This window comes from Staurois parvus, unplaced genomic scaffold (assembly GCF_062004578.1).
Source record: "Staurois parvus isolate SC_StPar_1 unplaced genomic scaffold, SC_StPar_1.0 ptg000122l, whole genome shotgun sequence".
Classification (NCBI taxonomy): Eukaryota; Metazoa; Chordata; class Amphibia; order Anura; family Ranidae; genus Staurois; species Staurois parvus.
Window position 1 is genome coordinate 13,867,669 of NW_028317918.1, and position 72,089 is coordinate 13,939,757.

Here is a 72,089-nt window from a genome sequence, read left to right on the forward strand (position 1 = left end):
AAAGGACATGCTAAATGTTTCAATTTCTGAGGAGCATGCTTAACATCTGTTTAAGTGGCTGGGATCATATTGAAATGAGTATTCTTATTTTTCCTATAATAATGAAGATCCAGAAGAAGGCATGAAAATAACTAAGGCATCCATCAGCATCCAAAATATCTTATCAGTGGGGTAAAAGTAGTTTTTCACTCTGTAAATGGCATTCAACAGCCCAGGCAAGCAACGCAAGCTAGTAAAGAAAATAGTTATATTACATATCCAGTGTTGTATAGAATAAATACTGTATTCTGTAGAGGGCTACATGACATGTCATCTATAGATAAGAAAGCAACTGATCGCAATATTTGAGGCTAAATGGAAAGACAGGAGTGAGTTATATTTTAATAAAATAAGACTGAATGAGTATACACAGCCCATGGCATCTCAGGGCACTCCAAGAAAATCACTTAAACACATCAGCGTATTTGTCAAGCACTGTAGATAGATATCTAGGCCTCTGTCACGCAGTTCTCTGTTAGCTGCTCTGTGTAGAATTCTTTATGTTTAAATTGGATGCCAATGGTAGGCATATAGGGCAATTTTGTAAAAGTTGCAGCGCCAATAATATAACAAATGCATAAGTTATGAAACCAAATAATTAACCACTTGCCCTCCAAAGGATTTACCCCCCTTCCTGACCAGTCCATTTTTTGCGTTACGGCTCTTGTGTTATCTGACAATTACGTGGTCATGCAATGCTGCACCCAAATGATATTTTACATCCTTTCTTCTCACAAATAGATCTTTCTTTTGCTGGTATTTGATTGCCTGTGCATTTTTTATTTTTTGCGAAATAAAAAAATAGACCAACAATTTTGAGAAAAAAAACTACATTTTTGACTTTTTACTATTACATGTCCAGTAAAAAAAATTAAAAAAATCTAATTTCATCATAAATTTAGGCCAAAATGTATTCTACTACAAACCTCAATACATGTAAAATATTATTATTATTATTAGTAATGGCGGCGATCAGTGACTTATAGCGGGACTGTGGCAGGCATTCTGACACTGGGGGGAACTGGCTTAGTGTCACTGACATCCCCAGTGACACCAATACAGTGATCAGTGCTAATAAAAAGCACTGACATTGTATTAATGGCACTGGGCAGGAAGGGGTTAACATCTGGGGCGATCAAAGGGTTAACTGTGTGCTGTGCTGTGTTTTACTGTGTTGTCTGTTTGTGTGCTTCACTGTAAGCACACTGCTTTGCATAGATCTGCTATGCAGAGCCATACAAAGCAGTGTGCTGGAACTGACAGGGGAGAGAACTGTATTGTTTACATACAGCTCTCTCCCTGTCGGTATTACTCAGCGATCACCAGGTGCCGGCTAGTAATCACTGGCTAGGACCTGGTGATTGAAAGCCGAGGCGGCAAATAGCAGCACAGGTGAGGTGCACACTGCTTGTGCACACTGCCTACCCGGAAATGCAAAATTATGTAAATATACGTGTTTTTGATGCCCCTGCTGCCCTGTAGCAGTATTTCTGCTATATGGCAGCGGTAAAGAGGTTATATTGCAAAATCATCAACATGCAAAAATCAGTGTCAGTGAATAATAATGCATAAGGAATCAAAGTCCACTAAAAAGGTGACTCTTCTTAATAAACAGTAGTAATCTCAATAGTCGCCCATGTGTAGCATTCCTGCATCAATCAAAGTGCATTACCATGTGTCGCTGCAGACCACCACCAATGCACAGTCACCAGCTTTTAAGCTACAATAAGGAGGCAGCAAACAGCACTGTTAGAGAATAAAAAACGTCATAGTATGTTCTTTTTATAATCCTCCACTAACTTGGAAGAGCACAGAAAATTATATATAGTGTAGTAATTTGTTCACAAAACAAATATATATTCATCTAATGGATACAAAAATTAGAGCTTACAAACACAGTGGAGTATCAACCCACAATGTAGGGACAGTCACTTACTAAGACGTCCTCCGGTCCCGGATGTGGAAGCAGTGGAGTGACGTCAGCACGTAGCCTCTCCCAATGTGTTTCATGTGCATACATATCTTCAGGGGACACTAGAATGCTGATCCATCCTTTCCTTTCCATTAAATAGCCTGCTAACAAGCTTAATACTGAATGTATTAGTGCTATTTTCTAACGTCCATAAGGGATACAAACAGAGGCAGACATATTTCATTAGCACAAACACCTCATAAAGGTATTCCTTAGTATCTATAGAGCTCTCATGGTGCCCTGGATTGATGGAGATTACTGCTGTTTATTAAAGCAGAAATATAGGCAAAACTTTTTCTTTTTTTAACATCTTGGATAGAGCAAAGAAGGGTTATAACATCTTTCTTTTTTGCCATCTGTGTCTCATTGTGGAGGTTTCCTTTCAATTCTTGTCCCATAGCCAAAAAGGAAGTGAGAGGAAATCCCTGCAATTTAAGGAAACTCATTGGGGACCCCCCAGGTCACCAGAATTATTGTCCCTATTGGATGATTTCCCCTTAATTACTCTTCCGGGGACAACCCAAAATTTGGGATTTTCTTTTACTTTCAACAATAATGATAAACAGGACAAATAGAGCAAGTGAATATCCCTAACGGAGGGCACAAGCAGCAATAAAAACTGACAAGCATTCCTCTCCACTATATCCAAAACTAAAAAAAAACATAAAATTGTGCTATACTTCCTGTAATTTTCCTTTCCTGGTGCCTATCCATGGCAGCATAGAGTGGATGTAAAAAGTCTACTCACCCCTGAAGGAAGAGGCATATACAGTGGAAAAGTCTACACACTCCTGTTAAAATGTCAGGTTTCTGTGATGTAAAAAAATGAGACAAAGATAAATAATTTCAGAACTTTTTCCACCTTTAATGTGACCTATAAACTGTATAATAATAATGTGGTTGCATAAGTGCACACCTTTAAATTAATAGTTTGTTGAAGCACCTTTTTATTTTATTACAGCACTCAGTCTTATTGGGTATGAATCTATCAGCAAAAGGCTGGTTGGATATAGCCTCTATGACTACAGACTGCTCACAGGTGGAAAAAGCTTTCCTGATAGGTGGACATATCTTTTTAATGGCTTTGAAGAATTGGGCCACAAACGAATCTTCCCACCTCTTGTTTGTCGCAGCAGAGATCGCTGCCACCTGTACTTTTAGGGTGCTTTTAGGTTAAGGCCTGCCTGGAGGAAGTCTAGAAGCGGAGAAGCAGAGGGCAGATCTGGATTGAAGTTCCTGCTAGTTGCAAAGGCTTTAAACTTGTTCCAAACCTTGTCATACATAATGTTTGTTGAGGGTTTTCTGGCATTGAGTAGAGTCAAAATAACTTTCGAAGAACATCCTAGGGACAGGAACCTCTGCCTTTCAACAACCATATGTGAAGATTCAACTTGTGAGGATGTGGATGTGTGTGCTGTCCCTGAGACAGAAGAAAGGGTATGAGTGGAATTTTTAATGGTGGGCGAATACTGAGGAACATTGCTACAGGAAACCATGGACATTTCAGCCAGTATGGCAAAACTATGATCACTATTGTGACTTCTGTCAGAAGTCTTGAGGGGAATTTTGAGATAAGAGGTCGGGGAGGAAATGCACAGGCCAGGTTGCATGCCCACGAACTCAAGAGGGCATCAATTGTTTCTGCCTGGGGGTGAGGTAGAAGTGAAATGAACCTCAAAACCTTGAAATTGTTTGCTGTAGCAAACAGGTCCAGATCAGGAAGGCCCCACAGGCTCACAAACCAATTAAATATCTTGGGATTCAGAGACCATTCGTTAGCGTCCTAGAATTTTGGGGACAAAAGATCTGCCTTTGTATTCAAGTTGCCTGGCAGATAGACTGCTCTTAGATCCATTAGATTTCTTTCTGCCCAAAGCATGATGGGTTCCACTTCTCTTAATAAAGACCTGCTGTGGGTCCCACCTTGATACTGGATGTATGATATCGCCACTCTGTTGTCTATTCAGAGGACTGGCTTGTGTTTGATTTGAAATTCTAGAGCTGTCAGTGCGAGATAGGTTGCTCGAATCTCCATATTATTTGAGATGATTCCTGCTGCGTGAAATGCCCATCTTCCTTGAACTGACAACATGTTGTAGTGTGCCACCCAACCAATCGCACTGGTGTCTGTGGTAACTATGGTCCAGCAAACATGCCTCAATGGATCTTATAAGTATTTCTTTCTTTGTCCACCACCATAGTCCCCTGTGCATCAGATTTGTCAGACGTATGGTCTGGGACAGATAAAACTTGTTCCAATGACTTAGAAATTCCAGCTGACAGTGCCTCAGGTGCCAGTGGGCCCATTGAACCATTGGGATACATGCTGACATAAACCCTATCAGACTCAGGAAGTTTGAGGCCATCAAGTAGGATTGTGTCCTTACTATCTTCATTCTCTGGAGAATGGCTATCATCTTCTGAGGCTAGAGGGACACTGTCCCTTCGAGGTGTGGAACAGAGCACCTAGATAAATAATTTGCTGTGTTGGGGTAAGTTGACTTTTTGTTTGATGTATCATCCAACTGAACTCTGACTGTGTGGATATCATAATTGCCATGTGTTCTGCTAGTAGGATTAGATTCTTTGCTAGTACAGGACATCTTCCAGGTAGTGATATACCCTGAGCATTACTTCCCGCAGTGAGGCTAAGACTGCGATCAGAACCGTTCTGAAGACTCTGGGTGAAGTACAAAGACCAAAGGGCAGAGTCTGGAACTGTAGATGAATTTGACTGACTGCAAATCTCAGATATTTCTGAAACGGTAGGAGTACAGGTATGTGTAAGTAGGCATCTTGAAGGTCCACTGACAGTATCCAGTCCCCAGGTTCAACAGGATGGATAATAGTTAGCAGCGACTCCATCTTGAAGCTTTCAAAGAATATGTAATGGTTTAGCTTTTTGAGGTCTATTACTGGTCTTCAACCACCATTCCTTTTGGACACTATAAATAGGTCGGAGTAGAAACCGGAAAACGTCTCAGACGGAGGAACCGGTATTACCACTTGCTGCACCTGTAAGGATTCCTAAAACTGGAGAAGTACCGCCTCCTTCTGAGGAGACTCTGGTATCCTTGTGGGGGTAAAGAAGAAGTATATAAATCATGGGGGAACCCCCAAGCTGTTTATTTGTTTTTTTTAACTATCATGGCTCCTTTGCTTACATGGCAGTGAATTATCAGCCATGTAAATGAATGGAACTGGTGACTTTTCTTCTTGTCAAGGACTCAGCAGTGCCTGCACAGTGGGAAGCAGTCATGTATAGCAGTGGTATTATTACTGCTATTACCGATGAACTTTGGCTTCCACCAAATGTTCAGGAATTTGTCTGAACAGCTAAGATTCTGTCCAAAACTGTGTTCAAACCTTAAGCTAATTTTTTTTCAGCACAAGAGATTCGGTGTTGCCTGGCTGTATGATGATTAACCGCCCTATAGCATATAGAACTACTGCTGCATATATATATATATATGTAATATACGTGATTTCGTATTTCCGGGTAGGGCGGCACATGCCATTGGCGGTTTCAGCTGTTGATCACTGGGTTCTGGTCAGAGATTCCCCGCTGGCACCTGGCGATCGCCGAGGAACACTGACAGAACCCCTGTCAGCAAGACCATGTTGCTTTGTATTGCTCTGCATAGCAGAGCATTACAAAGCAGCATGCTTACACAGTAAAACAGCACACAGCATACAATATGAAACACACACAACACACAGTTAACCCTTTGATCGCCCCAGATGTTAACCCCTTCGTGCTCAGTGTCATTAGTACAGTGTCAGTGCTTTTTATTAGCACTGATCACTGTATTAGTGTCACTGGGGATGTCAGTGACAGTTAATCAGTTCCCCCCCGTGTCAGAATGCCCACCACAGTCCCGCTATAAGTCCCTGATTGTCGCCATTACTAGTGTACAAAAAAAATCCAGTATATATACCGCCATTTGTAGACGCTATAGCGTTCTTGTAAACCAATTAATTTACACGTGTTGGGATTTTTCTTTAGCAAAGACATGTAGCAAAATACATTTTGGGCAAAATTTATGACAAAATTTGATTTTTTAATTTTTTTTTACTGGATGTTTTATAGCAAAAAGTAAAAAATATTGTTTATTTTTTTGTTTATAGCAAAAAAAATAAAAACGCAGAGGTGATCAAATACCACCAAAAGAAAGCTCCATTTGTAGGAAAAAAAAGGACAAAAATGTAATTTGGGTGCAGCATTTCATGAATGCTCAATTGTCAGTTAAAGTAATGCTGCTCCGTATTGCAAAAAATGGCCTGGTCAGGAAGGGGGGTAAATCTTCTGGAGGGCAAGTGAACACGTACAGCATGTGGAATGTTGGAAAAAATAATGCTTAGACACCTAAACAGTAAATATGCTTGTTTCTGTTACATACTGATTAATAATGAATGTCTTGGTAGTGGGGTGGCTTTGAGGGGGTTGTTGGAAAACCAGGAGGGTCTATAATATTTTTTATTAAGATATCTGTCAGCAATACATAGTTATGCCTCTAATGGCATTTGTGTTTCACTTTAATTCTCCAACACCTTTTTACATTTTTATTTTTTGAGCTGTAAATTGAAGAAAGAAAGATTATATGCAACAGCACATTTTTGTTCTGCTAAAAATAATAGCTCACATGACAGCTGTTTCCACTTTGAGCCTTTATGAGGCAAGTGCTGCTAATGTTAGAAGCCATGGCCTCTAGAACAGGTAATTAGCTCTACCAGTTCAATGTGAAAATGACAACTATGCTGGCTATTTCTGCAGGAAATATAAAGAGAAACATTCATCCATTCCTTACTAATCCATGATCTAAATTCATACTTGCTTATAAGATGGCTAAAGAAAACAGTGCTTTGTTTATATTCAGTATATTCAAATTAGGGTATCCACGTCGGTCATCGTATAAATTCCATAGAAATTCTGTGACCTCTATAACTCAGGAGTCAAGATTCAGTGCATAATCAGTGTAACTACTCATATAATTTTGATCCAAGGCACATTTAGTCAACTACTGTAAAATGGTAGCTGAGACTGCTGGTGGAGTCACATTAAGTATTTCTTGCCCAGAACTCTCTGAAAGTCTTATATTCACCTGTCTACGCAGATTCACTCTGTGCGGTGATCTAAAATGTTATCATTGCTGATTACATTTTAGAATGAAGATCTTTGAAAGTTGAAGATAAGAGTAATAAATGCTGACATAATTAACAGAGTTTTTATGCATTTTTGTACCTGAACATGGTCAACTCCCTGAACCCAGCAGAATTCCGTAAGGCCTGGTTCACACCTGTGCATGTTACAATCTTCTGCGGGAACAAAAGTCCCTGACCCTTACCAAAAATTCAGCTGCTGTAAATGCATAGATGTGAACACGTCCCATAGGAAACCATGTTAAATGGACTGTAGTGTGTTTCTGCAATACACAAAAAGCACAAAAAAATTAATAGGCGTGAACCAGACCTTTATGAATATGCTTGTCATGATGGGTTGAGAAAGCAGACTTAAAGTAGACCTTCACCTCTTGAATGCACCAGGCATCATTACTCGCCCCTCTCCATAAACCTGAATGGAAAGTTTTTTCACTTGTTTGATTACCTTTTTTTATTTATTTATTTTTGTCAACTTCTCCTCCCTGGCTACAATTCTTGCCTAGGTGAGAATTACCCCTCTGAAGCCTCCTGAGATGTCACATATCCCAGAATGCTTCACTTTTTATTCACAGTGGCCAAATGAAGTTGGGGCCGGCATGCATTATCATGACTACCTGAACCAAAAAGAGGAACCTGGCACTCAATGATATCAAGAACAGACATGGTAGAGTTGGACAAGGTGTTTGTCCCTGGTGCAGCACATCACAGCAGGACAATTCTGGATTCACTGGCCAGGATGCAAAGTGAGGACAACCCTGGATAACAGGTAAGGGGGGGGGGGATGGAAGTGGAGAATGAACATCAAAATCTTTTTTGGAAGATCAGATGTACCTAAGTACTTAAAGTGAACATAAACTATGTAAACTGTGCTCAAAAAAGTAAGTAAAAAGAAAATCCTAGTTGCCTGTGCGCTCCATGTAGCTCCCTATTACTGACTTACCATGCCTTGTTCTCTGCACGGCAGCTCTCTGCAGAGGTAGTCATGTTGAGGGGTTTGCTTTTAATGTCAGATTTGACCCCCGATGACTGGTGAGCTGATGAATGCTGGTGTAATAGTCAAGAAGCAGCAGAAGAGGTTCAGAAAGCAAAGATGGCAGAAGCAGGGAGATATTTGTTTGCAGGTCTTAACCACTTGCCTCCGGAAGATTTGCCCCCGTTAATGACCAGGCCATATTTTGCTATCCGGCACTGCGCTATTTCAACAGGTAATTGTACGGTCATACAATTCTGTAACCATACTTTTGGTGGTATTTGATGGCCAATTTTTTTTTATTTTTTGTAATATAAATGAAAAAAAGTCTGAAAATTTTGAAAAAAAAACAATATTTTTTACTTTTATTTATAAAAAATATATAGTAAAGTCAACGTTAGTCATAAATTTAGGCCAAAATGTAGTCTGCTATTTGTCTTTGGAAAAAAAAAATCCCATTACATGTATTTTAATTGGTTTGTGTGAAAGTTATAGCTTCTACAAACTGTGGTTTATATATTGAAATCTATGCAGCTTTTACTTTCTGACTGCCTATCACATTTCTTGAGGTGCCAGGGTAGCACAACCCCCCCACCCTCAAATTACCCTTTTTTGGAAAGTAGACACCCCAAGGAATTTGCTGAGAGGCATGTTGACTCCATGGAACATTTAATTTTTGCCACAAATTTTTGGAAAATAATTTTTTTTTTACACAAAGTTGTAACTTAAATTATATATTGCTCATGGATGCCATGGGTATATGAGGAACAACACCCCAAAACCCATTCTGCGACTTCTCCTGAGTATGGGGATACCACATCTGAGAGACTTTTTGGCAGCCTAGCCACATACACACCCACAAATCATTTCTCACTACTTATCACAGTTTCGGAGGCCCTAAAATGCCAGGAAAGTACAAACACCCCCCCTAAATTACCCCTTTTTGGAAAGTAGACACCCCAAGGAATTTGATAAGAGGCATGGTGAGTATTTTGAAGATATTATTGTAACAGGGTTTTGAAAAAGAATAAAAGAAAAGAAAAAATTAATTTCCGTTTTCTTTCTTCGTTTTCCAAAAATATGTGGTAACAAATGAGATCTGCAAAATACTTACTATGCCTCTTAGCAAATACCTTGGAGTGTCTACTTTACAAAAAGGGGTGGGGTGCTTCTGTTATCCTGGCATTTCAAGGCTAACATTTTAGAAGCTTCTGCCACACTTCACCCACTTTTCTAACCACTTGAAGACCAAGCCTTTTCTGATACTTTTTGTTTACTTGAAAAAACTTTTTTTTGCTAGAAAAATACTTTGAACCCCCCAAAATTATACTTTTTTTTTAAAGCAGATGCCCTAGAGAATAAAGCGGTGGGTGTTGAAATTTCTTATGTCACGCAGTATTTGCGCAGCGATTTTTCAAATGCAATTTTGTTTTTTTTTAACAATACATTTTTTAGAATTTTAATGCACAAAAACACAATATATTGTCCAATTGTTTGATAAAATATAAAAGATGACGTTATGTAAATGAATACCAAATTTGACATGCTTTAAAATTGTGCACGCCTGTACAACGGCGGCAAATTCCGTAAATTTGTAATATCCATAGGCAACACTTTAAAAGCCTTTACAGGTTACCACTTTAGATTTACACAGGAGGTCTAGTGCTAGAATGACTGTTTTCGATCTGACATTCACAGTGATATCTCACATCCATGGTGCAATCTCTGTTTACATACCAACATGGGACTGCCACTTGCGGTTGCCTTTACGCGCAAGCACAGGGATGGGGGTGAATTTTTTTTAAATTATTTATTTTGCTTTTTTAAATTATTTTTACACTGTCCCTTTTTTTTTTTTTTTTCGATCACTTTTATTGTTATCACAGGGAATGTAAATATCCCCTGCGATAGCGATAGACAGTGACAGGCATTCTTTTCTGAGAAATCTAGGGTCTATTAGACTCTAGATCTCTCCTCTGCCCTTAAAGCATCTGATCACTTCAAGATCGGTGTAATCAGATGCTTTCCCAATTTTAAAATGGTTTATATCCGGAGAAACGTAAATTATGAAATGCTCGTAGCTTTCGATCTCTTAGATCATATAGATGATTGGAGGCATTCCAGTCTCTGGTCAGCTCTATTTTCAACCAGCAGAACTGACGGTTGCATTTTTGGGTTCCCTCGGTGGGGAAAACCTTGGAATGTGGCAGGAGGGGTGGGGAAGTCCCTTCCTGCTGCTTTTAAAAGCAATCCAGTGGCTAATTAGTGGCTAGGATTGTTTTTACATTAAAGCTAACTACCAGCTGAAAAAATGATACCAGGATAATGCCTGTAACTCCAGGCATCATCCTGGTATAACCATTCGAAGTACAGAAATGTACCAGTATGTTGCTGGTCCATGTTGGGCATATATGTAACAGCAGAGAACATGGGCATATGATGAATCAGGTCTGTGGAATAATATGACTGCAATTCATTCTTTTTTATAATGTCCATGTTGAGGGTTAGGCCCAAACAAGTTTTACATTCAGAAACTGTGATAGGTTTTCATGCGAATTGTCTGGCAAGAGCTGAATTTGGGTGGGCAGCAATGAAATGTTGTGAGTATAAATTGCTTTGGCCCAGAATCAACTGATACAAATTTTTCATGATCATGCTAACACTGTGTTATTGGGGACATTATACAAACGAGGAACTAGTACAGTTCTGTTCGTGATCAATATATTGATCCGTACAAATACTATACTAGTAATGGCAGTGATCAGCGACAAAAGCGTGAGTGTGATAGTGTGCAGGCAATCTAGCGCTAGCTGACCCTGGTTGGGAGGGGCACTAACAGACCCTGACGCTATCTGACGTTGCTAGTGGCAGTAATACAGTTATCAGTGAAAAATTCTATATACTGACATAGCACTAATGGCACTGGCTGGGTGGCGGGTTGATCAAAGGGTTAATAGCTGAAATCAAAGGGCTAAATGTGCTAATCTAACATGTGCATTTAAAATGTAATGCTTTTACTCAGTGCTGTGTTCTCTCTTCTCTTCCTGGATGGCATAGGAGGCAGCAGGGGGCACACACACCCGTAAAAAGAAAGCGATGTAAGATTATGTCGCTTTGCCCAGAGCCACCAATTGCCCGCACATTGTTGGTGGGTAGGCAGGCGGCAAAATAATTTTCTTTGAACATTAAATTTTTTTTAAAATATATATATATATTGTGGCAGTGCGGTGTCCTGCCACAGTCAAAATAAAGCTGAAAACCCTGGATTCTCAACCAGGCAGGTTGAGGGGCTCCAGAGAGTTGATGTATTGCAGAGGAAACTGGCTTTTCAGTTTCCTCATATATTCATTAAGTCTGTTTTGGGATCTGGAGCCTGGAGATTTCAGAGAGATCTGGGAGGGCTCCACCCCGGCAGATAGGAGTCAGGAGGGCTCCACCCCGGCAAACGGAGTCAGGAGGGCTCCGCCCTGGCAGACGGGAGGTCTCTGCCTTGGAGTCAGGTGGAAGCCAGACTAGCTGTGTGCTAGTGACATATTTTTGGAAGAGTGTGCAGGAGGCAGACTTAAAACTGTGTACAAGCCAGGAGGCTGAATCTTTGTTGGTATTTCCTGATGGTGGATACCCCTGCGTGGGAAGCATTTGTGTTATTTGAACTTTCTTTAAATAAAAGTGGGCAAAAAAGCCCTTAAAGAAGCGAGTTGCTGTGTGCTTAAAACAAGAAAAGCTCTACCAGTTGAAGCGACTTCCCACAATATATATATATATATTTTTTACTTTTTTTTTAATACTTTCATCAGAGTTCTGCAATGTTACCATAGTAACATTGTGCTACCCTGGGAGGGTGATCAGGGTTTTTTTTTTTTTTACTCTATGCATTGCATGAGCAATAAAGATCATTGCTCTGCAAAGCAAAGCTTGCTTTGAACTGTCAGGAATGTGTTAAACTCATGACAGTTCAATATAATAGTGATCTGTGATTTGTTCCAGCAGGTCACATGGTACAGGGTGCTATGATTGGCTCTATGTGTCATGTGAGAGCTGTGGACCAATCACAGTTCACAATGAAAAGCATCAGATTGCTTCGTTAAAGCTTTGTTGTCATTGTGCTATGCAATGACGTGATCACCGGGTCCCGATTACAGGGATTCCCATTCTGTTGTGTCCGGTGGACGCAGCAGATGTAGGGAGGTAGAGTTGCTTGTATGTCCTGTGTTGACAAAAGACCAGCAATGTATGGGTACGTCGCTGGTCCTGTAGCTGCCGCCTCTCTACAGTACATTGGGGGTGGGCGACCCGAAAGTGGTTAAGCTATAGCTACCTCTGCAGAAAGGAAAATATTGAGCAGTGCAGTAGTAATATCACCAAATTTCAAAATGTGAGTCTAGAAGTCAGAGGCAGCATTGCCTTATATTTCACATTGCAGACATACTGTACATCTAGGAGGCCCAAGGTACAGGAGTGCCTAGGTGCAGAATGCGTACTGCTAATTTCTAGGAGAACTTCAAGATATAATGTACATTTTTCACAGTACTACTTAAGCACAGTTAACATTTCTAGACGATTCTTTTACAAATCTTCATGTTTTATGTTCTCATGTCCACTTTAATATTATAACTAAACTGGCACTGAAACATTCAGTAAGTAAGAATGATTACAGTCTTATGTTATTATTATTATAATGCAAGATTTATATAGCGCCAACAGTTTGCTCAGCGCTTTACAATATAACGGGAGACAATACAGCAACAATACAGTTCAATACAAGAGGGAAAGGATATTTTGTTCTAATGTTTAGTCAGGGCTTGGACTGAGCAAAGCTAAAAGGGAGGGCAAAAGGCAGTGCAGATGAGAAGGAGCGTGTATTTGGGTGGGAGTATATGCAGGAAGTAAAGGGGTGGTTACTCACCTGATTGGAGTACGCAACCTTGAGGGGTGGTCTTACCAGGATTAGGAGGTAGGATGGGTCTTATCGGAGGTCAGTCAGAGCTTGTGTCAGCACGCTGTTATGGTCTAGTCTTAAATGGTGGCATGTGCTTCTTGGTGCCTGGCCCGTTCGGTCGACAAACTTAACCGGGCTCGGATAAAGGTGAATAGGGAAGTGGCGCGGTTTTTTGTGCTGAATGGTGGCCTAGCAGTCCATCATCGTGAGTTGGAGAAGGAGTTCTGGCGATATTTGCGTGCAGATGGCGTGCATCTCAATGCTGTTGGCATTGACTTGTGGTCATTGGGCCTCCAGGATGGTATACAGCAAGCGTTACCGGTTTGGCAGGCTACACGAGTGTAAGGGTTCACACTCGTGTGCTGTGGCAGGGGTGGATGGGTCTTTGAAGGCGGTGCTGGAGTGACAATTTGGTGGATTATGGGTTGGGCCCATCGTAGGTATGGGTGATCCTTCCCAATTATAAGGTCATGTTGGTATTGTGGGAGTTCATTGGCTGTATCAGGGAATACGTAACTATAGTATTCTCCCCGAGGCGGTGTGGTAGCGGCTGGGGGCCTTTTCATTGGGTGTCAGCTACAGATGAGTTTTGGATGTGAGTAATGGTGCCTTCGAAGACCTGTGACCCGGTTGGGATTATTACTGTCAGTTATTATTTGAGTGTACTGTAAGAAGTGTTATGTTAGAGTTATGTTAAATAAATGGCTGCTATGGACGGTTTTACACCAAAAGAGAGTCGCGTGTTTATTTAGGTGGGGAAGGTAGAAGGGTGGTGGTGGTTTTATGGATTAGGGGTAAGTATTAGCCTTGATATTCTGCATGTCCAACAGTCAAGATTATCAGCATTTTGTCTTTGATAGCTAAATTGTTTAAAAATAAATGTGTTTTCCCTTATAAAATGCAATTAGCTTATTAAATGAGAAAGAAGCATACGTATCCAATTAAGTAGCAATCTTGTAAAATGAGTTATGTAACAGTTCAGAGACTTGACGTCCACTACTGGTACACTGCCCTAAATAACATGTAAAGTCTGTAAATGGATGCATCTTTTGCAGAATCAGAAAAGACAAGCAACTGACCCAATTTTTTTGCTCAGGTTGACAGAAGGACAACCACTTTCCATCTTTTATGGAAATCACTTAGGTGCAGAAAATAACACATAAGGAGGTAAGCACCTGCTATTAAAGGCATAGTCAACCTTTTCCACAATGTAGTACATTCACCTACATAACTAAAATAAAAAAATGTGCAGTATTGCATTGGTCTGCAGAGCATTGCAATTGTGGTCAGTGTGTCACAGGTGCAATGCACAAGCCCTTACAGACAACTACTCCAAACTCCATATTGACCATCTGTTATAGGGCCGGAGAAAGGAAACCATTGACTGCAAGTGTGCTGAAGGCATTGCACTTATACTCCATTGTGATGTTTGTGCCCCTCTACTGTAGTGGCAGATGGGGCTTGTAGTCTCTCCATTAACAGATTTATTTTTTACTGGTACTTATATAGCACTGGCAATTTATGCAGCTCTTTACATTTACTGTATATTATAAATTCACATTAGTCCCTGCCTTCAAGGAGCTTCCAATCTTAGGTCCCTAACTCACAATCATACATACACATACAAAGGCCAATTGAGACAGGAGCTAATTAACCTACCAGCATGTCTTTGGATTATTGTGAATGGATGACGTGGCTATGCAGGCAGAGCAGGGCCAGGACAAGGGGTGGGCAAAAGGGACAGCTTCCCTGGGCACAGTGGTGGAAGGGGGATGAGAATGGCCACAGAGCAGTAAACTCATTCTACACTACAGCATGCGTTAACAGTGATGGAAGGGGCGCAGTTCCACATCCTTGCCCTGGGCGCTAGATGTCCCAGTACTGAAGCAGAGCCATGCATAGCAGCACCAAATTCAAAAGGAAACAGGAAGTTCCAGGGAGAACCGTTCCATGATTCAGGTAAGTGGGGGGGGGGGGAAGACAGTATGAGGGTGGGGGATTAGGGAATGTAACCAAGTTTCCTGTTATACCCTATATACTTATGAGTGTACATTGAAACATGGTCCCAAAGGTAAACTAAGCCTTTAACTAATTTGATTGATTTATATTATTTATACACTGCTCAAAAAAATGAAAGGAACACTTGGATCCATGGAGGGATGCATAGGCCTCTACAGGCTAGACAACGGCACCCTGACTGCTATTAGGTATCGGGATGGAATCCTTGAACCCATTGTCAGAACCTATGCTGGTGCAGTGGGTCCTGAGTTCCTTCTGGTGCACGACAATGCCCATCCTCATGTGGTGAGAGTATGCAGGCAGTTCCTGGAGAATGAAGGAATTGATACCATTGAACTGTCCTCACCCTCGCCAAACCTAAATCCTATAGAACACCTCTGGGATATCATGTTTTGGTCCATCCGATGCTGCCAGGTTGCACCTCAGACTGTCCAGGAGCTCAGTGTTGCCCTGGTCCAGATCTGGAAAGAAATACCCCAGGAAACCATCTGTCGTCTCATTAGGAGCATGCCCTGACATTGTCAGGCATGCATACAAGCCAATCACACTACTGAGTTCCATTTTGAGTTGCTGCAATGAAATTTCAGCAAAATGGACTAGCCTGCTGCATCATTTTTTCACTTTAATTTTCGGGGTATCTTTGAAGTCAGTCCGATGGAGGTTGATCATTTTCATTTCCATCAAATGTTGGGACATTCCTTACACATTTCCCAGTCCATATCAGTAGAGATATCCAGCATGATATTTTTCCCCATTGAGATCTGATATGTTTTCAAAGTGTTCCTTTAATTTTTTTGAGCAGTGTATTAATACCATATGATTTATATTATTACAAAGAATAGCCATAGCCAGATTTATCTTTAAGAATGTTACATGGTAAATGATTGCAACACCCTGCTCTACAGCATTCTCATTTATTATTTGATTAACAGGTGAATCACACACAGACTGAAAGGGACACCTTGTTTAATGTTTAACTTTTTAAAGTTTAATTTCCTTTGTGCAAATCTAAGGCCTGTGTATCTGTAGTCTTTGGGGATGATTTACTGGAGAGTGCAAAATCTGGTGCAGCTGTGCATAGTAGCCAATCGGGTTCTAACGTCAGCTTATTCAATTAAGCATTGACAATAAAACCTGGAAGCTGATTGGTTTTTATGCAGAGCTGCACCAGGTTTTGCATTCTTCAGTTTCAGTAAATCAACCCCACTGTTTTTGTAGTGATTATCCTAGGGCAGAATTTAGAAAAGGGAAAAGCTGTTGCTAATGGACAGTCCAACACTACTGACCTGTCATTGGTGTCAGTATTTTGGTGAGAAAATCACAAGAATTAGGTGATTATAAATGACAAAAGCCAATTTTGAATAGCAAGAATAGGCCCAAATTTAGTAGCGATAAAGAATACAGGCTGGAATATTACTACTAGAATTAGGATACTGCAGTGGATACAGCAATGTAAAACTAACCAGCAGTAGGACAGTTTTATTCACAGAGGATAGGCCTAATTGATATTTGCATTACTTTTATTTTATCTGTGGAGATGGGATGGGGGTGCTGCATGTGAGATTGTTTATGTGCACGATGTTCTTGCATTTTTTTTTCTTTCAAATGATGCATTGCTGTGATCAGGGGCGGACAGACCATTGGGAAACTCGGGTACTGCCCGAGGGCCCGGGGTCAGTAGGGAGCCCCATGAGATGCCCCTGATACCTTTTTCATAGGCTTTTTTGAGTGTGGGCAATGACACAGGGGCCCCATGATCCCCTATTGCCCAGGGGCCCCATGAGTTGTCAGTCCACCCCTGGCTGTGATGCAAACAAAGGCAGTTTTACTGCCTCCCGCCCACCATATAAGGTAATGACGGGAGGGCGGCGGTCCTCCCACTCTAACTACACATGTTCCCCTGTGGTGCGCTTTGTCCCTGGGACACAGCGGATCACCGATCACTGTAAAGAGCCGATGACGTCGGTGCTGTCATGTGATCAGCTCTGTCCAATAACAGCTGATCAAATGTAAATAGGAAATGACAGTCCTCTCCTCCCGCTGACAGCTTGGGAGGAGAGCCAGTAATCAGCTTTACTCAGAGCGGGCATGTACACTGATCATCAGGGCACTGATGATCAGTGCCCTGTTGATCAGTGTAGCCCCATCAGTGTCATCTGTCAGTGCCCATCAATGCCACCTATAAGTGCCAATCAATGCCACATACCAGTGTCCATCAGTGCACATCAATGCCACATATCAGTGCCTACCAGTTCAAATCAATGCCACATATCAGTACCTATTAGAGCTGCCTTTACGTACCCCCTATCAGTGCCAGTCAGTGCTGCCTATGAGCGCCAGTCAGTGTCACCAATCAGTGATTACTAGGGGGAGTACAACTGGGGGAATCAATGATAGAGAAGGATCTGGGAGTTCTGGTAGATCACAAGCTTAATAATGGCATGCAATGCCAAGTTGCGGTTTCTAAAGCGAGCAAAATCCTCTCTTGTATTAAAAGAGGTATAGACTCCAGAGAGAGAGATATCATATTACCCCGGTACAAATCATTAGTAACACCTCATCTGGAATATGCAGTTCAGTTTTGGGCACCAATTCACAAAAAGAACATTGGGGAACTGGAGAAAGTACAGAGAAGGGTAACCAAACTGATACGAGGCATGGAGGAGATCAGCTATGAGGAAAGATTAGAGGAACTGAATGTATTCTCTCTTGAGAAGAGGAGATTAAGGGGGATATGATCAACATGTATACATACATCAGTGGTCCATATAGTGAACTCGGTGTAGAGCTATTCACCCTGAGGTCATCACAGAGGACAAGGGGGCATTCTTTACGTCTGTAGGAAAAGAAATTTAATCTCCAAACACGGAAAGGTTTTTTCATAGTAAGAGCTGTGAAAATGTGGAATAGACTCCCTCCAGAGTTGGTTCTGGCCAGCTCAGTGGATTGCTTCAAAAAAGGCCTGGATTCTTTCCTAGATACACATAATATAACTGGATACTAACATTTATAGGTAAAGTTGATCCAGGGAATATCCGATTGCCTCTCGGGGGATCAGGAAGGATTTTTTTTCCCTGCAAGAGCAAATTGGATCATGTTTTGTTGGGGTTTTTTGCCTTCCTCTGGATCAACTGTAGGTATAGGATTATATATATTTTTTTTTTTATAGTTTAACTGGATGGATGTTTGTCTTTTTTCAGCCAGACTAACTATGTAACTATATAAGAAACTAAGAAAACAAAATTGTATTTCAAAATTTTCTGATTTGTTTTAGTTTGTTTAGCAAAAAATAAAAACCCCAGTGGTGATTAAATACCACCAAAAGAAAGCTTTATCTATCTCAAAAAAATTATAACAATTTTGTTTGTGTACAGTGTTGCATGACCGCGCAATTGTTATTCAAAGTGTGACAGTGCTGAAAGCTGAAAATTGGCCTTGGCAGGAAGGGGGTAAAAGTGCTCGGTAGGCAAGTTCTTAAAGAACAAATGGTCAGTTACAAGTCAATGATTTGTTTTAAAGAGATAGTTCAACTTCACAAAAGAACTGGATACAAATAAACTGCATGTTTCTGACTAAAGTTCAATAATGCTCTTGCTATATGTGTAGGATATTTACATACCTCATAAAGCCTGACTTGAATACAGCCAGGACGTTGCTAGAATGTTGCTAAGTGATGCCTAGTCATTACTGCTCACATCCACCATCACAGGAGTGATCTTTTTCTCTGATTCAGACCCCTCACATGCTCACATCTCTCCCCTGATGTAGTAGCTCTAAGCTCAGCAACTGAGAGCTCACTCCTGTGATAGAGGAGGTGAACAGTAATGACTAGGCCTCACTTAGCAACGTCCTGGGAGAGTCAGGCTTCATGAGGTACATAAATGGCCTACACTTATAACAAGGGCTTTAGTCAGAGCTGCCCAGTTTGTTTTTTATCTGCAGACACCCCTTTTCTGCATAGGCAGTTTTTTTTTTGGTAAAAGTGAACTAACCCTTTAAACAGCTCAAACTTTAAAAAAATGCTTTTTTTATGGGAAACCTTGCAGCAAAAAAAAAATGGTATAGGCATGGACAAAATAGAAGCTAAAAGTGAGCACTGAGGCTTCAAATCAACTACAAAATAAAATTAAAGGCAAAATAAGTCCCCAATAACAACAAAAAGGTAGCAAATGAGTTTATTATCCAAAGAGCTAGCAAACAGAAATAGCATACATATTCCTAAGTGAAACTAATTTCTCTTTATGCATTGCATCCTTTTTCCTTATGCTTTCTCTGCAACAGCTTTCAATTCATTAATACTATGGCTGCTCTGTGGGCCCCCTTATATAGTGAGGAGAATGGCTTATCCGAAAGCCCCCTTATTGGTCCTTCTAAGCCTGCTGGCCATAATTCAGTGCATTATGGTTTTACAAAAATTCTCTTGGGTGTACCTTCACACAGGGGCGGACTGACAACTCATGGGGCCCTCGAGCAATAGGGGATCATGGGGCCCCTGTGTCCTTGCCCAAACTCAAAAAAGCCTATGAAAAAGGTACCAGGGGCATCTCATGGGGCCCCCTACTGACTCCAGGCCCTCGGGCAGTGCCCGAGTTTCCAAATGGTCAGTCTGCCCCTGCCTTCACATAAATTCACTGGGGCAGGGAATCTAAAACCTGCAAGATTCTCCTTGAACCCATGGTAACTCCTCAAACCTATGGTAATAGTGAACCTGGCTCCCATCCCTATGCATAGGCTTTAACTGTTAGTAATACTGTATAACATCTAGCCTCAATTCACTATACTATGATGAATGTGTATTTGTCATTAAGTGTTCTTGCATGGCAAGACCACTTACTGTTATCTCACATATATATTCTTATTATTATAGCCAAATTTACCACCCTAACTCCTCCCATAGTTTTTACACTACATAGACAGCAATATACCGAAACATGCGGATTGTTCCCGATTGGTGTGCTATTACTTTGTGGAACGTTTCGCCAAATGGTTCACGAACTATCAGCGTTTTTTGGGTGAAATTGGTCCCATAGGAATGAATGGCGGAATGTTCAAAACTAGAGTGGGAGCTGACAAAAGCTAGAGTGTGAGCTGAAAAATCATGACCTTATTTCTAAACTGCCATCACTCCCTCATTTTCAAGCCCACCTACACAAATATTATATCAAAACATTCAGCTATCCCTGCTGCCACTAAAAATGTCCACGGCTAAGCCATAGTCCTGATAGTTTTCACAATATGACCGTTTGTTTGCAACTCACGCCACCCATTGACATTCATTGAAACTCCACTCTAGCCACCTCAAATTTGAAGGGCAATTTCTAAACTGCGACTGTGCCTTCATTTTTAATATTTCAGAGACTTACTATGCATTAAAATGTAGGTCTGGGTCTTGTGATTCTCACAATATAAAGCTCTTTGGTGTAGGATTTATACTTTTTAAACTACAACCGTTTGAAGATGGCAACTGCCAGTGAAGAGCAAGGTCGAACAGTTTGTTTTTAACCGCTCTTCTCTGCCCTTGCTGTAGAGTGAGTTGCCATAGGAACCAGGTGTGTGAGCAGGCAAGAACACTTCACACAATTTCCCCAGAAATTGTAGCTTTTCTAGTTACAGTTGGTATTTTTAGCTATGTGGCAGTTATTTTCAATTTGGGATTGCTGAAAATAATGGTTATTATGGCAAATAAGATTTGTTACATCTTAGTGAATTGAGCTTTGCATGTTTTCATTTATTTGCTTCTGCTCTCAAACTAAACTGGTCTATTATATACCCACTACACTCTGTGGAATTTAATTTGGTTTATTAACCACTTGCCCTCCAGAGGATTTACCCCCCTTCCTGACCAGGCCATTTCTTGCGATATGGCGCTTCGTTACTGTAACTGACAATTGCATGGTCATGCCATGCTGTACATAAATTAAATTCTACGTTTTTTATTTTTTGCGCTGTAAGCAAAACAAAAAAAGACTGACAATTTAAAAAAAACAGTATTTTTGATTTTTTGCTATAAAATATATCCAGTAAAAAAAAAATAAAAATCAATTTCTTCATATATTTAGGCCAAAATGTATTCTGCTACGTCTTTACTAAAAAAATCCCTATACATGTAAATTAATTGGTTTACTTGAAAGCGTCTACAAATGGCGGTATATATACTGAAATTTTATTTTTTTTATACTAGTAATGGCGGCGATCAGCGATTTATAGCAGAACTTCGGGACTGTGGTAGGCATTCTGACACTGGGAGGGAACTGACTAATCGCCACTGACATCCCAATGACACTATAACAGTGATCAGTGCTAATAAAAAGCAATGACATTGAAATAATGACACTGGGCAGGAAGGGGTTACCATCTGGGGCAATCAAAGAGTTAATTGTGTGCTGTTTTACATAATGTGCTGTGTGTGTTTTACTAGGGAAACATACTGCTGTGTATTTCTCTGCTGTGCAGAGAAATACACAGCAACATGTTATTGCTGGCAGGAGAGAGACCTGTGTTGTTTACAGACAGATCTCTCCCCTGTCAGTGATACTCGGTGATCGCCGGGTGCTGGAGGGCAATCTCCACCCGGGACCCGGAGATCGACATCTGTAGCTGCCAATGGGGGCGCGGGAAGGGTGGTGTGCGTGCGCGCACCCACTATCTGGAAATGCAACATCAAGTAAATAGTAGCTGCTATAGGGCGATTAGGAAGTGATTAAACCATTTGAGTGTACGTTTGTGTTATGACATATTAGTTGATATTAGTCATTAGGCATAGTGGATTTTGTAATATCCTACAAAGAATACCACTTATGATATTAAGTAAGATGCATATACCGTATTTTTCGCTCCATAAGACGCACCTGACCATAAAACGCGCCTAGGTTTTAGAGGAGAAAAACAAGAAAAAAAATATTCTGAACCAATGGACTGCAGACATAGTACAGGAAATGACCAGAGACTGCGGACACAGCACAGGAGATGACCAGAGACTGCGGACATAATACAGGAGATGACCAGAGGCTGCGGACACAGTACAGGGAATGACCAGAGACTGCGGACATAGTACAGGAGATGACCAGAGACTGCGGACACAGTACAGGAGATGACCAGATACTGCGGACACAGCACAAGAGATGATCAGAGGCTGCGGACACACAGTACAGGAGATGACCAGAGACTGCGGACACAGTACAGGGAATGAGCAGAGGCTGCGGACACAGCACAGGAGATGACCAGAGACTGCAGACACAGTACAGGAGATGACCAGAGACTGCGGACACAGTACAGGAGATGACCAGAGACTGAGGACATAGTACAGGAGATGACCAGAGACTGCGGACATAGTACAGGGGATGACCAGAGACTGCGGACATAGTACAGGAGATGACCAGAGACTGCGGACACAGCACAGGAGATGACCAAAGACTGAGGACATAGTACAGGAGATGACAAGAGACTGTGGACACAGTACAGGGGATGACCAGAGACTGTGGACACAATACAGAAGATGACCAGAGACTGCGGACATAGTACAGGGGATGACCAGAGACTGCGGACATAGTACAGGGGATAACCAGAGACTGCGGACACAGCACAGGAGATGACCAGAGACTGAGGACATAGTACAGGAGATGACCAGAGACTGTGTACACAGTACAGGAGATGACCAGAGACTGCGAACACAGCACAGGAGAGGAGAAGGGACTGAGGACATAGTACAGGGGATGACCAGAGACTGCGGACACAGTACAGGAGATGACCAGAGACTGCGGACACAGTACAGTAGATGACCAGAGACTGCGAACACAGTACAGGAGATGACCAGGGACTGAGGACATAGTACAGGGGATGACCAGAGACTGCGGACACAGTACAGGGGATGACCAGAGACTGCAGACATAGTACAGGAGATGACCAGAGACTGCGGACATAGTACAGGAGATGACCAGAGACTGCGGGCATAGTACAGATGACCAGAGACTGTGGACATAGTACAGGAGATGACCAGGGACTGAGGACATAGTACAGGGGATGACCAGAGACTGTGGACACAGTACAGGAGATGACAAGAGACTGCGGACACAGTACAGGAGATGACCAGATATTGCGAACACAGTACAGGAGATGACCAGGGACTGAGGACATAGTACAGGGGATGACCAGAGACTGCGGACACAGTACAGGGGATGACCAGAGACTGCGGACATAGTACAGGAGATGACCAGAGACTGCGGACATAGTACAGGAGATGACCAGAGACTGCGAACACAGCACAGGAGATGACCAGGGACTGAGGACATAGTACAGGGGATGACCAGAGACTGCGGACACAGTACAGGGGATGACCAGAGACTGCGGACATAGTACAGGAGATGACCAGAGACTGCGAACACAGCACAGGAGATGACCAGGGACTGAGGACATAGTACACGGGATGACCAGAGACTGTGGACACAGTACAGGAGATGACCAGAGACTGCGAACACAGTACAGGAGATGACCAGGGACTGAGGACATAGTACAGGGGATGACCAGAGACTGCGGACACAGTACAGGGGATGACCAGAGACTGCGGACATAGTACAGGGGATGACCAGAGACTGCGGACATAGTACAGGAGATGACCAGAGACTGCGGACATAGTACAGATGACCAGAGACTGCGGACATAGTACAGGAGATGACCAGGGACTGAGGACATAGTACAGGGGATGACCAGAGACTGTGGACACAGTACAGGAGATGACAAGAGACTGCGGACACAGTACAGGAGATGACAAGAGACTGCGGACACAGTACAGGAGATGACCAGAGATTGCGAACACAGTACAGGAGATGACCAAGGACTGAGGACATAGTACAGGGGATGACCAGAGACTGCGGACACAGTACAGGGGATGACCAGAGACTGCGGACATAGTACAGGAGATGACCAGAGACTGCGGACATAGTACAGGAGATGACCAGAGACTGCGAACACAGCACAGGAGATGACCAGGGACTGAGGACATAGTACAGGGGATGACCAGAGACTGTGGACACAGTACAGGAGATGACCAGAGACTGCGGACACAGTACAGGAGATGACCAGAGACTGAGGACATAGTACAGGGGATGACCAGAGACTGCGGACACAGTACAGTGGATGACCAGAGACTGCGGACATAGTACAGCCGGGTACATAGTACAGCTGTGACAGCCGGGTGCCCACTGCACATGTGTGAGAAGCCCTGCGCTTTGTGAATGGCCCGGATTCTTCTGGGACACATGACAGGTCCCAGAAAACGCTGGGCCATTTACAAAGCGCAGCGCTTCTTGCGCATGTGCAGTGGGCACCCGGCTGTCACAGTCGGGTGCCCACACTAAAGATGCCGGTCGGGAAGACTGTACAGTGCTGGACCGAGAAACAGGTAAGGTCTTGCTGCAGAGAAGAGCTGAGTGGCTGGCCCCGGTTTTCTGACACGGTGTCGGCAGCGGAAATACCAGACCAGCTGCTCCATATTCACTCCATAAGACGCACTGACATTCCCCCCCCCCTTTTTTGGGGAAAAAAAGTGCGTCTTATGGAGCGAAAAATACGGTAATCCAAAATATCCAACAGAATATTAGTTTGGACAGCAACTGTTCATGAGTTAATATGGGAGTTTGATGCTTTATATGCTATGATGCTATACTAAATGATCTTCTCATGACATTGTCATCGAATTTGTCACAAGGAGGTTTATTTACTAAAGCTGGAGAGTGCAAAGTCAGGCTCAATTCTGCATAGAAACCAATCGGCTTCCTGATTTTATTGCCAAAATTTAATTAAACAAGCTGAGGTTAGAAGCTAATTGGTTTCTACGCAGAAGTGAGCCTGATTTTGCACTCTCCAGCTTTAGCAAATAAACTTCAATTTGTCAATTCAGTTGCACAGTGTTGTTCACTGGACAATTTATTTTCCTTATTTATAAATACAGTACTTAGTTTGACGATAGCTCTTGTATGATTAGAGCAGCATTGCCTACACAAATACAGGTTTCAAAACACATAAGTTCAATTTGTCACCTGCTAGATATAATTTTATGCTTTCTCATATGTTACTATCTAAAGAATAAAAAGCGATTCTATTAAAATGACTACTTGATTTGAATAATAACTGTTCTGCACACTTCATTTGTGTTAAATTGTCATATATTTGTTCAATTTCGCTAGCACGGACTAGGCAATTTACATTTTCAGAATACATTTATAGAACTTGCTTGCACAGCTTGCTGAATGTCACAAAACGAGCCACATTTTAAATTGAGAAATTTCACATCTTGATATTACATTAAATCAACTGTAAGTTGCAATAATGACCCTGATTCACAAATGAACATATATATTGTTTATTAACATCACCATAATCCTACATTTTCTGGAGCTTAGGCTCCAAGTTCTGCTGGTTTAAGCAACCTTTCATTACACCAAACACCATTCATTCAAGCTGGCTTGCTTGAATGAAATAATATTTCCGCGTATTTTAAAAACTATCCATCTATCTATCTTTTTTCTGCAATAAAAATCCTTTCTGCAGGTAATTCATTCTTCAAGTGAAGTTTCAAGTAAGGCTAGGTTCACATCTGCGCATTCCTGCGGGCCATGTTTTGCATGGACACAAGAGCCCTTTCATTTGAATGGACTCCCGTGCCCCAGAACACACAGGGAAGAAGTTCCTGCACTTCTTCGGACATCTCGTACAGGAACCTCGGTTCCCAGTACAGTTGCGATTTCCAGTCCGGGCGGCGTGCCATTAGAATTAATGGTACCCGCCCACGGGTCCGCATTCCACTGTGCCGGTGGTGCGGTTGCATGAATTTTTTTGCGGATCCGCAGCTGTGAACCAGTGGTTAGGGAAGTACTTTAACCTGTTTGTGCCGGCGCCACCCGGCCCTTTAAGAGTTTCAGAAGCCGGGAGGCGGGGCAGGGTTTTAGGGACATGTGACTGCCATGATTCGCCGTCATGGTGGTTACATGATCGGAAAAGGTCCCGATCGAAAGGGGAGAGTCATGGACATATGTGCTGGGAGCTCGCAGGGCGTGCTCTCTTAGTACCAGGGGCGGACTTACCATTTGGAAACTCGGGCACTGCCCGAGGGCCCGGGGTCAGTAGGGAGCCCCATGAGATGCCCCTGGTATCTTTTTCATAGGCTTTTTTGAGTTTGGACAAGGACACAGGGACCCCATGTTCCCCTATTGCCCCATGAGTTGTCAGTCCGCCCCTGCTCAGTACATATGTATTTTCTAATTGCACGCAAATATGCGGCCGCTCGGCGTCAAGGCCCAGATGCCGAGAAGCCTCATATTTGCGTGCACTCGGCATCAATGGGGTTAACCTCTTCATGCCTACTGTTGAAGGGGAGGCTGCTGGCGGGTCTATTTATGCTGACTGCTGGGAGATCTGTTGTTGCTGCTGGGAATACTAATGTTGCTGGGGTGGATCTTTTGTTTCTGGTGATGGTATTTTTTTCTCGGTGGTTCATTGTTGCTATGTGAGGGGTCTATTGTTGTGTGGGGGATCTATTGTTGCTGGGGTGGGGTATATTGTTGCTGGAGGGAATCTATTGTTGCTGGAGTTGGGTCTAGTTTTACTGGGGGGAACTATTGTTGCTGGGGTGAGTCCTTTGTTGCTGGGGTAGTCTAATGTTGTGTGGGGGATCTATTGTTGCAGGCAGCTCCCTATACCTTTGCCAGTTCATCTTCATCTCACAACATTGTCTGAGGATAGACCAGTATTTATCCCAAGCAGATTTATATTTACTTATTGTTGACTAAGCCTAGGTTCACAGTAATGCGGTGTGGGATACTTTCTAACATTACCCTTGAACTTTCCTCCTGCTAGTTTGAGGTCATGTCCTGGTTTTCTTCATATTGAACATACCATCCTACTGAACCATTTTCCTTTTAATGTATTTAAAGGTTTCAGTCTTTTCCCCCTTTTCCCTACATAATAAATCCTGCAATCTATCCTGAAGCATTTTATTCCTTGGACTATGCATTATTTTTCTTGCTCATATCTGGACTCAATAGGGGAGATTTACTAAAACTGGGGAGTGCAAACTCAGGTGCAGATCTGCAAACAAACCAATCAGCTTCAAGGTTTTTTTGTCAAAGTTTAATTGAACAAGCTGAAGTTATTTATTTTATTTTATTTCAGGGACTTATATAGCGTTGTCAATTTACGCAGCACTTTACATATATATTATACATTCACATCAGTCCCTGACCCTTAAGGGGTGTACAATCTAAGGTCCGCAACTCACATTCATACATACACATACTAGGGCCAATTTAGACAGGATCCAATTCACCTACCAGCATGTCTTTGGAGTGTGGGAGGAAACTGGAGTACAGCTGCACCAGATTTTGCACTCTCCAGTTTTAGTAAATCAACCCCAGAGACTGCAGATACACAGGCCTTAGATTTGCACACAGGGAATTAAACTTCTTGTAAGTCTCCAGAACGGGACGTGATTTTCTAAATGGGACCTAACTAAAGTATAGTATAATATGAATCCCTTTCTTTGCATTTTCCGAAATATTGTTTTCTGTGAAATTTGAGGAATAACAAAGGCTGTGAAAGAGAAGTCAGAATGATCAGCAAAATAAGTAACTACTCCTAAAAAAAAAGGCAACTGAAATAGGATTCTTAGTGGAATTCATGATTGAAAAAAGTTCCTGTTACCGATGGATGATCTGTTACTGTCTTAGGTGTCCGTTTATGACACAGAGAATAGCTGCGATTCAGAGGATCGCAGCTATTCTCTGGTCATTCACAGTTTATGACACTCAGGAGATCAGCAGAGAACATGTTCAGCCCTTCACTGGAGATCTGTGTTCTCCCTCCAGATTCTCCAGCCCAGAGCTGGAGAATCGGAGAAACCGCAAACTAAGCAGCGATAATTTACCTCTGCTTAGTAAACTGATCTTTTACTGTAATCTCGTGAGATTACAGTAAAATCTGCCATTTTCCACCGTTTGTAGACCATTCTTCAGCGTTTGTAGACCGTTCTCCCTTTGTTCGGAGAACTGCTTCATAAAAGGCATTCACAGGAGAACTATGTTCTCCGAGAATGACGGAGAACTGAGCAGCGATCATTTATCGCTGGTTCATAAATGGACACCATAGAGGGCAGTTAATGACTGGTTCAGCAGTGAAAGGGTGTCTAAGCAGTTATGGGACTGATTCCCAGGTAGGTGTTGCCTGGCTAAATGGAATCAGTCTGACCAGTCAGATTTACTCCCTATGCAATTAATTAAAAGACTCACCACTGCCACGTCTCATTTTAGCTATTTATCAAGTCCTGCACCAATCCTAAATGGATTTAATTTCAGTGTGCTACAAGACTACTCCAATACCTCCCCTGGGGCTTTTCTGCAGCTACCAATATTTTTGCAACAACAATATTTATCACAACACTAAGTACTTTCAAAATCAGTTTTTATTCTGTTTGCATATAAAAAATTAAAAAAAAAAAAACAGAAAGCTCTGGTCTTGTTTGTATGGCTTCAAAATATTATGGAGCTCATGTTTATACTGTTGCATACAATTCACAATTACACAGTATTGATAGAATCAAAGATGGCATATACATTGCAAGGTTTGTAGTTCACTCCAATACATTCATTATACAGTAGAATATAGATTGTGATGCCATACATTAATCTCCAATATATCATTCCCAACACATTGCAACCATACAGGTCTTCATCAGGGGAAACTGGAGAAATACCTACATATATAGGCAAAGAAATATACAAATGCTAATAATGTAAACTACTTAGTATTATAAAAACAGTGGTTCATACAAAGAACTGTCAGAGAAGGTGTTCAAATAACTTACAATTAGCATAGCAATTCAGGTCTCCACATGGATGGCACAAACCCCCAGAGAGCCCACATGGGTCAGGCGTTACTGGCCGCACCTATCCATAGTGCACCCTAAGAGATTTTAAACAATAAGTAAATGTGGCCCAGAAAATGGTGTCCTGTTAAGATTTCATAACAGTATCAAAAATAGGGACACAAAAAAGATTAGATATTAATTACCTCAATTACCTTATTTGATGTTAGCTCAAGGGGTCTCACAACAGAGAAGGGGACCGTATAAAGGAGAGAGTGTGTCCGTAAGTTATATGTGAGATCTCAGAATTAAAGTTGATATGAAAGATAAAAATAAAAAAAACACCCAAAAACATTTTAGAGTCTTATACCTGTATAGGAGGCCCACAGCTATTATAACAAGAATTTTTGCTTACCATAGGCCACCCTGAAAGCCACACAGCAAGTTGTCTCAAAGGTTTCCAACATAAGAGAAAATTGTGCTGTTCATAAGGCTTTAAATAAGCCCACTAAATTGGTGCAGCTGTGGACAGGACCACTAGTCAGTCCTAAGCCCAGGGGCGGACTGACCATTTGGAAACTCGGGCACTGCCCGAGGGCCCGGGGTCAGTAGGGGGTCCCATGAGATGCCCCTGGTACCCTTTTCATATGCTTTTTTGAGTTTGGGCAAGGACACAGGGGCCCCATGATCCCCTATTGCCCAGGGGCCCCATGAGTTGTCAGTCCGCCCCTGCCTAAGCCCATGTCAATATGGCTCCCTCGGCGTCCTCGTGGATGACGCAGCGCATGAGCGACATAGTTTCAGTGTGGTGAATCCCTATTATTTTCACCCTAAATAAGGGAAATAAGGGAAAACTGCTTTCTCAAACTATAGACATAATACAATTTATTTTTTATTCCAGTAAAATCACTGAACACTCTTTGCAACAATTATCAGTACATATATTCATTAAACAGCACCACTCCAATTATTTAGAAAAGTAAATTACTTCCACCCTTGAAAGTTAATCAAAATATATCAAAGAAAACTTTTCTTTTTACAAAAATCCAATCTCCATACAAAGTGTCTAACATAAAAATTAAAATGTCCCCAATGTTCTAAACAATATCCGTGAAACACTCTTTTTCTTCTTTCAAAAATTATTCTCAATTCCGGAAGTCTGCAGTGCTCTTATACCTCAAAAAAACAAAAACTCTAAATAGTGTTATATCCTTTATACAATAAAAATATACCCCATACTGTGCGCAAAAAAAAAAAAAAAAAAATTGTCAAGAGTATGGATATAGATGCATTCAACTACACATGCACATATATTCCCTACTCTTCAAAATATAAACCAACTTTTAAATGTGAAACACTCCAAAACGTGTGCACTCCAACAAATCAGTGAAACATTCCTCTGTATATCACCACATTAAATTCAACTGTGCTCAAAAGCCACTCCAACTCGTGCAGCAATGAATAATTACCCTCTGGGTATATCAAAAAGGCATATCACAAGACTGGGATAATCTCTCTCTTCAGATTCTGCCCATCTTTTCCTCCAATTTCCTCATAGACAAATCAGTAGTTAGGTAGAGTAGATTCAATACAAAACAAATTTTTTCAGCAACTTACATCAAGGATTGAAAAAAGCAGCTCCTCAAATTAGAGACAGGATATATGGACAAAGCTAGGGAACAGTATTCGCATGTTCCCTCTTCCAAAATGGCCACGATCGCACTTCTGGCTTGACGTCAGTGCGTCCGACGTCACGTGTCCTGGCGCGTTTCGTCACTTCCTTTGACTTTTTCTGAAAAACACTTTGTATGGAGATTGGATTTTTGTAAAAAGAAAAATGATCAGTACATATTCATTCTCAGTTGATTTTGAGGGTAAACAATGTCTTTGTATCCCACCCTAATGCTCCAAAGGGATGTAAATTGTCCATATGCATCAATGCCTTCCAGAGAGAGTAGTGCTGCAGGAATGAAGGGAGGAGAGAGAGAAGAGAGAGAGACAGAGAGACAGAGAGAGTCTGGGGGCAGACATGCAGGAAGAGTGTGTCCAGGCCTGAAAGACAGGAACCTCAACCAGGCTACTGTATAAGGACAACACTCTAGTCTGGGTGGAAACAAACTGAAGGACTAAGAAACCCAGAAAAAAAAATATGCATGCATAACCAAAGGATAAAAGAGTCCAAATTAATTCATCCTTTGTTTTGGAGCTCCTTCCATGTATACACTTTTTTTTCTGGTAACCTTCTGGGGTACCCACTAGAGGGTAGCAATGTCTGTCGTGAGCAGCTTAACCTGATTCATTGGGCTTTTCAAATGTTTTTGCCCTCTCACTACTTTGTATGAACTCATATTCCATATTTTTCATAAAGTCCAGAGACAGATGCCTTTTTTTCATTGGGGTCTAATCAGCCCAGACAGTCAGGAGGCTGTATTGTTGAGAGTTATTGCATTGACTAGGTCACTGTCTGAGGATAGTGGGACAATATCTTGTACAGAGAGAGACAGTGCTCCAAGAGAGTCTGTACGGCCCAAGGTGGGCAACTCAATAGCCAGGGAAATGAAGAGTTATTTTGTTCTTTAGCAGTGTATAAGTATGATGCTGATCAACTGCTGCAAAAGAACTTTAAACAAAAGTTGGCAAAAAAGCCATAAAGTATACGTCAGCTGAGTCCCTGAGGATCCGCACACCCATCTAAGTGGCGTGTTTACCCTTGAGGGATGCACAGGCATTGTGTTACGGACCTGCAAGGATCCAAGGAGCAGGGCCCTCCTAACCCTCTTGTATTGAACTGTATTGTTGCTGTATTGTCTCCCTTTATTTTGTAAAGCGCTGAGAAAACTGTTGGCGCTATATAAATCCTGTATTATAATAATAATAATCTTCACGCACATCCCAAACTGTACATCTGTGTGGGAATGATGCACAGATCAGAATGCAGTGAATTCTATATAGGTGAAGATGGCTCTTTGATTGGCTCTTCCCTATATGAATAAGTTTTAAAGTGTCACTAAACCCACATCATAAAAAGCTATCAATAAATGGTGTATCACATACTGTTCACTCAGTCACTATGAGATTTGTTTTCTGTATTCTGCAAAAAAAATGGTTGATTCTGCTGCTCTCTATCTCATCCTTCTGTTCATGTCCCCAGCTCAGCTAGGGATTTGACAGCTGTAGTGGCATCTCTGCACATGTTCAGTTTTCTATGAGTTTCTATGCTGAGCATTTCCTCCCTATCACATCTGAGCAGCCCATGTGACTATAGAGTCATACATGTGGGATAGCCCACTCCCTCCCTCCTCCTCCTCCATGTCCACTAACCAGCTAAACACAATGGATGTGGGGTATGACATGCACATTAATGGTTGCTTCACCTCCCTATTATTCTAAGACACAAGCTGGAGGGGCGTAACACTGGCGGAAATCCGCCCACAACATGTTATTTCCACAAAATTATAAAGATTTGATTTCAAACAGTACTAGGGTTGTTGGTTCAAATCCGAACCATGGCACCACCTGCCTGAAGTTTGCATGTTTTCCCTCTGCCTGCGTGGGTTTCCTCCGGGTACTCCAGTTTCCTCCAACACTCCAAAGACATGATGGTAGGTTAATTGGATCCTGTCTAAATTGGCCCTAGTATGTGTATGTATGAATGTGAGTTAGAGACCTTAGATTGAACACCCCTTGAGGGTTAGGCACTGATGTACTATATATATATTTGTAAAGTGCTGCGTAAATTGATGATGCTATATAAGTACCTAATTATAATAATATATATTTGTATGACAATTATAAAAAACGTTTATTGATATTATTTATTTACTTTTACTTTGTATCCCAAAGGCTGATTTTTTTTATATTTGTGACTTGTATCAGAGGACTAGAAGCTCCTCCTGCCACTGTTTACCTGCAGACAGGCTGTGAAAGAGCTGAGTCATGTAACAATTGTATATTGATTAGAAAAAAGGTACTTACACTTTTTTTTTTTATAAAACTAATCACATTGCCATTGTCCACATACAGAAATAGAAGGGATAATGTAAATTAAACAGCATGTGTTTAGTATCTCTTTAAGCTCCACACTTAAACTGAGACTAATTTAACATAATTTGAGACTCAACTATAGCTTGTAGTAACAAGAAAAAAAAAAAAAAACAAGAACCAAGCACCTATCTGTTAAATACAAAAAGTAGCTCCAGATGAAATACACTCCTCCTCTCTGGTGATGTCCCCTGCAAGACTTACCCACTCACCAATTTTTTATTGCCTATCCTCTTTAGCATCCGTGTCAATCAACCTATTTTCTAGGGCTTCAAGGGTTTGTTCCCCGCCTTTTGCTCAAAGAGTGGTGCCCCATCACTACTGCTGTCAACATCTTTAAGGATTTGCCAACCACCAGAGAAGGAGGGTGAAATGGAATTGTGATGTTACCAGATCAAAGATATCTGGAAAAAAGATGTGCGAAAAGATAGGAAGGTGATCCAATGGAGAAGGAGTGGAGGGAATTATTGATTGTTGATGAACTTCACAGAGAGAGGAATTTATCAAAACTGGTGGAGCCAACATCTGGAGCAGCTGTGCATGGCAACCAGTCAACTTCTATTTTTCATTTTCAACAGTTAACTGTTGGAGATGGAAACTGATTGGTTGTCATGCACAGCTGATCCAGATACTTTTTTATCCAGTTCTGATAAATTCTCCTAATAGTAGAAATGTACATATTTAAAAAAAATTATATTCCTGTTTTTGCATCACAAAAACATGCAATTGTCTTTATTTAAAGCAGCTTCCATTACAAGTTTTCTTTGGTTTCTGTCAAAAAATAAAATCCAAAAACAAATGCAGTTTTATTTATTTTTATATTTAAAATTGGCATTCTTAGCGAGAAAGAACTACACTGGGTATTGTAAATGTCATGTACAGTGGATAAGTACAGTACATATAATCAGTACATTTTCCATGAGACCGAATGTGACTTTCAAGCTTTTCAGAATGATTCTTTTGCCTTGTTCAGGCAACATCAAAGCCAGTGAATTAGAATTAATGTGAGTGTTCCCTACAGAAGTACTATTAGTAATGCTATGCTTTGGCCAGAATATTTGGGAGCTACATATGCATGCAAATAATTCTGTGACATAACAAAGCAGAAATGATCCCTTTTTCTTCAGAGAGATAATCCGTTACACTAAAATAACAAGGCAACTGAAATATATTTCATGTTAGTAATATTTGTATCAGTGTGTTTGTTTACTGTGTTTCTTTAAACTCTATTGTGTCCATTTTTTTTGCTTTTTTTTGTTTTACAATTTTCCCAATAAGATTTTTGTCTCCAGCGTGGTATTATGATGATAGAAGAGTAAGCCTTCCTTACAGCACAGTTTGCAGCATAAAAAGAATTATCTCTGGAGATTCTGCACATTTGTTCATAATCAAGTAAAAGTCTGACATGAAATCCATGCTTTTACAGAGTCAACTGTAGTTCAATACCATAAATCATAAACTTTTCCAAAAAAAAAATCCTTCCACTATGGCAAACAAACATTTTTAAAAATGAAACAAATAATCAATAAATGTTGATAAAGATGTCAAGAAAGTTGTGACAGTTTTATATACGCTAATTCAAATGCAACGTCCTTATACTGAGGTCACTGGTCATTTTTCATGCTGGTTCAAAAACTAATGATACTTTGGGGTATCAAAAAGAATAGCATTAGCTAACAACACTCCCACTCCCATTTTTTTCAGGAATGTTATGGTTATTAAGTATACAGTACATGTGCTTGAAGCTGAAATCCAAGATATAAAAAAAATAAAAAATATATAAATTCTGAATAATAATAATACAGTAATAATATGTGTTACATGTACCACTAGTTCAGTGTGTATGGTCCATATGCCCTTTGTTTTCAGTCCAGTCCCTGTTATTTTCTGAATGGAATTAGTGGCTGCATTAAAAATCTGTGGGATATCACTGCAGAGTAGAAGCGAAGGGTGGTAGAGTAGAAAAGGATAAATAGACTAAAAGTTGCTTACTTTGTCCCTCAAGAAAATTAAGTTGGCCAAAAAAGCTGTCTATAAACACTCCTCTTTTGAACCTCTTTGGAACTGTAAACCACTACAGGACATAGTAGTAATGCGGAGGTAGGAAGGAGTAACCACTGAAAGCATTGGGGGACTGGGAGGAGGACACTACCAGACAAGTTGGTTTCTCAACAAACTTTAGCATAAAATTTCACTTCAGCTAAGTATGTTGAGAAGAAATCTTCCTCTTAAGTCTGCTTAGAAACTAATACTTTTGAGAATGTTAATCTCATGGTCCCCTACAATTTTCAGTGATTACTTCTACCAAACTTTATGTCACTACTGTGGCCTAGACATGTGCAATTAGTTTTGTCACTAACTGAAATTTAGATGAAATCTTTATTTGGAGATTTGGATGTATCCAGATCTCTGAATCTCAATAGTAAGGAATTTCAATTAATCTGAAATAAATTATAATGAAAACAACAAATTCATTCATACTCATTTGTTTCATTCAGATGACATGATGCAATGGTTTGGCATTATTGCTTGAAGCATCCAAAATAATGTAACATCATAACAATTGATTTGAATTGATCTGGATCCTTTAGATTTGTTTGGATGAGAGTGGTGCTGTAGTCTTTGACTCTTGGATAATCAGCCAATTCTTTTTGCATTAACAATTTTCATTATTGTAAAAAATTCACTATATATGAAATGGAAATGGAAACATATTGCAATAAATATAGTAAGGTATAAATTTGAAATAAGATTGTTTCTACTTATTGTGTTTGAGTTGGATGGAGGTTGATCCATCAGAATCTCTGAATCATAACATAATAAATTAATCTGAGATTAATTTAGTTCCATTCATTACTTTCAGATGCATGCGATTTCAGTCAATATTGTCTAGTCAGCTCATTCCATTTTTCCTTGTGGGTTGGAATAGCAGGGATGACTCAGAGTGGATAAGTAATTTCTCAAAATAATGAATTATAACATTAAAATGAAAATAACCAATCTTTCTAAATAAAATTATTAATATTAATTGATTCAAAACATAGAATATAAGAAACAAATCCGAATATACAAAAAAAAAATCCAAAAATGAATCATTCTAACATAAGGAATATTTTTTTATGTATTCATTTTTATTAACATTTTTCCTTATACAAAGATACATAAGACACTTCACAAACAACAATGAATATGATGAAATGATTTACGACTAAATCTGAAAAAAAACAAATATGTCTATTGTGCACATCATGACTGTGCCCTTGAAGTGAAGTAGAGATCAGGAGGAGGAACCACTGAGAGGAGAGAGGAACCAGGAAATAGACATTCCCAGAGTGTCTACTGTTAAATTCATAATTTTTTTGTACTTAGAGACCAGCACCAAAACTATTTTACAGGCATATCCAGGCTTGACACCCACAATCACTTGACACACAGTGAAAGTCTCCTCCCACACTTTGTCCATTGGCTGCTGTAGTAAAATGATTTTTCTCAATTCACTCGTCTCAACCCTAATGCTTTCCATAGGGCTGGTGACTGCTCAAGAATTTGACACTAAATATAACTATCTTTACTGAGGTTTTTGCATAATACAATAAAGTCCAATACCATAGCTATCGGAAAAAAGTTGTAAACGTCAAAAACATTCAGGCAGTAAAAGTATGTATCAGTACAGCAAAGAAAAATTCTTCATGCAGTTAATCATAGTAAGAAAATTGCTCTACACAGGTCACAAAGCATTTGGCTAGAATTCCACTTTAGCTAGTTCAGTGAGTATTGGACAGGATGCAGAAGCAGGGGAATGTTTCTCTACTGAATTATAATGGGTGGTGCTATATACTGGGAATCTTGTTCCAGAACATGGTGCGCTGCCACTGCCTAATATTACAGTAAGTGTTCTGTTCACATAACTTACTATATTTAATTATTCATTAAAGTGTCAAAATCTATTTTACTGGATGAAATATGTAAATCAGTTGGAACACTGATGCCTTAATTCCCACAGTATTTAGCAAAAGCACAATTCCCAACTTTCTAAGACTTGAAAAGGGAATGTCTTATATATGTACCAGTGTCAAACCCTTGGTTATAGTTCTGATGGACAAATCTGATCAGAACTTCATGCACAAAAATAAAAATGTCATGCTTTATAAGCACGCATAATGGTCATAGGCAGCAAAAAAAAAAAAATGGATACTTCTATAAGTCCAAATCCTTTAACGTGGATGTCCAGCAATTTTTTTCCCCTCTAAATGATACTAAAGCTTTGTGGGTTTTTTTTTTTTAATAAAATAACAAACATATCATACTTACCTGCTGTCTGCGTTAGTTTTGCACACAGCTATCCTGGTCCTCTTCTTTATGAGTCCCCGAAGGCGCTCTGGTTCCTCCCTCTCGACTAGTGCCCCCAATAAAAAGCTGCTTGCCCTGGGGGCACCACTGCATGCTTGGTCCCCAGCCACTGCTCTATGCTCTGCCCCACCCCCTGCTCTCTCCTCATTGGCTCACTGGCTGTGATTAACAGCAGTGGGAGCCAATGGGCTCCTGCTACTGTCTCAGCCAATGAGGAGGGAGAGTCCCCATGTGCCCACATACATACACACATTGCTGGATCCGAGGGGGCTCAGGCAAAGACTGGGAGGCTGGGGGGAGGGGGGGATCACTGCACACACATAAAGGTAAAAAACCTTGAGTCTTTAGAACTACATTTAATATTGGATGGCCTGGGTTTCCTATACAAGAAGTAAGGGGAAAATCTGCAACAGGGACACAGAAACAGAAATCTGACACTGCCAATGCAGCTTGGCATTGGGGAAAGTGAATAGAATTTCTGATGTATCAATAGAGGGAAGGAGGATCTTATTCCCTTATACTTTCCCTCTTGTATTGAACTGTATTGTTGCTGTATTGTCTCCCGTTCCATTGTAAAGCACTGAGCAAACTGTTGGCGCTATATAAATCCTGTATAATAATAATAATAATAATAATATGGACCATTAGATCTCTTTGGTGTCCAGTTCTGGAGACTTCACTTACAAGAAGATATTGATAAAAGAGAGAGAGTTCAGTGATGGGCAACAAAAATGGCAAGAGGTCTGAAGGATAAAACATGTAAAGAGAAACTTCAGGAACTTTGAAATGGGGGACATGACTGAAACCTTTAAATACTTTAAAGGCCAACATCATCTTTTGCACCATCTTGCATTTTACACCCATATTTAGGTGACAATGTACAGAGGCTCCTCTCCCCAGCCACACAGCTGCATCATTCATTCACATTGATCTGTGAATAAATAAACGTCTGTAACCGCGACAAACTTGTAGTTCTCAATTTTTTTTTTTTATTATTATTATTATTATTATACATGATTTATATAGAGCCAACAGTTTGAGCAGCACTTTACAAAATGAAGGTAGACATTACAGTTACAATACAATTTGGTACAAGAGGAAACAGAGGGCCCTGTTCAATGGATTACAAGTGCTGTAATTACTATACTGATAGTCCATTAAAACTTCCTCTAGCTGGAGGAAAATCTGGAACTGATGCAATAATTTGCAGGATCCTGCAAAATAACCTAGCCTTTAAGGGTGTGAATTAGATTCGGGAAGAGCATATTTTCAATAGGAAGCTGAGATCAAGAATGCAGGGATATGACCTTAAACTAGCAAGGTTCAAAGGTAACCTTAAACCTTTAAAATTGTTTTACCAAAAAGATTAGTTGATGCTTGGAGCAAACTTCAAGCAGAAGAGGTGAGTCAGTAAGCAAAAAAGGATTTTAAAGTGTTACTGAACCCACAACAGTAAAATCATTCTGTATATGCTGTAAAGCATGCTTGTTATACTCACTGTGGAACCGAAGGGGTTAATCCTTTGCATTGTGTAAAAAGGCTGTTTGGTCCTGACTTCTCAGATCCTCCCCTTCTTCCAGTGTCCTCCTCTTAACTCCTGATAAGACATATCGTGTGGAGTCACTCTGCACATGCTCAGATTGGCGTGTATTGCGTAATTACATTGGTCAAAGCTGTGTTTTTAATTTTTTTTATTTGTGAAGTGCAACAAAATTTTATACATTTCCCACAACATAGAAAAGATGTGTGCAAAATATGTCTGATATACACTCGCTGGTCTCTTTATTAGGTACATTTGTTCAATTGCTTGGCAACACAAATTGCTAATCAGCCAATCACATGGCAGCAACTCAATGCATTTAGGCATCTAGACGTGGTGAAGACAACTTACTGAAGTTCAAACTGAGCATCAGAATGGGAAAATGGGGGTGGTCTAAGCAGGGGTGGACTGCAACTCATGGGGCCCCTGGGCAATAGGGGATCAAGGGGCCCTGTGTCTTTGTTCAAACTCAAAAAAGCCTATGAAAAAGGTACCAGGGGCATCTCATAGGGCCCCCTACTGACCCCGGGCCCTCGTGCAGTGCCCAAGTTTCCAAATGGTCAGTCTGCCCCTGGGTCTAAGTGACTTTGAACGTGGCATGGTTGTTGGTGCCAAACGGGCTGGTATGAGTATTTCAAAAACTGCTGATCTACTGGGATTTTTACAAACAACCATCACTAGGGTTCACAGAGAATGGCCTGAAAAAGAGAAAATACCCAGTGAGTGGCAGTTGTGTGGGCGAAAATGCCTAGTTGATGTCAGAGGTCAGAGGAGAATGGGCAGACTGGTTCAAGATGATAGAAAGGCAACAGTAACTCAAGTAACCATTTGTTACAACCAATGCAGAATACCATCTCTGAATGCACAACACGTCGAACCTTGAAGAAGATGGGCTACAGCAGCAGGCAACCACACTGGGTGCCACTCCTGTAGCTAAGAACAGGAATCGAAGGCTGCAATTTGCACAGGCTTATGAAAATTGGACAATGAAAGACTGTAAAAACGTTACCTGGTCTTATGAGTCTCGATTTTAGCTGCAACATTCAAATGGTAGGGTCAGAATTTGGTGTAAGCAGGGCTTTTTTTCTCAGAGAATAGGTGCAGGAACATCCTCCCTTTGAGCCTCCATTTATCTCCACTCCTTACCCACCTCCTAGTATCATACCTTGGTTGCACCTCCTACCTACCTCCCAGTATCACCCCTTTTAAATAGTTTGTATGCAATTTGTTAAGGATAACAAGAAAAGCAGTACAATAGCAACAACAGACCCCCCAGCAACAACAGATCCTTCAGCAACAATAGAACCCCCCACAACAATAGACCTCCCCATAATTAATGGACCTCCCTCAACAAAATACCACCCCAGCCAAAATAGATCCACCACAGCTAAAAGATCGACCCCAGCTAAAAAATACCCCCAGCAGCACAACAGATCTCCCAGCAGCTAGAATTAATAGACCCTCCAGTAGCCAGCATCAATAGATCTCTCCCTCAACAGTAGATCCCTCCTAGCAACAATTGACCTCCCAGCAAGAATAGACCTCCCAGAAACAATAAACCCCACACAAAAATAGATTTCCCCTCCAGCAACAATAGATCACCCAGCAGTCAGCATCAATAGACCCTCCAGCACACCCTAGAAACCCTTGCCATTACATACATTCAGTGCGGGAGGCGCCAGAACTGCGATCCAACAAAAGCCCTAAGCATAAGCAACATGAAAGAATTGATCCATCCTGTCTTGTATCAACAGTTTAGGATGATGGTGGTGATGGTCTAATGATGTGGGGGATATTTTCTTGGCACACTTGGGGCCCCTTAGTACCAATTGAGCATCGTTTAAACACCACAGCCTACCTGGGTATTGTTGCTGACCATGTCCATTCCTTTATGACTACAGTGTACCCATCTTCTGATGGCTACTTCAAGCAGGATAATACACCAGGTCACAAAGCTCAAATAATCTCAAACTGGTTTCTTGAACATGACAATGAGTTCACTGTACTCCAATGGCCTCCACTATTACCAGATCTCAATCCAACAGAACAACTTTGGGATGTGGTAGAACAGGAGATTCGTATCATGGATGTGCAGCCAACAAATCTGCAGCAACTGAGTGATGCTATCATGTTAATATGGACTGGAATGTTTCCAACACCTTGTTGAATCTATGCCACAAAGAATTAAGGCAGTTCTGAAGGCAAAAGGGGGTCCAACCCGGTACTAGCAAGGTGTACCTAATAAAGTGCCCAGTGAGTGTATTTGTAACACCTTGCTGCAATGGCAGTTGCAGAATGTTAAAACATACACAAGATGGCAGTGTTCGGCAACTCAGTGGCACTCGCACTATAACAAGGAGACCAGCCTCATGGATTTTGTAGGCTAAACTGCAGGGCTTTGTTAAAAGGCTGCTAACTGGGGGATTACATTTCCCAAAGGAGCAGGCATGTGGGCGGAGCGATATAAATGTGGAAGCCCGGGAACAGGGGCAAGAAGTGAGAGGGAGAGAGCCGAAGAGAAGGAGTGGAGAGAGGGAGCTGTGCTGGATGCCAGACTACTGGACCAGTTTGTCAATGGAGAGGAGCAAGGAGGGATCGCTGACCACTAGCATTGCCAACCTGTAGAGAGGGACATCCTGCTGGTGATTCCAAGCACTGTGAATGAACTGGGTGCGACAGAGTGGGGAGTGGTGGACCGCTGAAAGTCTCCACCTGCTGTAGAAAGGAGAGAGACCACAAAGATCTGCTGGGGGCCACTGATCGGGTGAGAAAATTAATTACACCATCCAGAGCAGGGAATACTGACATCTCTATCTAATCCACCAGTTCCTGCACACAGTGGAGGACACAGACACTAGTGAGCACATGTTGCTTGCTAGACCTCCCAGCCTATATCTATACATATCCTTCCAAGCCTAACTTAACCCTCAAAACTGAGCGCAGTGCCTGTCCAGTGCTGGACAATTTATAGCATAATTTTATTATCTATCAGTCCACCAGAAAATCCTCATTGTTAAAGGCCATTGCAAACCTGGAGAGGAGTTGTCCCCCTTTGTTTAACAATTACTCCTGCCAATCAGCGATAGACTTTATTTTCTTTCGAGCTGCACTGTGCTTAAAGTACCTAAAGGAACACCAACAAGTTATAGTGCCATTTAAAGGGACATCACTCAAATTCAAATGTTGCTTGAATCTGTTAAAAGACTGCCACTTCATTATCATTAACTCTAGAGGTCCAAACTTCCATAGTGCACCAACTGGGCCCCAACAAACATGCAGAAGTTGATTTTTTTGTGCATTTCAAGGGACATTGTGTTTTTTCTTCCAATGAAAGAGAGAGCTGTAGTTCATCTCAGATTTAAACTTCGCCCTCAGGTTCTGAGGGTCCGAAGTGAGCTAGCTACCCTGTTGATAGGTTCCATTGCTCCCTTTGCCGGACCCAGAAAGAACACTTCAGACTTGAGGCGTTGGAATAAATTCTGAGTAGCAGGCCCACTGGTATTGTTGAAACTTTGTTTTACGTGCTATTTTCTTGTTTAGAGTGGTTAAGAGTGATAACTTCCTGGTCATACAGTACTCTGGTCAGAAGAGTACAGTGGTGTCAGTAGGGGTTGGGCTTTCGCAGGGGGTTCAGAGAGAGAGACAGGGAACCCAAAATAATAACTCAGCAACCCTTAAGGGGGTAATGCTACATATACAGTATATATATATATATATATATATACACTGCTCAAAAAAATGTAAGCAACACTTTGAGAACACATCAGATCTCAATGGGAAAAAATATGCTGGATATCTATGATGTGAACTGGGTAATGTGTTAGGAACATAAGGATGCCCCATCTTTTAATGGAAATGAAAATTATCAATCTACTGAGCACTGAATTCAAAGACACCCCAAAAATCAAAGTGAAAAAATGATGCAGCAGGCTTGTCTATTTTGTTGAAATTTCATTGCAGCAACTCAAAATGGTACTCAGTAGTTTGTATGGCCCCCATGTGCTTGTATGCATGCCTGACAACATCGGGGCATGCTCCAAATGAGATGATGGATGGTGTCCTGGGGTATTTCCTCCCAGATCTGGACCAAGGCATCACTGAGCTCATGGACAGTCTGAGGTGCAACTGGCGGCGGCGGATAGACCGAAACATGATATCTTAGAAGAGGTGTTCTATTGGATTTAGGTCAAGCGAGCAGGGGGAGGGGCATTCAATGGTATCAATTCCTTCATCCTACAGGAACTGCCTGCATACTCTCGCCACATGAGGCTGGACATTGTCGTGCACCAGGAGGAACCCAGGTCCCACTACACAAGCATATGGTCTGACAATGGGTCCAAGGATTTCATCCCGATACCTAATGGCAGTCAGGGTGCCATTGTCTAGCACATGTGACCCTTTCACGCCTGTCACATGTGCTCAGGGTGAACCTGCTCTCATCTGTGAAAAGCACAGGCTGCCAGTGGCGGACCTGCCAACTCTGGTGTTCAATAGCAAATGCAAATTGAGCTCTATGGTACCGGGTCAGTGAGCACAGGGCCCACTAGTGGACGTCAGGCCCTCAGGCCACCCTCATGAAGTCTGTTCCTAATTTTTTGGTCAGAGACTTTCACACCAGTGGCCTGCTAGAGGTCATTTTGTAGGGCTCTGTCAGTGCTCATGCTGTTCCTCCTTGCACAAAGGAGCAGATACCGGTGCTGCTGATGGGTTAAGGACCTAGCTCTCCTAGAGTAACTTCCTGTCTCCTGGAATCTCCTCCATGCTCTTGAGACTGTTGGGAGACACAGTAAACCTTCAGGCAATGGAACGTATTGATGTACAATCCTGGAGGTGGTGGACTGCCTGTGTAACCTCTGTAGGGTCCAGATATCGCCTCATGCTACCAGTATTGACACTTACCCTAGCCAAATGCAAAACTAGTGAAAAACAGTCAGAAAAGATGAGTAGGGAAAAAAATGTCAGTGGCCTCCACCTGTAAAACCATTCCTGTTTTATGGTCGTCTCATTGATACCCATCTAGTGCACCTGTTGTTAACACCAAAGCAGCTGAAAGTGATTAACAACCCTCTCTGCTACTTAACTAACCAGATCAATTTCCCAGAAGGTTAATTGACCTGATGTTATACTCTGATTAAAGTGTTCCCTTACATTTTTGGGCAATATATATATATATATATATATATATATATATAAAACTTTATAACCACTGATGGGTTAAGTGAATAACATTGATTCATACAATGACAGCTGAAAGTGGGATATATTAGGCAGCAAGTGAACATGTTGTCCCTGAAGTTGATGTGTTGAAAGCAGAAAAATTGGCATTGCAGTTTGTTGTGTAGGGGGCTACATAGCCACAAACCAGTCAGGGTGCCCATGGTGACCCGTGTCCATAGCCAAAAAGCACCTATAATGGCCATGTGAGCATTAGAAATGGACCCTAGGTGTGTGATCAGTTTACTAGGGGATGAGAGGACACCAAGATGCACTATGGGAAGAAAGCAAGCTAGAGGAGGCAGCATAATGCTTTGGGCAATGTTCTGCTGGGAAACCTTGGGTCCCGCCATTCATGTGGTTGTTACTTCGGCATGTACCACTTACCTAAACATTGTGGCTGACCAAGTACAACCTTTCATGAAATTGGTATTCCCCAATGGCAGTGGCCTCTTTCAGTAGGATAAAATGTCATGCCACACTGCACAAATATATTAAATATTTTAGAATGCTTTGAAGAACAAAACAACAAGTCTGAGGTGTTGACTTGGCCTCCAAATTCTCCAGATCACAACCATTAGGCATCTGTGGGATGTGCTGGAAAAACATATCAATTCCATGGAGGCCCCACTGTGCATCTTACAGGATTTAATATATCTGCTACAGAAGCCTTGGTGCCAGATACCATAGCATACCTTCAGAGGTCTAGTGGCATCCATGTCTCCATGGGTCAGGACTGTTTTGGTGGCAAAAATGGCTTCTTTTGAATCAGTTGAAGTGAACTTGTGTTTAACTTAACATGTTTGTTTTGCAATAGCTACTAAGGAATAAATACTAAAGCTATTTATGGAAATGATAGGTCATATAAGCTATTTGATGACAAGAAAAAGAGAAAAATTTCAACACAAAGTTCAGTCTGGGTTTATTTGAGCTCCCGTCAGCTTTTTGTCTTAAATTTGTGTAAAAGGTTTGCTACCATCTATCTGCAGGATTACTGCATGGACAAAAGAGCTTAAGATGCTTTTACTATATTTCAGTATATGAGATCACTGTTTTCATTCCAATATGTGCGCTCACAGTGAAAAAATGCAACTTCAAGGGTTCATCCAACCCTTCCAACATGGTTACACAATAACAGCTGGTTTTCTATTTCTATAATACAAAGGTAAATGACACTACGGCCCTTCACTATATTTCCAGATTTTTAAAGCCTAATTCTGGGAAAATTAAAATCCTCCCATACATTAGAGCTGCACTGCAAGAGATAACTGCTTGTTTCAGACTAGGTGATGGGGAAATCACTTTTCTTACGCGATCCTCTCCTCCCTTGGCAGACAGCACTCCCCTATGCTCAAGAAATGAACTGTTCTTTTGCACCATCAAGTGCAATACAGAGCTATGGGCTCTGCATTGGTCTTGATGATGTCAGAGGACCTTAGACTACCAGTAAACATGGAGGAGCCTATTGGACTGAAGGAAGTAAGTGTTTTACTCAGTCTAAACAAACAGTTAACCCTGATAGCAAAAGCTCAGCTCCACTGAATGGGAGCACTATTAGGTTTTCTGGAGATCAGCTTTAAGAAATACTAAAGAACTGCTCCGGTTACATTACAAAACCATGTATTTGGATCCACTAATCCTGAAATGTTATGTGCTGCTTATATCAGGTTAAGGGAATCTTAAAGTATATGTAAAACCTCACCCTGCAAAACAACCAATTCAGTTTAAAATAGAAATGAAAGTCAAAAGATTTATGTATTCATGTGTAGCACCCTCTAGTGTGCTACTAGAATAGTGTAGTGTATTATAGGCAAAGTCATTGTGTAGGACTCCTGATAGTTGTGTGAGTCACGTGATTAAGGTTGGGTTGTTGCAGGTCAGCTGGATGACTCAACAAGGTGTGGCTCTATCGCCTCCTCCTGACTCTGGAGGACCATATTATCTTCCAGAAGTCAGTAAGCAAAAAGGGGTGGAGGCCTTATCTGCATATTCATCAGGGTCCAGCCAATCCCAGGTTTGGATTTCCTGGTAGAGTGGTAGACTACCCATTAATATGGGAGAGTCAGGCTGACAGAGGAGTCGGGTGGAAGATGAAGTGCTGTAGAGAATGTGAGTGCCTAGGAGGAGTCCCCTAGGTCTGGGGGGGCTGGCCTCCCGGCTGGGCTCGGGCTGGATCAGAAGGATACATTCAGCGGTAAGGAGTGAATGGGATTGAGAACAGCAGGAAGCAAAGAGGACATTAAACATTCTGTGGGATCTACAAGGGCAAATACTGCCACACGACATGTAGCAAGCCTTCTAAGGACAGCGCTGGGCTCAGTCCTTTATTCTTGTCCCGGGAGATCTTCTGAGAAGCCAGGAGGGCTGGTAATGCTTGCAGACTGTGAAGCTGGGAGCAGCTCTAGGAGGGGAGAGAGAAGACATCTCTGCATGCAGCTACAAAAAGTTAAGTTGATTTTTGAGGGGCTGTTAGGTCCTCGCCCATAAAGGGCAGCTTCTACTGATCTGCTATGACTGATGGCTGGCTTTCAGGAAAAGAACAGTCCAGAATCTGCCTTTGTACATAAAGAGGAAGACTCCCCCCTTTCATTGATTCAAGCCAAACTCAGCATCCTATAATCCCTATTTCCCTATCCAAGCTGAATTCCCCTAATAAAATAACAAAACTAATCCCATTGGACTGGTCACTGCCTTTGGATGCAAGCCTGTGTGAAAAATGCCTGTTGACTGGCTGTGCAACGAGAGGCTCAGGGGTACTCACTACAAAGCCATCGCCCTCACGAAGGTGGTGCTACATATATAAAAAACATTATAAACAACTTTTTTCCTCTTTTTTTTTATAAGTGATCACCTAATCTCTGAAACAGCAGTACACTGAACTTCCCAGTGAATGGCTATAGGGGGCGGCATATCAGCACCAGTCTGTTCACTGGAGGAGAGCACATTGAGTTCCCAGTATAGCTAAAGAACTGACCACGCTGTGCTCTCATGCCTTGTGTGGTCTGTTTGAAAGCAGAAGGTCTGGCAGGAACATCACAGATTTCACACAAAGGAATCAGTACAAGGAGAACGGGATACTTTTTCATACAAGTACATGGTACAGCAGGCACATATCAAGCATATGAAATGTTGGGCTTACATATTCTTGAACGATTCTTACATTACATCATCTATAGAAAAGCCCTGTGGGGGAATGAATGGAGCATTGTTACCCTTAGCTTTTTTTAAAAACACACACACACACATATATATATATATATATATATATATATTTTTTTTTTTTAACAATATCACAATAGCTCTAAAGGTCATGGAAATAGGAAACAATTAAAAAGAAAGGGAATATATTTCTTTGATCCCAGGGAAAGATATGTTCCTAGTCATGCAATTTACAGTAAAATGATCCCTTGCAAGGACATTTTACACATTTGTTTTTCAATATATTCACATATTTAGAGTTTGGGCTACCTAACCCAATTTAATCTTCAGGGGGTAATCTGTAGTATTGGCCTTCAAAGTCCAATAAAGGTCAGTTCGAGATCAGGCTGCACCTTTTTTCTTCTATAAAAGTCAATATGAATACTTGGGTAATGTATATCAAAAAACCTTGTGCACAAGTCCCAACATTATGAACATGTGTTATGGTGTTGGATGCTGTAAGCCCAGGATTGCCTGAATAATAACATAACATAGTAGCATTAGGCACGCGGGGGTATCAACTATATATTTCACTTTGTTGATCAGAGCACCGATGTTTACTTCAAAGCCCAGCTCAATTTAATAATAAAAATGAATAAAAAAAATGCCCAGCATTTATTCAAGAAAAAAAGCAGCTTGTGTTGCAGTACTCACCTCCTGGTGCTATAAATACCTACCCCCCCCCCCCCCCCACACCCTTATCAATACTTTTTTTTCAGGGAAGAATGGCACCTCATGTTACTCAACCCACTTTTTATGAGCTCAAAGCCCCAAAGGTTCACCACCACCTGGAAGAACATCATCAAGCAGCCTTGAGTCCTCAAGACAACTGCATCAAGCCACCATGCTAGAGGAAGAAGAGGAGGAAAAGGAGATCAAGTAACCAGTTCCATGACAAAAGGGTGCGTATGCAAAACTTTTAAAAAAATAAAATTGTGGGGTTGCTACTGGGGGCACAAGATAGGGGACAAATACAATCTGGAGCTGGGTTTTAAATGTAGCATTTTCTACAAACCTAATTTTACATATTAGGCCACTAGATACATCACCCATGAACAGACCTAACACAAGCTTTAAAAGGTAAACTAAAATATAAACCAGTCCATATTTTAAACATATCATGTACACAGTTGACATGTTACTAAACCAAGGACCCTGCTTTCACTATATCTGGTCTCCCACAGTAACACAACATGGAAATGCAATTGTTTTAGTAAATACTTTTTCTCATCAGTAGTATATAGCAGTCTTGTGACCAGGGGCGCAATGACCGTTTGGAAACTCGGGCGCGGGGTCAGTAGGGGGACCCATGAGATGCCCTTGGTACCTTTTTCATAGGATTTTTTGAGTTTGGGCAAGGACACAGGGGCCCCATGATCCCCTATTGCCGGGGGCCCCATGAGTTGTCAGTCCGCCCCTGCTTGTGACTGACTTCTATCAGTGTCTGGCTGAGCACTGGTAAAAGCTTGTAGGAAGAGCTTTCATTCTCATATGACTGTTCTATAAGGCTACATGACCCCTCACCCTCTACCAGGGATGATTGGCGGAGCACGCGCTCCCTACCCGGAAATGCAAATCAGGTATATATACATGCTTTTGTGCAGCCCTGCCACCCTGTAGCAGTTGTGAATGAACCCAGAAGCAGTGTGTATTAAATCACTTCTGGGTTCAGTGTTGTCACTCCTCGACTACCATAGCCAGGGCAGCAACTAAATACAGTAAGCACGGCGCGCCTAATTAGCTGCTATGGAGGGCAGGGGAAAGAATGGGGGCCTAATAGACTCCTGACATATCCATAAAGAGAACTTGCCACCTCCACATGCTATCACATAGGGGACTTGTGATAGTAGTAACACTTAAAAATTAAATATAAATGCACACAATTCAATGCAACAATAATTTAAAATTTTAAATCAGACACCAAATGAATAAATCTGTACAAGTGAATAAAAACCTGTAAACATGTAACACAATATGGGTTACAATAAAAATGGGATCATAGAAAAATATAAATAAGTAAACACCAGTCTTTTATGCCTATAAAATCCACATTCTTCTTCACATGGCATGTGCTATCTTAATAATAATTTTTGTGTCTTTAGTGTGCATGCTTGCCCTGCATGCTACAAAAAATATAAGTGTTCCACCACCTCTCAATAAAGCCGCTTACCTCTATATCTGAGCTACACTAAGGCAAGGTCAGCATATGCTTTTCTCAATAACTTAGGTCAGTAAAACTGCAGAAATCCTCCAGATCAATATATAGCAGGTCTGCAATTCTCTATGAAGCTTAATTCAGACTCAAGCACATTCATCAGAAAAGAGAAAATACATTTTTCATGGTGTAGTAATTCTGGCACAAATGCTTTTATTAAGGAAAGGAAAGGAGCTACTCACAAATAAAGTGAACCAAAACCTCCAGTGCACAACATAATATAGCCTTTTTAAAATAATATCACATTGCCCCCTTAAGAATGGAAATCAGTAGATCCGATATGTAAAATGGTCTACTTCCAGCTTCTGGGCGTGATGACGTCATGTGGCTCAAGCCCCGATGTGTTTCGTCATGTGATTGGTGCCTTCCTCATAGGTTAATAAAAAATTAAGTAAATAAATAAAAATAATTAGAAAAATAAGACCACTCCTGTCACCCTGCACATACATGCAAAGAAATATTGCACATTAGGGCACACATGTGTATGTAAACAGCAATTGTACCACATATGTGAGGTATCACCACAAACCCCAGAGTGAGAGAAATAATTCTAGTCACTGGTCACACCGCTGCGATTTAAAATTGCGTGATTTGTGTGCAATTTCAGCTTGATTTCTGGTGCGATTTCTGAAGACTGAAATTCTTGCAATTTGCAGTGCAATTTCCATTATATTCTATGTATGTGAAATCTCAACAAACTGTAGAAAAAGTAATGCAAGAACTACTTTAGAAATCACGCTGCAGCAAATTGCAAATGTTAAAACATTGACATTCACATGCATTAGATGCAATTTCAGGTGCAATTTCAATTCCCAAATCGCACCTGAAATTGTACAGGTATGACTGGGCACTTAGAGCCATAATTTATGGTTAACTCTAAACTGTTACTCTTTAACCATTTCAATACCGTGCAATTTTACAGCTTCCTGCCCAGACCCATTTTCAGCTTTTAGTGCTGTCGCACTTTGAATGACAATTGCACGGTCATGCAACATTGTACCCATATGAAATTTTTATCATTTTTTTCCCACAAATAGAGCTTTCTTTTGGTGGTAATTAGCCACCCCTGAGTTCTTTATTTTTTGCACTATAAACGAAAAAAGACCGAAAATTTAGAAAAAAAATAAGATTTTCTTTGTTTTTATTATAAAATTTTGCAAATAAGTAATTTTTCTTCATAAATTTAGGCAAAAATTTATACTGCTACATACCTTTGGTAAAAAAAAAACAAATCGGTGTATATTATTTAGTCTGTGTGAAAGTTATAAAGTCTACAAGCTATGGCACCAATCATTGCAAATTGATCACACATGAAGCACTGATGGCCTATTTCATTTCTTGAGGCCCTAACATGCTAGGAAAGTACAAATAGCCCCCAAAAGACCCCTTTTTGGAAAATAGACAGTCCAAAGTATTTAGTAAAAGACATGGTGAGTTATTTGAAGTTGTAATTTTTTCCCACATTTCTTTGGAAAATGAATAAATTATTTATTTTTATTTTTTTTCACGCATAATTGCCAAAATAACAAGTTATTTCTCACACCTGGCATAGACATACTTGCAATTGCACCCCAAAATGCATTCTGCTACTCCTTCTGAGTATGGCGATACCACATGTGTGAGACTTTTCCGCAGCTTGGCCACATACAGAGACCCAACATCCAAGTAGCACCTCCATGCATTCTAGGAGCATAAAAGGGGCATAAATTACACATCTAATTTCCTGACTCCCTATCACAGTTTTGAAGGCCCTGGAGCACCAGGACAGTGGAAATACCCACAAAATGACCCCATTTTGGAAAGCAAACATCCCAAGGTATATTCTATCAGGCATAATGAGTCTTTTGAACGGGTTATTTTTTTCCAAATGTTTTTAGAAAATGTGGAAAGAAAAATGAAAACTTTTTTTTTTCACACAAAGTTGTCAATTTCTAAGATATTTCTAACACACAGCATGTACATACCAAGAATTATGCCCCAAAATGCATTCTGCTACTCCTTCTGAGTATGGCGATACCACATGTGTGAGACTTTTCCGCAGCTTGGCCACATACAGAGACCCAACATCCAAGTAGCACCTCCATGCATTCTAGGAGCATAAAAGGGGCATAAATTACACATCTAATTTCCTGACTCCCTATCACAGTTTTTAAGGCCCTGGAGCACCAGGATGGTAGAAACACCCACAAAATGACCCCATTTTGGAAAGCAAACATCCCAAGGTATGTATCAGGCATAATGAGTTTTTTGAACATGTTATTTTTTTCCACAAGTTTTTAGAAAATGTGGAAAAAAAATGAAAAAGTATTTTTTTTTTTTACACAAAGTTGTCAATTTATAGGATATTTCTTCTATACTCGAAAATACATTTTACTACTCCTCCTGAACATGACAATACCACAATCTGAAACTTTTTCACAGCTAAAGAAAGGATAAGCAAAAGATTACCTATGGTTTTAGGAGAGCATTGGACCAGGAAGCAGGCAACAGCAACAGGATTCGACCAGGCAGCAGGCAGGAATATAGTGGATAAACAAGCCAGGGTCAGAACAGGCAGCAGGCTGAGATCCAGGTAGAAGGAAGAAACATGGTCCATAAAAAGTCCTAGGTCAGTCCAGGCAGCAGGCAGAGATATGGTCAGCACAGCCAAAATATTGGTCCTAGACAACAGGCAGGAACATGGTCCATAAAAAGTCCTAGGTCTGTACAGGCAGCAAGCAGAGATATGATTAACTTGTGTTGGTTTGTATTGGTCCGTGTAAAGTATTGGTCCAGGCAGCATGCAGGAACATGGCCCAAAAGTTTTGTGTCAGTACAGGTAGCAAGAGGAGATATGGTCAGCACAGCCAAAGTATTGGTCCAGATAGCAGACAGGAACATCAGGCTTAGGCCCTTGATCAGGTAGGACTGGGGCACAGGGGTAGAGGCTTCGTCCCACCCAATCTCTTCGAAGCCTCCGGACAACAGACCCTATTCCGGGACTAACAAAACCCGGAGAAAACCAAAAACTGGTTTTTATCTATTCTGAAGCCCCTCACATATGCGAGACCCCTGTGTTATCTTGAATCCCACTACTGCAGTAGCAGGGCAAAAGATCAATCCAAGCAGCAGGCAAAAAACATTGTCGATTTAACAGGCCAAGGTCAGTCCAGGAAAAAGGCATAAACATGGTTGATAATCCAGACGGCAGGCAGAAGCATAGTCGATAAACAAGCCATGGTCAGTTTTGATGAAAAGCAGAAATGTGGTGTAGAAGCAATTCAGACGGCAAGCAGAGGCATTGTCGGTAAACAGGCTAGGGTCAGTTAAGGTATAAGGCAGAGGCATGATAAATCATGGCAGTAGGCAAAAGATCAGCACAGATAACAAAAATGGGGAAGTTGTAGGCTGTTGAAAATATGGGGAACTAATATCTTATTATAGTGTGATAACGTTTGAAGCAGTCTTCGAAGCATAGGCCTGGTTGGGAGGGACATTGGGGACAATGAACACTAGTGTCTTTCCTAATTCCCCTTCTGCTGCATACCTTACATGTTTTTCGACGTCTTCTTCCTGTTTCTGATGGTGGAATTCTCTCAGGGAAATGGCGTTCATGCAGTCTGCTGACACAATCGGAGCGAATGGTTTGTGGTGGAGATCCTTGCTGATAGATTAGGGCAGTGATGACATCTTCAGTGTATTTGAAGAGGTGGCTAGGTCTTTCAGTTGATTTTTGATAGATTATATATGAATTATAAATTGCCATGTGGAAAATGTATATTGCAGCTTTTTTGTACCAGTAGAGGGTCTTCCTTGTTGGTAAGTATGGCTGCAGCATGCGATCGTTTAAATCCACCCCCCCCCATGAATTGATTATAATTGAAGATGCACTCTGGCTTTTGGACTTCCCCTCGTCTTCTATGAATGTCCACCATGATGTCATTATGGATTGTGGACAGGACATAAACATCTCTCCTATCCCTCCATTTCACGGCCAGCACTTCCTCGTTCCTAACACTTGCAGATTCCCCTCTTTGTAGAGTCGTTCTAATTAAACTTTGTGGGAAGCCCTTCCTGTTTGGTTGGACAGTACCGCAGGCCATTGTTTTTTCAAGGTACAGGTGGCGGAAAAGGGGCAGGCTTGTATAATAATTGTCAAGATAGATGTGATACCCCTTTTGGAGGAGTGGAAAGGCCAGGTCCCAGACAATTTTGCCACTTATGCTAATGTAGGTTGGGCACCCAGGGGGCTGAAGGTGGGAGTCTTTGCCTTCATACATGCGAAAGGCATGCACATAACCCGTGGCACTTTCACACAGCTTGTTGAGCTTAAGTCCATACCTGGCCCTCTTACTGGGCATGTATTGCTTGATTCCCAGCCGGCCAGTAAAGTGGATAAGAGATTCGTCCACACAGATGTTTTGGTCAGTGACATAAACTTCAGAAAATATTCTAGAAAAAAAAATAATTAGGGGGCGAACTTTGTACAGTTTGTCAAAGCCTGGCTGATCTCGGGGAGGGCACTGGGAATTATCACTGAAATGCAGGAAACGCATTATCATATCATAACGTGACCTGGACATTACGAATGAAAATACGGGAATGTGATGGATGGGGTGGGTGGACCAATATGAATGTAGTACATTTTTTTTTGTAAGCCCCATGTTGACCGTAAGGCCCAAAAACAATCTAAGCTCTTCTAGTGTTAGCGGTCTCCACTCGAATGGACGGGCATAACACGGTTGGCTGCAATAAATTGTTGGGCAAATAGGTTTTTTTGATCGACAATTGACTGAAGGAAACTATCAGGGTAAAATAAATTAAAAAAATCAATTGGGGAAAAATTTTCTGTGTTGATCTGCACTCCTGGTTGTGCGGTGAAAGGGTGGATTGTAGCTGATCCTGTGTTGGAAGGCAGCCACAAAGGGTTTGCAAGAGAGTTTGGGAGGCAAGTTTGGGACCTGACTCTTGGGGTCTGGTGTGATATCCCAGTGCTGGTACTGGGCCTGTCATCCTGGGGTCTAGCTCTGTTGGTATTTTCTGACTGACCATTTGTGTGTAATGGCACTTGTATGTTGGCGCTGCTCATTGTTGCCTGCTCTTCAGAGCGTCTTACTCTTTTTGTAGGGACTACTTCCTCTTCCGATTCGGTCACCGATCCACTGCTTTCTCTTGGCTCGTAATCAAAATCGGAATCGGACGGTGAGAGCTCCCCGCTGCTCTCGTCCGTCATGCTCAGGATTTGGAAAGCCTCCTCACTAGAATAATATTTTTTGGACATGTTGGCAGTATGTCAGGCAACTGTAATGGGTAATGGGTAACTACTGATGGGCTGCAGTGATGGCGGCTTTTATGGGTACTCTGATGACAGGCACACTGACAGGCTGCACAGTTGTATGCACTGACAGGTACGCGGTGATGGGCTGCTGACAGGTACGTGGTGATGGGCTGCGGACAGGTACACTGTGATGGACTGATGACAGGTACACTGTGATGGACTGATGATAGGTACACTGTGATGGGCTGCTGACAGGTACACTATGATGGGCTGATGACAGGTACACGGTGATGGGCTGGTGATGCGCTGACAGGTACACTGACAGGTACACTGTGATGGGCTGCTGACAGCTACACGGTGATGGGCTGCTGACAGGTACACGGTGATGGACTGCTGACAGGTACACGGTGATGGACTGATTACAGGGACACTGTGATGGGCTGATGACAGGTACACGGTGATGGGCTGGTGATGCGCTGACAGGTACACTGTGATGGGCTGGTAATGTGCTGACAGGTACACTCTGATGGGCTGACAGGTACACTCTGATGGGCTGACAGGTACACCGTGATGGGCTGGTGATGCGCTGACAGGTACACTCTGATGGGCTGACAGGTACACTCTGATGGGCTGACAGGTACACCGTGATGGGCTGGTGATGCGCTGACAGGTACACTCTGATGGGCTGACAGGTACACCGTGATGGGCTGGTGATGCGCTGACAGGTACACTCTGATGGGCTGACAGGTACACCGTGATGGGCTGGTGATGCGCTGACAGGTACACCCTGATGGGCTCACAGGTACACCCTGATGGGCTGACAGGTACACCCTGATGGGCTGACAGGTACACCGTGATGGGCTGACAGGTACACTGTGATGGGCTGACAGGTGGGCTGACAGGTACACTGTGATGGGCTGACAGGTACACTGACAGGTACACTCTGGCAATCTATAATGTGCTGCACTGTACTGAGCTGTAACTCACGGTTCCCCTTCTTTTCCTCACACAGGATCCGTGTGTGAGGAGAAGAAGTGGTGACAACAAGTGACAGCTCTTTGTTTATACTTCTGATCGGCTGTGATAGGACACAGCCGATCGCAGGGTAAACAGCCAATTGTATTGGCTGTTACCCTAATCAGGGAAAGTGCTGTGTCCATGGGACACAGCTGGCAAGATACCGGCTCGCTGCGCTGCCGGAGGCGCGCCAGGGGGGCGTGCTTTGGGGGCGTGTCCGGGAGGAAGCCAAGTGACAGCTCCTTGATGCTACTTTTGATCGGCTGTGATAGGACACAGCCGATCGCAGGGTAAACAGCCAATAGTGTTGGCTGTTACCCTCATCAGTGGAAGCGCTGTGTCCATGGGACACAGCGGACATGAGACCGGCCGGATGCGCGCCGCTGGGGGCGCGCTTTGGGGGCGTGTCCGGGACAACGCCAAATGGCGTGTACCCGGAAAGCTGCAGCGCTTTTCAAGCCGCCAAACGGCTATTGGCCGGGCGGCTAATGGTTAAAGGCTTTTAAAACATTGTCTATGAACAATTTTGTATAGTTTTTTGCCATTTCATGGGTGCACACAATTTTTAGGCATGAAAAATGGGATCTGTTTACTCAATGCACTACCATATTTTTATTCAACCAAAATATCTAGATTAAATTGTGTTTTTATATGTATCAAATTAATTTTTTTGTGTATTTTCATAAAAATATACATTTGATAAACAGTTATGCAAATATTGTGTGACATAACAATTTGTGAGTTCTGATGACCCTGGTGACAAATGGGGTTTCCCTTAATTTGGAGGGATTTCCTTTCACTTCCTGTTTAGGCTATGGGATAGGAAGTAAAGGAAAATCTTCCCAATGGGAGACAGATGGCAAAAAAAAAAAATATTACAGGGTTTATAACCCTCTCTTACTTCATCGAAAATGTAAAAACAGGTTTTGCTTTTACTTCTACTCACAAGTTATAAAATTTATTTGCATGCAGTAATGATGTAGGTATTTAACATGTTATAAATTATAGGCTTACACTTTATTTTACTTGTATGTTATAACAATATAAAAAAATAAATGTAAGTAGAGAATGCTTTAAAGTTTGTAGCACTTCTTGTTTCTTAATATATTGTATAATTTGCTCACATCTGTAAAATATTAACATTTACTAAAATTCCTTTTTTGGTTTCATGTTTCCATTGTGTGGGGTTAAACTGCATGCTGGCATTGCACATTAGAATACCTAAATGACTTGTTAAATAGTTTGAGACTCATTAATCTGTAAATTCCATAAAACTGACTAAAGTCAGTAAACTATTTTTTCAGACTCCAGCAATTAGAGTATAGAATATTTTATTACTAACATACTCAGAAATCAATTCACTCTGGTGAAATTATTAAACTTTCTAGACGGAAGGATCAAAAGGTACTCAATGCTGCCTTGCAGCATTATAGGAAGAAAGAAAAAAATAAAAAAGAATAAGAAAGTTTCTATAAAGAGGAAGCTTTCTAACCCTACATGTCCCGGATGTCATTAAACAGCAATTCTTTTCTTTTTCCTTGTATATAATGATTCATAAAAGGCCCAGTCAGTCACTCCAGACATAAAGAGTATTGCCTCAAGCTAAGAGGATCTAATGACTAACTCAATACATTCACAGTACAAAGTTTACTATATGATGCAAGTGTATATTGTCCCACAACTGAGCTCAAATTGTTCTTTTAAAAAAAATGATTTTTTTTTTAGTGTAAATAAAACTGCACACACAAGGAACTACAATTGCCTACAAGCACAAATAAACTCAAATAAAATTTAACTAACTAGAAATCCCAGGGCCCCATAGCAAAATTTTTAACGGGTTGCCCATGTAGCAAACTCCTTTAGGAGCCGCTGGTGAATTTGGTCCTATTTCCCCACTTAGAGCAAACACAGCCAGACACCCAGCACTTTCCTCACTCTTCCACTGCCTCCATAGAATAGTCTAGGGGTCTCTGTCTTTTTTATAGTTGAACAATGAGATTGGATAGGGAGAAGGAGCATGGAATACCCCAATAAACTGAATAACTTTCTGGCTGCACAGAACAAAAAGGAACGTTCCACAGGATCTCTATGCTGATGTGACTAGTACTCCTTCCAGAGTTTAAAAGCTACACACTGGGGTCCCTCATTCACATTGCCACAGGATCATAGGCTACCTCCTGCCGATATCCACCAGGCTCTTCCTACTGAGGTAGTGGTGTATTTAGGTTTTGTGCTGTCCTAGGCAACACAAAAATCTCCCCCTTCCTGAGAGAGGCTCCCACTACCACCTCCCCCCCATACAACAGCAACCCCCCCCCCCCCTCCCAGCAAGAGAGAGAAAGATACTCACCTTTTCAGCTCCAGACATCGTCAAGAAGGAGTGTCAGGCTCTGCATACAACGTCAAGCAGCCCGTAGCCTCTCTCAGCTCCCACCTGCTCCCCATGCCACATGTCCCTTCTTCCATCCCTTCTTCTGGGTGGTGGCGCTGCCTCCCCCCCTGAAAACTGATGCCCTAGGCAAATGCCTTGTTTGCCTTGTGCTAAATGCGACCCTGTACTGAGGGATATAGATTCCATCATAGAGCAGCTGGACTCTTCTCTACTAACTTCCTCCTGTCTCTCTTCAGTGAGCTTCTCCAGACTCAATTTGTTCACTGGACTCAAATTTGTGAATAGACCCACCAGCTAAGCCTTGCTGGTACCTCAATGTCTTCCTAAGAGATTCTTCTAGAAATCTGCCCCAGGGGCAGAGCCCCTACACAGGGGTCTCCTCCAGCAGGACTGAATCTAGGAACTCTGCACCCTGCTGCTCAGGCCTCAGACTATTTATGGGTTCTCTCACCACCAACTGGGCTCACTTCCCCAGGGATTGGCTGGAATCCCATAAATTTTCAGGATGCATGCTCTGTTCTTCCTCCCATTATAATTCTAGAAGCCTCTAGAAGACAGGGGGAAGTAACAGAACAGCAGCCTGTGAGACACTGAGCAGCCCTAATTAATCAACCCCTACTCTTATTTCAGTAAAATTGACCCAATTTACCTAACAGCCCACTCTACTCTAGGAGGCTGCTACACCATTAACCGTTTAAGGACCGCCCTATAGCAGATATACTTCTACAGGGTGGCACCTGTGCGCAAAATCACCTATATATACGTCATTTTGCATTTCCGGATAGGGGGCGCGCGCAGTCCGTGCACACGCCCTATCCGCTCCACTGTTCGCGGCCATGGATGTCAATCATTGGGTCCTGGCCGGTAATTACCCGCTGGCGCCCGGTGATTACTGGCGATCACCGACGGGGAGAAAGATTGTTTTGTTTACAATCAATTTTCCTCCCTGTCACAGTACAGCCATCCCAATCAGTGTGTTTACAGTGAAGAACACACCCCCTGCCCCAAGTAAAACACTCCCAGCACACAGTTAACCCTTTGATCGCCCCTCACATTAACTCTTTCCTGCCCAGTGCCATTAATACAGTGTCAGTGCTTTTTTTTAGCACTGATCATTGTATTGGTGTCACTGGGGTGTCAGTGACACAATATACTGCTTACTAATGGCTTTGCTAGGTGTGCGGTGTTTGGGATCTTTCTTTATGCATATCCACAGTATGTGTGGAGTGTAGACGAACTCCTGCCCAGCCAACACACGTTGCAAGAACCACTGGATAGACTTACAGGACTTTGAATGACAGAAAAGTATGGAATGTGTTTTTTTTTTCAAATCATACTTACCTAGGTGGTTGCAGCATTGGTCCAATGCTGCATTTGTCTCTTGCCGCCTCTAAGTGTGAGAACTCAGCGATCACATGAACGTTGATCACTCAGTTCTCACCGCCGCTGTGAGCAGATGACACCGTTGTCTGCTCTGCCCCCCCCTCCCACTGGAGTGCTGGGCTGTGGAGGGAGAGGGAGTGACTGGCTCAGACTGTAGGTGCTGCTCCAGACTCTGGGGTGGATCCCAACTTTAACCACTTGCCCTCCTGAGGATTTACCCCCCTTCCTAACTAGGCCATTTTTTGCATTACGGCGCTGCGTTACTTTAACTGACAATTGTGCAGTCATGCAACGCTGCACGCAAATGAAATTTACCTCTTTTTTTTACAACAAATTGAGCTTTCTTTTGGTAGTATTTGACCACCTGTACGTTTTTTATTTTTTACTCTATATAAAAAAAGACTGACAATTTTGAGAAAAAAAAACTATATTTTTGACTTTTTGCTATTAAACATGTCCAGTTAAAAAAAAATTAAAAATCAAATTTTGTCATAAATTTAGACCAAAATGTATTCTGCTACATGTCTTTGCTAAAAAAAATACCAATACCTGTAAATTAATTGGTTTATGTAAAAGTTATAGGTTTATAAATGGTGGTATAGATACTGGAATTTTTTTTTTTATTATTTCTACTAGTAATGGCAGCGATCAGCAACTTACAGCGGGACTTCGGTGGGCATTCTCACACTGGGGGGTACTGACTTGGTGTCACTGACATCCCCAGTGACACCAATACAGTGATCAATGCTAAAAATAAGCACTGACACTGTACTGATGGCACTGGGCAGGAAGGGGTTAACATGAGGGGCAATCAAAGGGTTAACTGTGTGCTGTTTTACATTGGGCTGTGTCCGTGTGCTTCACTGTAAGCACACTGCTTTCCATGGATGTGCTGTGCACAGCCATCCAAAGCAGTGTGCACGAGCTGACAGGGGAGAGAACAGTTTTGTTTACAAACAGTTCTCCTCCCCATCGGAGATGCTCAGCAATCACCGGGTGCCAGCAAGTAATCACTGGCCAGGATCCGATGATTGACAGAATGGCCGAATGGTGGCGCACGCCCCCTACCCAGAAATGCAAAATCACATATATATACATATATATATATATATATATATATATATATATGTGATTGTGCACACCCATGCTACCCTGTAGCAGTATATCTGCTATGGGGTGGTCGGGAAGCAGTTAAAGTTGGGACCTTTCCTCAGCCTAGACCGACTGAGTGACACCAGTCGGCAGCGTGCTTCAGCCCGCCGTCAGCTGAAAATGGGTCACAGGAGTACAGAACGAACTGCACTTTGTGATCCACAGGAGGAGTACAGCCAAAAGAGGTTTGGCTGTACTCCTCCTTTAAAGAAGAGTTCTGCCCCCCCCCCCCCCCAGTATTGGGGCACTTACCTATCTCGGCATCCAGAGGTGTCCTAACCCAAGCCAATTTTTCAATCAGCTATTGAGTGCTGGTGTAGCCATCTTGACCAAGGAAAACCGGCAGTGAAGCCTTCCAGCTTCACAGCCGGTGTTCTACTGCGCTTTGTGAATGGGTCGCAGTCTTCTGGGACCTGTGAAATGCCCCAGAAGGCTTCAGGGGAAGGAGGGGGTGCCAAACTTCTGGGTCAGTTCACATTGGCGAACTGGGCCGAAAGTGGAAGTAGGTACCTGGCAAAACCAGGCATCTGCTGCACCCTCTCCCCAAAAGGTGCCAAATGTAGCAGCGAAGGGGGGAGGGGGTGGCAGACAAGCAGAGTGTCCCCTTTTTCATTTTAAGTTTTGTGAGGTTACTGTGGTCACAATAGTCACATAATCGGGAACTTTGCCTCCTGCCATTCAGAACTTAAAGGCTGGCAGGAGGTGGTGGCAAGGGGTTAAAGTCACCAGAAAGAACTGTTTGTGTCCACCTTTAGCTATCAGCTCCAAAAGTACAGACTTTGTTACAGCTTTCAATTATTACTACTAATATTTCATACCCTGAGATACTATTTAAGCATCTAAATAATATGCTTACAAAACTCAGTTATAGAGGATTGCATACAGTTTTTTTTTTACCACCCAGAGCTGTTCATGTCTCAGAATTCCAGCCGTTTTCCTCCTCCTCCCCCTCCTTTCCTTCTCTTCTCAGCCCTGTTTTCTTTAAAAGGCAAGCAAGGGATACAATTACACTTATGAACTGGCCATTTGACAAACAGTCTCCATGGAAAGTAGGAAATTGGGGTTTTTGCCTAAATGAAAACCAGATGTCTCCTCAACAACTTGAAAATTCAATAACTTTGACCTACTTTGGAGAACTTTGCATTGCATTTATTTACAGAGCTCACAAAGAGGATACCATTAGCAGCCTTGTCTCTGCCCTTTTTGTTACTGAGCACAAGACATGTTTCTAAAGTTCACATAATACAATTAATTTATTAAAAAGAATATGTCTACAACAACGTGTCTATTTTTTTTTTTTACCATTCCATCTACTTTTCATTCTTTCCATTTGTAATTCTGTCTACTAACCACATAGAGAAAAAAATGACTCAGAGTAGGAGTACAGCAAAAATAAACAGATCAAATATCACGTAAAGGCAGCTTACCACAGAAAATGCATTGCAGACTCACATTAGAATCAGGCTGAATGGTTAACGCACAATGGTCGGCTTGTATGAAAGAAGCTCGATACATTTGTGGATTTTCATGTGTTTATTTAAATTTAGCCAATGTTTGGAAAGGAATGCTTCTCTTCATTTCATAGAAAATGTAACTCTGATACCTGTGGGGTATGAAATCCATCCCTTTGGCCCTAACTGTGAAACAAGGAATACATAGAGGGTCTTTTATGATGTGTGGGCACAAGCAAAATTTTAAAGCTGAAATTGCACATATTTTGTATTCCAGCACGTTCTTGTGCACGTGTTCATTTTTAGGTCTAATCCTTAAGGTACCATTAAATCTGGATTTCTTGAAAGGGAAGGTTGTAAAACACCTATACAAAAGCATTATGATTAACAGCTGTGTAAATATGTTTTCAATCTATAATGTGAGGGAAGAAATCTGGTCCTTGGACAAAACTAAGCCTTGATCTATATGTTTTAAAATAATTTCAAACAATACCCTCTTTGCAGAAGAGTGATGGGCAAAGTTTTTAAGTATAGAATGCAGCATTCAAAGTATTGCCTGCCTCTGTCGCTTTCTTCAGATATAGTTACATAGTTAGTCTAGCTGCAAAAAGACAAAAGTCCATCCAGTTCAACAACAAACAAAAAAAGTTATAATTCTATACCCACAGTTGATCCAAAGAAAGACAAAAAGACCCAGCAAAGCATGATCCAATTTGCTCCTGCAAGGAAAAAAATTCCTTACCGATCCCAAGAGGAAATTGGATATTCCCTGGATCAACTTTACCTATAAATGTTAGTATCCAGTTACATTATGTGTATCTAGAAAAGAATCCAGGCCTTTTTTAAAGCAATCCACTGAGCTGGCCAGAACCAACTCTTGAGGGAGTCTATTCCACATTTTCACAGCTCTTACTGTGAAGAAACCTTTCCATGTTCTGAGATTAAATCGCTTTTCTTCCAGACATAAAGAATGCCTCCTTGTCCTCTGTGACGACTTAAGGGTGAATAACTCTACACTGAATTCACTATATGAACCACTGATGTATTTATACATGTTGATCACATCCCCCCTTAATCTCCGCTTCTCAAGACAGAATACATTCAAGAGAGAATAAATTCAGTTCCTTTGATCTTTCCTCATAGCTGAGCTCCTCCATGCCTCTTATCAGTTTGATTGCCCTTCTCTGCGCTTTATCCAGGTCCCCAATGTTGTTTTTGTGAATTGGTGCCCAAAACTGAACTGCATATTCCAGATGAGGTCTTACTAATGATTTGTACAGGGGTAAAATTATCTCTCTCTCTCTGTCTGGAGTCTATACTTCTCTAATACAAGAGAGGATTTTACTCGCTTTCGAAACGGCAGCTTGGCATTGATTGTAATTATTAAGCTTATGATCTACCAGATCCTTCTCCACCACTGATACCCCCAGTTGTACTCCCCCTAGTATGTATGATGCATGCATATTCTTAGCCCCAAAGTGCATAACCTTACATTTATCAACATTAAACTTCATTTGCCTGAGCAAACTGTTGGCGCTATATAAATCCTGTATAATAATAATATTTTGCCACATAGTTGCCCAATTAAACAGTGCATTGAGGTCAGCTTGAAAGTTGGAGACATTCGGTAAGGACATTATTCCACTGCAAAGCTTGGTGTCATCTGAAATGGTATTTTTTATCCCAGACCCTATATTGTTTACAAATATATTAAATATATCGATAAGTAAGGGTCAAAACACTGAACCTTGGGGTACACCACTAACAACCCTACACCATTCAGAGTATGAATCATTGACCACTGCTCACTGAATTCGATCTTTCAGCTAGTTTTCTATCCATTTACAAACTGATTGTTTAGGCACCCTTAGGAGTATGCCATCTTGTCCAGGTGTTTTATTCACCTTTATTCTGTCTAAATATTTCTGGATCATATCAGTTGTGAGCCAATGTGGATCATCTCGGGCTGTGTCAATACCATGCCCATTATGGACAAGAGCTCCCCCGTGTTCTGTAAACAGAGTTGAAGAAGGTATTTAATAAATTGCCCTTCTCTTTGACCCCAGTCACCCACTCTAGATTATTTTGTAAAGAGCCTACAGGCTCAGACCTGACCTTTTTTCTATTAATATATTTGAAGATGTCACTCCATAAACCAGTTTTGATGAGCTTCAGCCTTTGAACAGACACTGACTGTTAATGATTTTCAGATATCTGCACAACAACACAATTTTTTATTCTTTTAACATTTTAGAAACTTTTGTAAATACCAGAATGTCTGAAAAAGTGGTCTCATGGTCACTGAATTCATGAAATGTTAATGTCCTGGGTGCTGCCTTCAAGTGGAGAACATAGAAGTCTCTGGTGGGACAAACTGGCCATTTTAGATGGGGATGATGATAATGGTGGAGTAACAAAGACACCTATGATTTTGTGGATAACTTTATCACCAGGGATTGCCTCAGGTTTGAAGAATTATCTTAGAGTATATAAAGCCTTTGCTCTGGGTTGTTACATAAATCTCATTTCTATCCTTCTTCTTGTCAGGGCAGGAGCTGAGGAACGGACAGGCAGGCCTAACAATGTAACGCACTGGCTGACGACAACCACCACCCACAGACCGAAGTCCCTCAGGGTGCGGAGTCTAAGTCCCAGGCTGCCCTTCACCAGGGCCCCTGATGGTGGGGATGGACTTGACGCAGCCAGGAACCAGGTCGCGGCCCCCGAGACACCTCAGCTGCGGTAATGGCCGCCGTCAATGGCGTGTAGCTGGTGGAAGAGACAAAAGAGTAGTCAGACAAGCCGGGGTCAACAACAACAGGACAAAACAGTACAGGACAGCAGACGAGAATCACAGGTCATGAGCCAGGTTCAGCAACAGAGGGTCAGATCAAAGGAGAATACAAAGAATAGTCAAGTCGCAAGCCGAATCAGATACCAGGAGAGTCACGAGAGTCAGAACAGAGTAATAGCAACACAAAGACACAAGACACAAGTGCAAAGAGCATGTGCAGGCCACAGGCTTATATGTCATCAGCCACACCCCTCTGGGGGATGGACCACAGAAACCTGAAGGCATAAAAGGATTCCCATCATGCACAGCAGAATCCAAGATGGACGCCAGCACATGGAGTAACATAACCTCAGGGAAAAGGTAGGACCTTGACAGTACCTCCTCATCAAGGGCCCCTCCCCCTCCGCGGCTCAACAAAAGGTTTCTGAGGAAAGCGGGTATGAAAAGCGCGGAGGAGGGCAGGAGCATGGACATCCGCGGAAGGAACCCAGGAACGCTCCTCGGGACCATAACCGCGCCAATGAACCAGGAACTGTAATCGACCACGCACCAATCGAGAGTCCAGGATCCGGCTCACCTCATACTCCTCATGACCGTCAACCCGGACAGGACGGGGCCGAGGAAGAGAGGTAGTGAAGCGATTGCAGATCAGAGGTTTCAACAGGGAAACATGAAAGATATTGGAGATCCGCATCCCAGACGGAAGGGCAAGGGCATAGGCCACCGGATTCACTTTGCGGAGAATGCGGAAAGGACCGACAAAACGGGGAGCTAGTTTGGGTGTGGGCACCCGAAGATTGAGGTTGCGAGTAGACAACCACACCCAATCGCCGACCTGGTATGAAGGAGCGGGCAACCGTCTGCGATCAGCTTGGAACTTCTGGCGCTGAGCTGAGTCCCTCAAGGCCCTCTGGATCTGCCCCCATGAAGAACGCAGGGCAGCAAGATGGTTCTCCACAGCCGGAATGTCCTGTGGTGAGAACCTCTCAGGTAATACCGCGGGTTGGAACCCATAGTTGGCCATGAAGGGAGACATCCCGGAGGAGGAGTTGACCGCCGAGTTCCTGGCAAACTCTGCCCACGGCAGGAGATCGGCCCAATCGTCCTGATGGTCTGAAATATAACACCGCAGGAATTGTTCTAAGGCCTGATTGGAACGCTCCGCAGCCCCATTGGACTGCGGGTGGTAGGCTGAAGAAAAGGAGAGACTAATACCCAACTGGGAGCAGAAGGCGCGCCAGAATCTGGACACGAACTGACTCCCGCGGTCTGAGACAATCACCTTACGTAACCCATGCAGGCGAAAAATCTCCCTGGAAAAGACCGTGGCCAGTTCTTGCGCTGTGGGTAATTTCCTGAGTGGAATGCAATGGCACATCTTGGAAAACCGATCAACGATCATGAGGATGACCGTATGACCCCGAGACACCGGGAGGTCTACAATAAAGTCCATCCCTAGATGTGACCAAGGACGCTCCCCATTGGGAATGGGTTGCAGAAGACCCAAAGGGAGATGCCGTGGAGACTTATTCTGGGCACAGATCGAACATGCCGCTATATAAGAGGCAATGTCGGCACGGAGGGTTGGCCACCAGAATAAGCGAGAGACGACCCAACACAGCTGGTTCTACCCCCGATGCCCGGCAGTTTTGGCGTTACGGTAGTTACGCAGCAGGCGGGTGCGCAATCCCTCGGGTACGAAACATCTACCCTCCGGCTTCCCGGGAGGAGCATCAGTTTGAGCCACCAAAATCTTCTCCCCAAGGGGAGAGGTCAGACTGGTGCGAATGGCAGCCAGGATCTGATCTGGAGGTATAAGTGAGATTGGCTCAGAGTCCTCCCTGGACAACTCAGAGTATTGCCGTGATAACGCATCAGCCCTGACATTCTTGGAACCAGGCAAATATGAAACCACATAGTTGAAGCGTGACAAGAACAGAGCCCATCTGGCCTGGCGGGGTGTTAATCTCTTGGCCTCCGAAAGATAAGTCAGGTTCTTGTGATCGGTAAGAATGAGGACCGGAACCGCGGAACCCTCGAGCAGGTGCCTCCATTCCTTGAGATCCAGAATGATGACCAACAACTCCCGATCTCCAATCTGGTAGTTGCACTCAGCCGAGGAAAGCTTCCTGGAGTAGAACCCGCAGGGAAGTAGGGGTCCATCGGGCGACCGACGCTGAGACAGGAGAGCCCCTACTCCCGTCTCGGAAGCATCAACTTCGAGGACGAAGGGCAACCCAGGATTGGGATGCGAAAGAATCGGAGCCGAAGCAAAGGCAGCTTTCAGAGCCTCGAAAGCTATGATGGCCTCGGATGGCCACTCGTGAGGGTTACTCCCCTTCTTGGTTAGGTCAGAGAGAGGCTTTGCCAATGTGGAGAAGTTCCTGATGAATTTCCGATAGTAGTTGGCAAAACCCAGAAAGCGCTGAATGGGCCGAAGACCATTGGGACGAGGCCACTGCAGAACCGCCGCAACCTTCTGAGGGTCCATGGAAAATCCCTCCGCGGAAATTATGTAGCCCAAAAAGGCAACCTGGGATCGATGGAACTCGCACTTCTCGAGTTTACAAAACAGTCCGTTCTCGCGCAATCGTTGCAGCACCTGCTTGACATCCTGGACATGGGACTCCATGGAGGTAGAGTAAACCAAGATGTCATCCAGGTAAACCACTACGCACTGCTGCAACAAATCACGAAGGACATCGTTTATGAATTCCTGAAAAACCGCGGGCGCGTTACACAATCCGAAGGGCATCACCAGGTATTCGTAGTGCCCAGTTCTGGTGTTAAACGCGGTCTTCCACTCATCCCCCTGTCTGATCCGTACGAGGTTGTACGCCGCCCTAAGGTCGAGTTTGGTAAAGACTGTTGCTCCCTTAAGGCGGTCGAACAACTCAGAAATCAAAGGAATTGGATATGCATTTTTAATGGTAATCCAATTGAGACCCCTATAATCGATGCAGGGCCTCAATTCCCCACCTTTCTTCTTTACGAAAAAAAAACCCGCTCCTGCTGGGGAAGTAGACTTACGAATGTGCCCCCGGGAAAGCGCATCCACAACGTACTCCTCCATGGCCTTATTCTCCGCAACCGAGAGAGGGTACACCCTGCCACGTGGAGGAGTGGCCCCGGGTTGCAAGGATATGGCGCAGTCGTAAGGACGATGCGGTGGTAAGGTACCAGCGCGTACCTTATCAAACACGTCCCGGTACTCCCCATAGTCGGTGGGCAACGCAGAGTCTGAGGAGGCACACAATACCTTAACCGGCCCCCGGATGCACCCGGCCCCACACTGTGGAGACCATGAGAGAATCTCGGCTGTTTGCCAATTGAAGGTTGGATTGTGCCTCTGGAGCCAGGGATACCCCAAAACCACCGAATAGTGTGGGGAAGAAATCACCTGAAAACAGGCCAACTCCCTGTGAACAGCCCCAATGGCCACCTCTATTGGCAGAGTCTCGTGGGTAACCTGCGGCGGTTGCAGGGGCCTGCCATCTATTGCTTCGAGAACCAATGGGGCAGCACGAGCCTGCAGGGGAATGGAGTGCTGTGCAGCAAATGAGCTGTCCAAGAACAACCCACCGGCCCCAGAGTCTACCAACGCCTGGGCCGTCACCGAGCCCCCCGTCCAAGAAAGGACCACGGTGATCAGTGGCTTATCCTTGCGGAACGCTGGGGACGAGGAAACTCCACCCAAGATCTGTCCCCGACATGATCTCAGGTGCGAGCGTTTCCCGGACGGACCGGACAAGACTGCCGAAAGTGCCCACCGAGGCCACAGTACAGGCAGCGACCCTTCCGACGCCGAGCGGCCCGCTCCCCCTCGGAAAGGCGAGCAAACCCCAGCTGCATAGGTTCCCCACCAGACAAGCTATCCCCAGGAGGCGTGGGAGGAGAGGGAGGAACGGGTGGGACAGAAAACGCAAGTGCCAGTCGATTGGAAGGCCTCCGCAGGCGTTCCTTGAGTGAAGGCCTCTCCCTGAGCCTGGTGTCAATCAGGATCAGGAAAGAGATGAGCTCCTCCAACACCACAGGCAGTTCCTTAGCTGCAATCTCGTCCTTCAATGTGTCAGAAAGACCATGGGAAAACGCAGCCACCAGAGCCTCATTGTTCCAACCGTCCTCTGCCGCCAGGGTACGAAACTCTATAGCGTACTCGGCCACGGTCCGTGAACCCTGATGCATGGTCATGAGCAGCTTGGCCACCGAGGCGGAACGAGCCGGTACGTCGAATACCCTACGGAAGGCATCGACAAAACCGGAAAAATCTTGAATCACCGGGTCGTTCCTCTCCCATAAGGGATTTGCCCAGGCCAAGGCCTTGTCTGAGAGTAGTGAAAATAGGAACCCCACCTTTGACCTCTCAGACGGAAAGGCGTGGGGTATTAATTCAAAATAAATACCCATCTGGTTGAGGAACCCACGACACTGACTCGGCTCACCCCCAAAGCGCTGTGGAAGAGGGGCAGAACCAGTCATACCTCTGGGCGCCGCTGATGCAGCCATCGAGGTGGTGGACGCAATAGGCGGAGAAACAGCGGGAGAGACCACCGGAGCGACTACCGGCCTAATAGCACCAGGAGCAAGGTGTGCAGTGCGTGCAAGCAGAGTTTGCAACGCCTGAGCGAACTGATCCAACAGGTGATCCTGTTGATCCAGTCTGGCGACTAGCATTGGGAGCGAAGGCGTGCCTGCACCGTCAGGGTTCATGGCACTTGTGTAATGTCAGGGCAGGAGCTGAGGAACGGACAGGCAGGCCTAACAATGTAACGCACTGGCTGACGACAACCACCACCCACAGACCGAAGTCCCTCAGGGCGCGGAGTCTAAGTCCCAGGCTGCCCTTCACCAGGGCCCCTGATGGTGGGGATGGACTTGACGCAGCCAGGAACCAGGTCGCGGCCCCCGAGACACCTCAGCTGCGGTAATGGCCGCCGCCAATGGCGTGTAGCTGGTGGAAGAGACAAAAGAGTAGTCAGACAAGCCGGGGTCAACAACAACAGGACAAAACAGTACAGGACAGCAGACGAGAATCACAGGTCACAAGCCGGGTTCAGCAACAGAGGGTCAGATCAAAGGAGAATACAAAGAATAGTCAAGTCACAAGCCGAATCAGATACCAGGAGAGTCACGAGAGTCAGAACAGAGTAATAGCAACACAAAGACACAAGACACAAGTGCAAAGAGCATGTGCGGGCCACAGGCTTATATGTCATCAGCCACACCCCTCTGGGGGATGGACCACAGAAACCTGAAGGCATAAAAGGATTCCCATCATGCACAGCAGAATCCAAGATGGACGCCAGCACATGGAGTAACATAACCTCAGGGAAAAGGTAGGACCTTGACACTTCTCCCTTTAGGGGTCCCTTTGTATAGGCACACTCACGTTTGCCGTGGGATAGCTGCACATCATGGACGCCTATGTTCCATCACACCTCTGGCTGATTTTTAGTGAGTCAGATCATACTATCAATCCATTTATTAATAATATTTTATATGTTGTTCTATTGTATTGTGCTAGTACCTACAGTATTTCTGTATATATCAATTTAGAATTATTATTGTGATACCTCCATGCGCTCAAGGAAGCAGTATTCCCATGAAAAATGTCAAGGATACTCCCAACAGCCATCCAATGCAGTACTTGTAGTGCTGATCTTGGACATCTACTGGGTTCTGGTTTATGCATTACATTAAGGGAAGTTTATCTACTGTGGTATGGAGGCTTTGGTTTTAAAGCTTATTGTTATGAACAAATGAAAAAAAACTAGGCTTCCTTTTAACTTTTATATTGTATATTTCATGGGATACCAATACAATCCATTATCTTTTTGGATTGTCTTTATACATGTATTATGGGATATGGAAGCCCATCGTTTCCTTTTTGCCTATCTGAGTAACTCCCTTTACCCACTCAAAATAATTTACTTGGTGTATGGAATTCTTTTAGGAGACATCCGCTCTCATATTAAGATTGGATCACTGCTCTGGCCAGTCAACTCTCTCCCTAGTGTCTCGAACGGCCTTCTTCTTCAGACCTGGTTGGGATTGTACACGGGAAAGTTGATGAAAGTTTTTAACTTTGTAAAATGTTTGGTATCTGATGCTGCACATACAATTTCCTCTTCTGTTCTCAGCAAACCACTGGCCTGAGAAATGCATAGAGAGTATACCATCTTTCTATCTTTAATATTGTTCAGGTATTGAATAAACAACTGTTTCCTGAAGAAGTGGACCACTGGGCTAAGAAAGGCATAAACAGTATACTATCTTCCTATCTCTATCACTGTTCAGAGTTTGCACAAACAATGTAATCACACCCTATGATATAACACTTTCTGTGGGTATTTAGGATTTGGATGAATTCAAAAGCCCCACAGATATATATGTTTTTAAATGTTATAGTGAGACCATGTTTTTTCAAGAAGGCAGAGTGACAGGCTCACTTTATAGCTCCCTTCCCTAGCAGAAACTTACTCATCTTTCCTTCCACTCTTCACTCTACTGCAGAGGGTAGGTGAAGCCTACTCCTTGACTCCAGGCAGCACTGAAATGAAATGACTTAAAGCCATTGCCCATTCTGCAACCCAATTTGTAAATTTGCACTAATCAAAACCTTATTTTGCATTTTCTGAAGAGCTGACACTAGACAAAAGACTATTGAATAATAAGAGCAGCAGATGAGGAGAAACTGAAGACCCAATCACAGATTAAGCCAAAACTTGTTAAGTTTCTGCACAGAAAACAAGAACAGCAATTTACTGACAAATTAGAAAAATGCAGAAAATGTGCATGTTTTACTATGATGGGCTATCTAAAGTGAAATTCTGAGCTTATGCTAACTAATGTTAAAACTGTCCTCACCCATTTCTAATGCCTATGATAAATACCCTGTGGAATAAAGGTCTGTATACTTACCTCTTCTCAGGTTCTGGTTGTGTTATTGGCTTACACTCTATCAGCTAGCAGTGGCTTCAGAGAAGAGGAGGGAGTGCCAACAGAAGATTGGTCATAGAAGGACTATGGGTGAAGTCACCACTCAGACATTTCAGCTGCTGTTGGAGCACTCTCTCTTCTTCCCTGTAACTGGTGCTGGCTGACACAGGGGAGATCATGTGACTGGACCAGAGC

At 42.6% G+C, this 72,089-nt stretch overlaps 1 pseudogene; it reads right to left on the reverse strand.

Moving 5' to 3' along the window:
* Positions 1 to 3,794: 3,794 nt before the first annotated feature.
* LOC149467146 (uncharacterized) lies at positions 3,795 to 54,721 on the reverse strand (annotated as a pseudogene).
* Positions 54,722 to 72,089: the final 17,368 nt, after the last annotated feature.